This window comes from Protomyctophum parallelum (assembly GCF_964188405.1).
Source record: "Protomyctophum parallelum genome assembly, chromosome: 14".
NCBI classification, from domain to species: Eukaryota; Metazoa; Chordata; class Actinopteri; order Myctophiformes; family Myctophidae; genus Protomyctophum; species Protomyctophum parallelum.
Genome location: NC_139709.1, coordinates 19658390 through 19730026, shown reverse-complemented (window position 1 = coordinate 19730026; position 71637 = coordinate 19658390). Strand labels below are relative to the sequence as shown.

Here is a 71637-nt window from a genome sequence, read left to right as displayed (position 1 = left end):
CCAAGTTGGACCGGAAGTGCCCTTGTTTGGCTAATGCGGAACCCTTTATATGGCCTTCTGATGTCGGGTAGACGGGAGACATGGTTGCACACCTGTCATTTGACCGAAGTTAAGTTTGTGTCGCTGTGTTCATGGCATGGACACTAGTGATCTTCTCATTCCCTTATGCTTGTAGAGCAGCCAGTAAGGTATGTTGAATACTGTTTGCATGTTATTTGACTGTATTTTCTTTATTTCATTCATGCTTTTATGCTGTATTGTTTATGCCATGATATTCTAAGCATTTGTGTATTTTGTTGTTGTTTACCAGTTCGACGTTGGTTTGTGTGCTTCACAATAAACCCATCAGTATGCAGAACAACTGACTCGTTTTTGGACAAGAGCAGAGGGAGTGATAGTCGAACTTACTGGCTGCTCTACAAGCATAAGGGAATGAGAAGATCACTAGTGTCCATGCCATGAACACAGCGACACAAACTTAACTTCGGTCAAATGACAGTTGTGCAACCATGTCTACCTGACATCAGAAGGCCATATAAATGGTTCTGCATTAGCCAAACAATGGCACTTCCGGTCCAACTTGGACATGTATTGAATAAGCAAACATGAGCAGCAAATAACTTAAATGCAAAACAAATTAGGAATAATTGCAGCAGTTACAATTTGTGTATATTTTGTTGTTGTTTACCAGTTCGACGTTGGTTTGTGTGCTTCACAATAAACCCATCAGTATGCAGAACAACTGACTCGTTTTTGGACAAGAGCAGAGGGAGTGATAGGTCCTTTAAGCAAAACAGTTTTTTTTGCTCACCTTATTCCAAGAAACAATTTATTTTGGTAACGAAAATATTAAGTACTTCTATGGAGTAGGCTTATATTATCTTCTAGATTGAGAAGTATTCAAGAATATCTTAGAGACAGATTATGATTATTTTGTATTTGAGTCACTCCACAACATTGAAGCAAAGGGGCAAAGATAGAAAAGTGGCAAACTACTTCTTTCAGTCAAACCCCAATTTGGGAACCCTCCGCCACTCAAATCTGTTCTTGAGAGATTAGTCAAACGCATGCATGCCGAAAACGTGATTTGACACCACTATGCCAGCTATTTGTCATTAAAGCTTTACATTTGCTTTGTTATGCAGAAATGAGAAATATAAAAAAGAAAAGCTCACTCAAATAAGAGTATGAATCATAGTTCTTCATAGCTCGTTGGTTCACAATGTGCATTGTGAAACACCCTTTGTTCAATGCCTAATACAGTAAATAGAGGATGTCTTTAATGAAACCAACAGCCTGATGTGTCTTGTATTGGTTAAATAGATTATATCGGTACATTAATAATTAAAGTAAGTTAAATGAGTGAAATTAAATTAAATTAGCTGCCATCTGTTGATGGAGTTGACCACAAAGGATGTGATCACACAATCTCTACTCTTTTTGTGTTTTCAGGAAGACTCCTTTTGTACACACCTACAGGCTTGTATACTCGTCGGATGGCTGTTGTGTTCAGGTTAGTTAGTGTACATAGGCAATGAATGTACACACACACACACACACACACACACACACACACACACACACACACACACACACACACACACACACACACACACACACACACACACACACTGATTGCAATGTCTGGAGTGTAAATCTGTCTCAGGATATGTGCTGCTGTGTGCCGGGAGGTGTTACAGTTGTGTGTGTGTGTGTGTGTGTGTGTGTGTGTGTGTGTGTGTGTATAGTTGGTTTCAGGAGAGAGACTAGAGTGTTTTAGGTCTTTGGAGAAACTGATAGAGAGCTACAGAGGTGTAGCATTTGATGTCAATATAGTCCCGCTCTGTCACCCCCTCGACAAAACACAGCTAAGAGACAACAACCAAGGACATGGTATATCTCTCTCTCTCTCACACACACACACACACACACACACACACACACACACACACACACCATGTGCAACCCAGATTCGGCACAAACAAGGGACTAATTTGTTTTCTCGCTCCACCAATAATGTGGAACGCCCTACCAACAATCAATAAGACATGCAAATCCCTTGACTCCTTCAAAACCGCTCTCAATGGGCACCTACGGATGGCCGCAATTCGAAACTGACCCCCGTAAAACCTAAATCCCCAACCCACCTTTTTTTCCTCTCACTGTATGTATGTTTGTTTCTTTCCTTTTTTTACCTCCTCTATGATGATTTCCTGTTTTTTTGCTATAGAGTATATTTGTACGTCTCTAATTGTTATGATGAATTGAACATGGTGGGCCCTATTGTAAACAAGTGTAATGCTTTAGGTGTCGTCCACAGTTCTGTTAATAAATTAATCAATCAACACTAAAATATGTATTATAAATGTATTCCTATTTATTTGTGTGTGTACAGTGAAAGGGATATTGAGGTGTTAAATTCAAGTTGATTTGACATTCTAACTCAGTTTTGTTTGTCTTCAACAGAGCATCTCTACATGGAGGTGTGAACGCAACATGTCATGGCTCTGTATGTCATGGCTCTGGATACTTCAGGATAGGGCTGTAATGGTATTCCGGCATGATGATTCAACTCCACTCAGGGTTTTTACAAAAGAAAATTATAATAATAGGACTACTGAATACTGATTCTGGTTCGGAATCTGGTGGAACATATTGTCTTAAGCAGTGGCTCTCAAACTTGGACTCCTAAATTGTTTTGTATTTGCTCGCGGACTCTTATCTTAAAAAAATTGTATCACAGTATGGTTTTACAGAGGGAATATGTCATATGAAATATATTGTATATATAAATTATGTTCAGTTGGCTTGTGTCTTACTTTACTTACTTTACTTTCAAGCTCGAGCTTGAATACATTATTATAGAAGCATAATTGTTTGGTATTTCTGTCTTTTGTCCACTAGGTGTCACAGTGTATTTGATCTCTCATCTGTGTGCTGCAGCCTGCTGATAGCCTGATAAACCTATGGTTGACTGTTATCATACCAGGTCAACTCAGGGAATGCAAGAGAACTGCAGGCCACTTAACTTAAGTGGGCCCTATGCAAATATGCATCTTTGTCTTTATCACATCCTTGAATCCTAGCATCCTTATTCTAGAGGAAAACATTTGGTGAAAATAGATTAGATAGATATTTTTGGCAAAGAGATTTGGTGTAGACTGTAGAAGGACAAAAGGAGGTTGATGTTGCTTGTTTCCATGTCTCTGTGTTTTCACTGTGAGGTGTACCACGTTGTTATCATTTTAAGTAAAGTCGTCGTTTAAGTTCCACCTTGGTTTCCTGAGTCTACTTCGAAGTTGAGTTCTTCATTTAGGTCCAAAACCCTTCGAGGGTCCTGACAGATGCGCTCTGATCGTTCAAATTTATCAAGAACACCATTCTGACCTATTTTAAAAAGAGTTCATAAATGGTAAAGTACGTTCTTTGTAAATATTTAATGTGTTAAATGAATGAATACATTCATGTGAAATGAATAAATGGGAACATCATCCAAACAGCCTGACTTTCTATTTTATTTATTTTTAGTGGATACCCTCAAGAACATTCCTCAACTTTACATTGTCGTCACAGGTTTACAATGGATGTGTGAAATTACCTTTAGTGCAATTTTTAACCAATTGCCTTCAGCCTTGCGTAAATAGGGATAGGCTACAAAATATATAAACAATATGTAAACACTCCCATATAATGCAAACTAGAATGACTGACTAGGCTATAGGCCTATAGCCTAATTCATTATTGAAAATAACTACAATCTTTTATTCTGTTGGGGAAATTATTAATGCAGCATTTTCCATAGGACCATGGAGCTGTCGGAGAGGTGAGGTCGGGGATGGAAACGAAAGGCAAACTTGTCCTCTGCCATAGAAATAGAATAGATAGAAGGAAAAAAACATTCTATAGAACTACGTAGAACATTATTCAGCTTTTCGTAGCCTACAAGATCCTCCTGGGCTGGTTTGAATATAATGACAATGGGATGTCCATGTGCCGATGTGATTGGTGGTGGAGGGTCTGACTGACGCAGTGACGCCTTATATGGTCTGACGACACTCAAAAGCGGAACCCTGCCCTTCCCAGTTCCCTCCAAGTCCCAAAGTGAAACTAAACTACTACTGTTAGGCACTAGGCTACTCGCAGCAGTGACACGTCTTTTACGAGGGATATCGTGTAACAGTAAGTATTTTAATTAATATCATAATTTATCACCAGTTTCTAAATCTAAGGCAACGTCTGTTTTGATTGATTCGATGAATTGGCTAACTTTAACAGTTTGCATATTGTAGGCCTACAGACAGAGGTATTAAAGGTTTACATTGATTGTTAAAAGGATCGGTTTCAATCGTGGTTCAGGCGGACAACTCATGGGTTTCTTACTTTCTTTTCAGAATATCAAGGATGTAGCCTAAATGCGAGCATATTTTCGTCATGTTTCTAATCCAGGCTAAATTAACACGCACTCCGAAAATCGCGTGCATGCTGCAGTTCCTTTAGGCTGGTGAAGCAAGGTCAGGTTACAGTTCCTTCAACTTCCTTATTACTATTAGCCCCTGGATCAGAGATGGCTCTGGCCTGGATCTAGCCCTCCAAGCAGAACCCAAATGCTACTGAAGTTTCTGACATTTGTTCGACCCAGTGCATTGGGTCCTGTTCCGCGTCGTCCATGCCACCTGATTAAAACATTTACTGGCTCATGTTTACATGTTAAAACGCCTCTCCGCGCTCTTTGACGATATTCTTCAGTATGAGGCTTTCTGAATATGTAAAGTATAAGTACACATACATACCTTTGCGAATATCTCCTGTGGCGCGGAAGCCGTTAAGTATTTTTAATATATGTTTGCCCGATTTGGAAGCTTGGATTCTTGTTTATTGACACCTCATTGTACCGCCTATCTGGCTAGCTAGTGGCGCTATAGCTATGACACAGCAGATCAGAGGCAGGGACGTAGCCTCACAAGCCAACCGCACACCGGGAGGCGGTACAATAAACGGTAAACAAACAAGAAGAAATAAAGCGACCAAATCGGTCAAACAAAGATTAAAAATACTTAACGGCTTCCGCGCCACAGGAGATATTCGCACCGGGATGTATAGCTACTTAAAGTTACCGAATTCAGAATAACTCAAGGAAAATAATGGCGGCACATGCCGCGGGGCCTATTTTAGAGAGAATCTCCACATCCGCATTTAGGAATTTCCATACGAAAATACAGTAGCGAGCAGGGACCCAACGTAAAACTCAACAAAATATCAAAAAAGTTTTACGTAGGGTCCCGAAAGGGGCTAGCCTGGATCCAGCCCATGGCTTGGACCCCACCCACTCTCAGAGTGATAATCAGGCAAGCAGTTCCTGCTTTTTGCCTGTTGCAATTTAAACTTTATAAACATTATACTACATAACATAGGCTGTCCGGCCCGGAGTTTATAAAGGTTCATTTTGCAACCGGGCGGGGACAGTAGGCCTTTAATTTACAGGGGGATTAATGGTGGTTTGCTCCTTAAAGTAGTTTTTGATTTGCATGCAAGTCGAAACAGCAGTCCAGAAGGACTCTGATAGGGGTGTGTAGCCCTGGAATATCACAATTTTACCATTTTACAAGCGTCTTGGCCTTTGGTGTTAACAGCTTTTAAAAGGCATAAAAGCCAGGCTGTGTGTGTGACCAGTCACCACCAAGACAGGACAATGCCTACACGTGTGTCTAGCGGCTTGCGTCTAGCTGCTAGACACAACATACACCACCACTCTGGCCATGTCCCCCGGCCCCAACACAGGGTCCTGCTGAACAGGTTAAACAGGTTTCTAACTTTCTACACCACAGCCTGCCCAAGTCACAACTAACCTCGCATCACCAGGCTTTCCACCGCCTCGGAGGAAAGCCTGGTCTCTGTTTCAAAAGTCCGTATGATCCGGGCTGGGGCCGGATGATGTGGTTACGTCATGTTGTAGTATTGTTTTGTAGTCGGAACAGGCGGCGGCAACTTCCTTTTCCCTCTCAATAAAAGCTCTCGTAAGCGAGAGCTTTTATTGAGAGGGAAAAGGAAGTTGTCGCCGCCTGTTCTTCCTGTTTGTAAGCATATCATCCGGCTCCAGCCCGGATCATATACCGAAATGAAATGGTGCCCAGGCTAAGTCACAACAAAGAGCACAACACTCTGGCCTGATGTTCCCCAGAATGGTGCCCAAAAGGATTTATTTCTTATTCACATTAAAAAGCAAATGTCTTGCACACCATGTACAACCCAGATTCGGCACAAACAAGGGACTAAATTATTTTTGCTCCTATGCCACCAAAATGTGGAACGCCCTACCAACAGTCATTAAGACATGCGAATCCCTGGGGGCGGCGGTGGCTCAGGGGTAGAGTGCCTGGATGGTAACCGTAAGGTTGCCAGTTCGAACCCGGGCTCCCCCAGAGTTAGTGTAGAAGTGTCCTTGAGCAAGACACTGAACCCCTAATTGCTCCCGATGTGCTAGTTGGTGCCTTGCATGGTTTCCGCTGCCATCGGTGTATGAATGTGTGTGTGAATGGGTGAATGTAATGCACAATCTCTGTAAAGCGCCTTGGATAAAGGCGCTATATAAATGCACCATTTATCCCTTGACTCCTTCAAAACGGCTCTCAAAGGGCACCTACGGACAGCTGCAATTCGAAACTGGCCCCTGTAAAATCTTGAAATGTACTGTAATTCTAAAACTGTTAATCAATTTCAATCAATCAAAAACCTACAAAGGTCACATTTTGGTGTTGGGTTCACCAAAGGTTACAAAAGATGGTGAGTAAGATACACTGTAATATCAGTACACTCTTTAGTAGTCTGTTTGTGTATGTTTTACAGTCATTGTTATTTTTTAATATGTTTATACAATGTTCATATATAATGAGTAGATTAGTAATGCTTTTTATTATTAATAAACAGAACATGCTGTTATTGGTGAGGTGGAAAATTTCCCTGCAATGGAAGAACTTTCAAGCCAGTCTGTTCTCGGCTATAGAATTTATTTTGAATAGATAGACACAGACCTTCCCAGAAAGGTAGAGTGTGTTTCTTAACACTCATGCTGCCATTGGTCGAGATCTACGTCAGTTAAAGCTCATTATTTATTAACAGGAATGAACAATCACAGCATGATACACACTAGTAACACACTTTAACCAGTAGTGTTACTAGTATAGTAGGGGAATTTGGTCTGTTGGTAACCTCTGTCTGTACTCTGTAGTATGTCTGGCTTGTGTGCTTTTCCATGGTTGTTGCTATAACTTAACTGATGAATAACCCTGTTCCTCCTCTCTTTAGGTTCAACATGACAGCTAGAAAGGCAATCCTGCGTAATAAAATAAAACTACAGGACATTCTGTATGCATCCCCCAACCTCATCCATACCAAAATCGTGCAGCATAACCTGATAACCTATCGTGAGTACAGAAATCTCACCATCCACAAGGACAATGTGGAGGGAGGCATCATCAAACTTCTGGACAGGATTATGGATAAAGGAGAAGAGACTTGCAAATACTTCCTGAAACTACTCCAAACTGATGCTGATATCAAGGAAACTTTTCCTGACCTGGAGAAGATACAGTGGGACAGCAATTATTTTGGAACCACCGCCTTAAATTATCCCACGCAAGCAACTACAAGTCATGGTAGGGTTTCATTACTGTAACATACCACTAAACAAACACTTCCTTCTAGTTCTAAAACCCCAAGTGAGTTTCCTGGCCAGATTCCCAATGTTTTGCTCCTAATAGATTTTTCAATTTATGTGGTTAACATAAGCTTAAGCTTGTGAGTTTTTTTCTTTTTTTTTTTAAGATATTTTTTTGCGGCTTACGCCTTTTATTGATTTTTTAAGGGACAGATAGTAGGCTGACAGGAAACGGGAGAGAGATGGGGGGATGACATGCGGTAAAGGCCGTGTCGGGTTCGGGAGTCGAACCCGCGGCACACCGCGACTGGATCACCAGTCCGGTGCCCAGACCGTTACGCTACGGCCTGGGCCAGCTTGTGAGTTTTATAACATAACTGGCACCTGTTAATATCTCAACCCGTGAATTTCTAAGTTATTACATGCATTTCTAAATTAATATGGTTTGTAAATAGTTCGAAAGGAGTATGGATTTGTTCAACAAGTTAATCTACCTCTTTGAACAAAATTCTATTATTCAAAAATGTAAAACAAAGTTTACTAGTAAACCTTTTATAAAAATTGGTACCAAGCTGTTTTATGTTTTGAAATGTAATTTTGGTTATTGCCTTTTTCACCTACAGTAGCACACCACAAAAGACAGGAGGTAAATGTAAGTAAAAGTATTGAATTGAAACCGTCACAAATTAAATGTCACTATAAAAGTAATATTACATTCAGCAGTAATAGCTTCTATTTTTACATAAATGCTCATAGTAATACATGCACTGTGGTCTGATTATTCCTGGAACAGGCATTTTAGTGTACCCTTGTGTATTTGTATTTGTGTATTTGTGTTAAAATGTTTTTGTTTGTCAAAATCTGTCTCTGTTTTAGGATGAACATTACAAGTTGACAAGCAAACCTTCAGGCCTCTGTGTGATCATGAACAATGAGAACTTTGAGGAACCTGGATTTAAACCTAGACCTGGAACAAACAAGGATGCTGGTATGAATGTTGTCATATACCACTTATACCCAATAAATTATACCGTCAGACTACCTTACATCTTAAATGTAAACATTAGAAATTAACTATGCTGCCTGCTATGGCAGTGTTGCTTGGGTGATTTAACTTTAAAGGTGTAGGGAAATGGAAATGGTGGGAATTTTATTTTGAAGTTTCAGATTGAAACGCTGGCTCTGAAGTTTCTGAACCAATCGGAGCTATGGGAGAGGAAGTCTCACGTGTTATTTCTAACCTATACACAACCTATATACATATTTAAACGAGTAATACACTGTCTGGATGTCATCTTGAATGAGATTAAAAACGGAGTAGTTCTTTAATCAAAACCAGCTGTGGACTTTTGATATAAAAACACACGCAAATGAGAATTTGCCCATTGTTAGGTATGCCCATATGATGACCACGGATATGGTCTAAAAGTGTGAAAAAGTATTTTTCATTTCACTACACTACTTTAATGAGTCAGGTTTTGTTGGTGTTTTTCTCCCCTGCAGTTGATTTGGCACGTACATTCAGCTGGCTGGGCTTCAGGGTGTTGATGTTTAAAGACCGAACCAAGAGCCAAATGGAGGAGACACTGAAACGCTTCTCTTATTTGAAGGACCTCACTGAGCTGCTAAAGGAATCCAAAGTAAAGGAGTGGTCCAGAGAGGGCATCGAGTTCATTAATCCCAAAGTTGAGATTCTTCCACAGCACGGAGATGCCTTTGTTTGCTGCATTATGAGTCATGGAGACAAGGGTGGTGTTTTCGGGACTGATGGAAAGTTCCTCCACATTGATGACATATCTAAGACTTTCAATGGAATGAACTGCTGTACCCTTGTGGACAAGCCCAAAGTGTTCTTCATCCAAGCCTGTCAGGACAAGAAGATGGTCCAGTGTGGGGTCGATGTGGAAGCAGACAGCTTGACAGAACTTGAAGATGATGCAGTGGTGATGCAATGCAATGATGCAATGCCTTCTGAGGCCTACATTCCTGTGGAAGCAGATTTCCTGATTGCCATGTCCACCGTAGAGAACTATCTATCCTTTAGAGACCCAATAAATGGGACCTGGTTCATGCAGTCTCTATGGAAACAACTAAAAAATGGCTGTCGCAGGTAACTATCATAATTAAAATGAAACTTATAACATTATTTTGTTTCTTGAACATGGAACAGAAAATAAATAAATATACAGTATTATTAAGGAATTCTCAGTAACATTTGACCACCCACCTCCATTGCTACACCATGTACTACATTATTGAGTGCGTTTGTTACAGAGGTGATGACCTCATGACCATCCTATATCGGGTCAACAGCGATGTGAGCCAGAGGGAGGGATCGCCTGGGACACCTGGGCTACGAAAGCAGATGTCTGAAGTCAAGAAGTTCACCCTGAGGAAAAAGCTGGTGTTCACACCTATCTCCGATTGATTCCAAAATTCTGAGTACATTCACACAGCACACAAAGCATTTTGGTTAATGTTGAATGTAAACTTAAAGTTAAATGATGTTGGTGACGGGCATTGTTATATCTCAGGACTAAACGTAGGACTTTAAATATTACTATTGAACAAGTGAATGAGATGTATACATGCTTCAATACTACACAGTATGTACACAGGCTTCTACAATGCTTTTTCGTTTTTTTTTTTTTCTTTTCTTTTTTTTTTTTACCAAACTTTGATTCATTCATTTTAAACATTTAGGATATAGCTTAAAATAAAAAAGAAATATACAATATATATGCACAATGCACATTATAATGTTGTATAGACACACATTATAATAAACATTATATAGCACCTTTCATGACATGAATGCAGAGCAAAGTGCTTTACAGAGCAATAAAGAAAGAAAAACATATACTAAGCGTTTATGGATGGACTATTGCAATTGACACTTTTAAGCCTAAAATATTACGGATATTTTCCTTTTGTTCACACGCAGTTCATGTGGAGGTTTCCACCTGGACACACATATATATTTTTTTACTATTATAAATGTGATTGAATTGAACTTTTATAGGTTTTTACATTATTGGGAATCCAATGCCATAATTCTGATAATTTGAGGAATTAAATCATATTGTGAAAATTGTCATTTTTTTTTATTGTTATTTTAAAGGCATGTAGGCTACTGTATCACGTTTGCCAACATGTACATTTTGTAGTCATGTTAGTTCCATGTAAATTGAGAAGACATTTGCACCATTATTACAACAAAAAATACAGAATGCTCCTGTAAATATCAAATGCAACCACTACATAAAAATATTATACATTTAAAGTGAATGAAAGTGTATTATTCTAAAATATCAAATTATCTCTAGATATATTTTCTGGCAGTTGTTACATTGAGCTGGACATAATGCCAAGAAAACTTAAAGAATTATGCCTGCTTCTAAAATCGGGGTACATGAGAGAAAATGGAAAATATATATCTTACTGTCTTTGAATTGACAGTTCAATTGACAATGCTGTTAATGTGCAAGATGACAAGATCTTATTATAGATATTAGGTTTATTAATGTACAATTATTTGTAATCGTGTGGGTAAGTTGTCAATGTCATTTGATTTGCAACATTTATTTCTACACAGGAATTTACAGAATGTGTCCGAAAATTTCAAATGGACGTGTGTGAATTGCTATTATTGAAGTGGAGAGATAATTGACCGAATAAAGTTTCCGAGCCATTTTGTTTATTTATCTGTCTGTCTGTGTGAAAAGGGCCTGACCCTGAAATCTCATCACAGTGTGTGTGTTTGATAACGCTGGATTTGCTTGACAATGCCTTTTAATAGTTCAATAAACCAAACAAAGAAATATAAATAGGCCTTTGCGTGTTGGCAGAGATGGGCAGTATTTGAAATACATGTATTTGAAATACGTATTTGAAATACTTTTTTGTATTTTGTAATTTGTATTTCGATGGGGATGGAAGATGTATTTTGTATTTTGTATTTAGATAAATTTTTTGACCCAGTATTTGTATTTTGTATCAAAATACATTTTCAATGTATTTTGCCCATCTCTGCGTGTTGGTGCCCGTTTCTAATCCGAGTCCGACTATTGGTTGCATCAACTGGAGTGAGTGACGCTTCTCCTACATACTTCCACATTCATACTTCCAGGATTCTCCTGGGTGCAAATTGCAAACCATATAGGCTATATGGGTGCAAAGTCAAACAATGTCATACCAGTGTAAATACAGCTGTGACTCTAGCTGCCGAGCCTGAGTTCGTGTAGTGACGCGAAGGTAGAGTGCGTGTGTCATGTGTATTTGGGCGGGGCATCTCTGTCAGACCAATGATAATTCTGTTCAAACCCAAACCAAACTGAAACTAAAACGTCTAGCTAGTTTTTCCTCCGGGGTGGTGGAAAGCCTGGTGAAGCGAGGTTATCTAACTAGTGTAAGATACAATACATTACAACTAGTACTAGTAGCTACGGTGGCAAGGAGCGTTGAACGACACATTGTTTACTTAGAAAACTACAACACATTTTGAACGTGTGGTTCGTATACAAGCTTGCTCAAGCACTGTTATCGGACAGAAACTGGCGTTTCAACTAAAGGGTGAGTTTTAAAATGTTGACTGAACTCTGGGTAAAGTTTGTTAAAGGAAACATAAAAGTTAGTTTGTTTTGAATGAACGTGCATCACTCGACAACTGGTGCGCCCGGGGAATTTCCTAGGGGGAAAACTGAGAATTCGTAACTCCTATGTAATGTGGTCCCAGACGATAATTGTCCCCCTTTAATAAAACCCCATTATTTCACTGATAGGACAAGAGGCTGTTGAGGAACAAACTTGTTACATCAGTCTGAGTGTGTGAGTGATGAATTTGCTGACACTTTCTAACATCGATGAGGAGTTGGACTCCTCTGAGGTCGCTGCCTTGTGCTTCCTATGTCGTGACGTTCTGAAGAAGAAACGCAGGGAGAAGGTGTGTTTAATATCTGTTTTTCACTAGTTTTTCCACACTACATAGGTATACATTTCAATAAATGTATGTAAAATCACAGACATTCTATGGTTAATATTACTGTAGCTCACATAAGAACCAACCATTTCTGAAATATAAGGAAGATGCTATGGCTCAGTCATACAGCAATCTAAAGATGCCTCAAATATAGTTCAATATAATTTCATAAACAGCAGAGGAAGTAGGCTATTTGATATACCATAATTCCAAGCATCTTCCCTGTTAACCAGGAGTCCAGGACCTTTGTAAATGTTTCTCTCAAATGAGAAAACTCAAAAGCAAAGGCCTAAATGAAATGCGTCTTTGGATTGTTGTGTTTTGGACAAAGTTATGTAAAGTTTAGCAGTGAAGTTAGTATGTTAGCAACTTTCTTCCCCCCCTCTCTTTTCTTCCAGGTGAAAGATGCAAAGGAGTTGTTCCAGAGACTAGAAGAGAAAGGCCTCTTAGAGAACCACCACTTCCTGCAAAAACTACTTGAGACTATTGGTCGAATTGACCTGCTGAACTTCTTGGAGACAGACAGTAGCCGAACAAACGCCAGTTCTGACCCACAAACGGATGCAAGTCCCATTCTGTCACACTACAGGTACTACAGCCTGTCGGTAGAAACCTTGTATGTTCATATAGCCGGGGAGCCACAAACCCAAAAGCTCAACGGTTAAGGATTAACCTGTGATGTTATGCCGTACTTTTTATTTGTGTTTTCTCTATTCACTTGGTCATTAAAGTCCACAGAATGAGAGGCCTGCTCTCACAAAATTGATGAGGTCAGCACATTTGGGCACAATTTGGCAAGTGGCTATGGCTGAATTTAGGCCAAGGAGTGTTTCGTGCAAAACGAATGCTTGGAATGGATACAGAATCATGAAAACCCCCTAGTTTGACATGTCACAATTGTCACATGCTACTTAAAAGCATGATGACATTTGGGAAATGTTGCCTTTTATATTGGTTGTCTATGGTGTGGTATATAAAAATGGCCATAACTTATTTTCGCAATGTTTCCGGCAGAGCAGGCCTCTCATTCTGTGGACCGTAATGACCAAATGAATAGAAAAAACACAAATAAAAAGTACGGCATGACGTCACAGGTCCTGCCCAATTTTGGGCCTGTTGCTAATAAATATATAATATATTTTTTCTGTGTTCGTAGCCAAAAAAAAAAAAAAAAAGAGTTCCTCTGTGATGACATGCCCAAAATAGGCATGGATGTCATATAACTAATGAAAAGCATTAACTAAGTTGTGACTGACTAACCAATAACCATTGGTTATGTTTTACATTTCCTGAAAAGTTAAGTTTTTGGACATACAAGGTTTTCACCCGACAGCAATGATATGAAGTATGAAATTATATTCCAAAACTAAGAAAGAGAAATTAATATATAAATGTTTTCTAACTGAATTTCTATTGTTTTTTGTTTTGTTTTTTTCCTTTTCCAACATCTGTTCTTTTCAGGGTGATGTTGTATCAGATACATGAGGACATGACCCAAGAGAATTTGGATAAGATGAAATATCTACTGAGCAAGGAGCTTAGCCGGGGACAGCTGGAGTCTTGTACTGTGAGTCTTTATGAATAGTAGATGCCACTGAATGCATTAGAGCCTGAGCGATGCCAGATGTTTGGGTCTGATGCCATTCCAGATTATTTCTGAAAACTTAGAAAGTGGCGGAGATCCGGGCACACAAAATAGTTAAAAAGGAGAAGAATCTTTATTTAACCTATATGTTTCGACCTATACCGGTCTTCGTCAGCCCTGATGAAGACCGGTATAGGTCGAAACATGTTTTAGGGATGTTTTAGGGATGCACCGAAAGGGAAATTCTTGGCCGAAACCGAATACCGACTATAGGAAACAGTCGGGCCGAATATCTGAATATGATTAATATTAATATTAATTATTTTTTCCTAACATTGCTGTCTTGGCCGTACCTTAAAGCTACCTGATTTATGGCAAAATAAATAGTTATGGCAAAACTTAATAATAATCACTATTATGGGACTATGGGTCCATAAAACATTTATTCAGCTCTTTTGAATGCATTAATTGCTTACACTATTCTGTGATATATCTTCTGCCGAAAATGCATTTAAAAAGAAAAAACATCTGTTTATTATGATTTTGGTATACAAGGATTTCAAGAATGTTTAACCAGTAAGTTACATTGGAAAAAAATAGCAGAAACATACAAACAAACAAAACAAGAGACTTACAATAAAAAAAAAGACGAAACATAACCACCAAAGAAAAAGACAAAAACAATAAAATAATAACTGACATGGCTGATGATGACTATACCGCACTCCGAGGACACAAACAACATCACAATCAATTATAAAGAACATTTCTGATTTGGAAAACATAACATATATGTATAGTATACATGTGTACCCACATAGACACCCATACAAACATACATACAGTATACACATACATATCAAAGATTCTATACATTAATTAGATGACATTACGGGGCAGAACAATATTGAATTCAATCACTTGTCACATCTCAATAATGGGTGACAAGATTTTTTGAAATAAGGGTTCCCTTTTTGACAGGGTAAATCAAAATTTCTCCAAATGCAGCACTCCTCCCAGCTCCTTTAGCCACATGTCAACTGTCGGAGGTTTTTCCGACTTACGTGTACAGGCCTGTAGGATTAACTTCCTAGCTAGCAGTGTAGCGAGCGAAATGGCCCGTGCCATTGTTTTGAACCTGATCTGGTTCCACCACTCCGAAGAGTGCGACTAGAGGTTTCAGAGAATTTTGAAATATGGTACTTTTCTTGATCTTAATAGGGCTATTAAATAATGCAGAAGACCCAGAACAGGATGAATGCTCGATACTAAGCCATGAAGGCATATTCTCCAGATTACATCCAGGATATGAAAATGCATTTTTAGCCATTTTCTGCGGCCGAATATTCGGTGCATCACTAGCTAGCCTATTTTGTGTGCCCGGATCTCCGCCTTTTTTCAATAGATGTCTTATGCTGATTGATCCAGGACTCAGGAGCACCTTTTTACTATTTCTATATTTTTGTATCTACCTGCACGTCTCCGTCGAGCACCTGGTTGTTTTCTTGCCTCTACTTAGAAATAGTTTGAATTGATTCAAGTTTATATTTGAGAACATTTTATGATTGCATTTATAAAATAAATAAAATAAAATATGTCGTGGACCATGTTGTTCCACATGAAATCAATCCGTCTCTCTTTCAGACCGCGCTGGACGTGATGGCTGAAATGGAGGAGAAAGGTTTGCTATCTAAGGAGAACATGGACATGCTCAAAACAATACTAGAGCAGTGTGATAGCCAACTGCTTAATATAATTCACAGAGAAGGTAAAACAAACATACAAATTCTCACTCAAACTCAAACACATGTCATCATTGTTGAATTGCAGAAAAATGCATGATCTTTATTTGCAGGCACCACCACTATACCACAGCGACCCTCAGTTCAGCCAATCAGCAGCCAGTATCCCCATTATAGCATGGACAATCAGGTAATGAATGTCAATGTCTTCTGCAAAACCTAGTGTGTATATTCAACTGATATTATCTAAAAACTTATTAAGAGGTTTTCCCTGTAATAAACCCTCTTCCCTGTTATTTATTTGTTTTATTATTATTCTTATTATTTTTAACCCTCTTCCCTGTCATTGACCAATGGGATTGTGTTTTTCTTCAGAGAGCTGGCAGTGTTCAACCATCATTACAAGGTCTATCTATATCAGAATCTCAGCCCAGCAGTAAGTTTCTCCCTCTATCTATCTTACTCAGTGACTCTCTGATTTATTTAGTTGTGTGTGAGCTTGTTGATCTGCTGTTTTTGGTACAGCTTTATTCGTGCACACATACAGTACTTTAAGCACTTTCTTCAGACACAGTTTGAGATAAGTGCTTTTATTGACAGTTCTGAGTAAAAGACACATGGAACATGCACAGTAATTGGTCTCTCGATCCAACTCCTAGGAGCCATCTCTTAGAAAACCACAGAAAGCTTTTGTCTTCCTCTGACCACATGGTGTCACTTTTTAATGTACAATAATGTTATAGAAAACTAGTATGCAATGCATACTTTGAAATACTGTCATGGCAAACTTCATGTCACGAAACACAGAATATTTAAACGGCATATTTATCACATCTGTTACTCTTGGCTCTTGCACGCTTTACACGAGGGAACTCAAAAGCAACATGACTGACTTCCACTATTAGTTGTGGAACACTTGATGCCTACAGGTACTCTGCCAGAAATAAATTTATCACATGTGCATTGAACAACATGCCAATTGAACTGTTGTATGTATTCTTGTCTGTAGGTCAGTGTTCAATATCCCTCCAAGGAGGACAAAGTCTATGTCCTGACTCGGAGCCTGCCTCACTTCGTGCTCAGGTAAATATTATTATTATTTGATAAACCAGTTTGTTTATCAAATAATAAAATACAGTACTAATATGTTCAGTAAATGTTAGGAGCAATTACCAACTTCTTTCCATTTTGATCTTTTCATGTTTAGAGCAGTGCACAAGCCGAACACTTTCACAAGTACAGTAACAGGGTTAGAGCCTTCCTTTCCAGCATTTAGGTGCAACTGAAACCTTATAAACAGCCCTGATAGTATCAGAAATAGGACAGTTTTAAAATAAATATAGGCATACACTACAGCGATTCAGTGTATTCTGCATGTAAAAAAAGTCCGGCATAGCAATCAAGGGCATGGCACCTCTTACCTTCAGTACATGATCCACCAATACATGTCTTAATTGGAACATAAAACACTGGACAGCGGTCCCTCCCTTCCCTACACACACTGGTCAATATAACTAGTTTCTCCCTTCTAGCTTCCAAGCTGTGGACTAACTTTGTCTAGAGAAATATTTTTTGTAACTTTTTGCTGTACTTACATGTATCACTAATTGTTCTATTGCATAATGGAAAATAAGGATTACAATTTTACTCTAACCCTCAAGTTATTTACTACTATTATATACTACTAGAACTAAACTATATCATGGTAGATATATAGAGTTGCTTACACCCAAAGCTCTGCCCCTGCCCACAATACTTTGCTCTGAGCTCCCTTTTTAAGTTATCTACTGTAATATATGACATTTGAAATATTACATTTTTCTTAAATTAATTTAATTTGTGGGTATGCATGGATCCTGCAGTCTGACTACTACACAATGACTCATAACCCACGTGGGCAATGTGTGATCATCAACAACGAGATATTCTCTGGGAGCGACCTGACAGACCGGCCTGGAACGATGGAAGATGAGAGTATGTATACCTATTTTGGTGCTCTGATGTAATTGGTGTGTTGGCCGGGGTAAGGGATAATGGGCACTGAAGGTCAATATGATTTGTGCTTTGATGATGTATACATTTAATAACATGTCTATCAATTTGTCTATCATATTGTATTACACAGAGGCTCTGAGTAGGGTGTTCTCCAGGCTGGGCTTTAAGGTGAAGGTACACAGCAACATGTCAAAAAAGGACATAGATGATGTGCTGTATGAGCTAGGAAGACAAGACTTCATGATGGAGGATGCTTTGGTATGTGGTGTTCAACATCTCCAAAGAAGTGTCAGCCTTTCACTGTGCATGTTCTGAGCAGTAATGAGCCATTCTGCCTCTGACCTTAGGTGGTGTGTGTGCTGTCTCATGGGGAGATAGGATCTGTGTTCGGTTCCGATGGCGAGAAGGTGCGTCTCCGTGATTTGACACGCCCCTTCACAAGTGGGCGTTCCCCCACTTTGGCGGGGAAACCCAAATTGTTCTTCATTCAGGCGTGCCAGGGGAGCGAATTCCAGAAGGGAGCGACGCCGCGTCCCCCAACACAAAGGGATAGAGTGGGGGACAGACGGAGCAGCATAGAGGAAGACGCAGGACCGGTCTTGGCCGAGTCAGTTCCATTTGACGCGGACTTCCTGATGGGCATGGCGACCGTAGAAGAATGCAAATCCTTCCGGAACATTAAAACGGGTTCCATCTACATCCAGGAGCTGTGCAAACAACTTGAAAAAGCAGCAGCCAGGTAAGACGGAATTATCTCAATCCAGTGATGTTAATTCAAGGTGTACATAGTGTTTCAAAAGTGCACATAGGTTTAGCAAAAATTGCATACTTCACAATACATGACATCTGAAAGAATCTTGCTGAATAATTCACAAACACAAACGGAATTGTCTTAAAGGGACATTTTGTTTTATTTTTCGTAATTCATGTTCTGATGTGAGGACATGTGAAATCCAGACAGTTCCCACTGCGAGATTTTTGACTTCCAGTAGGTAGATTACATGTGTGTTGTTAACCAATTGTGTGTCACAAGTTTCACATAGTAATCAACAGGTTGTCTTATTTAGAAGTTCAGGCAGTTAAATATGTACTGAAGCTGTCTTAATGCTGGTGGTAAGAACTGAAGAAAGGCTGGATAATTATTACAATGTGAAAACCATGAGGTGAGTGTGACCTACACAATGTAGATATTGTCCCACTGTAATGTTCTATTCTACTTTTTCCTGACAGTGGGGAGGACATTCTTAGTGTCCTGACACACGTGAACCGGGAGGTCAGCAAAGGACAGTTTAAGAACTACAAACAAATGCCAGAACCCAAATACACCCTCACCAAGAAAATCATCCTCAACTTCATCTGAGACAACAGGCAAATCTTTGGATTTACATTTTCCATGTGAATAAATGTGTCGATAGACATGACTTAATAACCTTAAACCGTAAATTCTTCATATTTGTTTTGTTTTTTAAATGGGTCCAACTATCTTGTACAAACACAATCCAAATTTAGATGTGATCGCTAAACATAACTTGGGAGATTACTCCACCCCTGCTTACAGTATTAGCCTACTGCAGGCCATACAGGCTACAGACAATATTATACTTTGAGCACCCACACAATGAGTGTTGGAAACGACTTTATTCAACCCAAAACATTTATGAATGCTACTCAGCTTCTAGGAAGTCTTATTCTAGCTCTCATTTCCATCTAAATATTACTCATTAGTAAATACAAGAAGGAAAACACAATTGTATGTCCAGTGCTTTTAGGTAATTAAAATCCTAAAACAGAAAAGCCTTTGACAACTTCCAAAATGCACAGTCGGACATATTCTCAGATCAAGGGAGTTTTGAGGTTTTGTCACAGGGTACGGCGGGAAGCAAAGGGGAGGAAGTACTCTCTTGCAAAGAGGAAGGTGTCGTCTGGCTTCTTCAGCAACAGGAGCTGCAGGAAGTCAGCCATGAGGGCACGGATTTCAGGATGCTCTCTCAGGTATGAAGCGTGGTCTGCCTTCAGTTCTTCCTGTAACGCAGAAGTACACAGAAGTGAACCTCGGAATATATTAAATTCGTGCTAACTTCTGCTCTCGTCAAACATTACTGCCTAACTAAACCTTTTACACACCTTTCTGTCCAGAAACTTGGACCGCATCTCCATGTCCTCCTCCCACACCAATGGCCTCTTTTCAAAAAACGGTTTCTCTTCCATCAAGTCTAGCACATATAAATGCAGGCAGTCACAAAACATTGCATGTCCCGGAATGTGAATGACAGATTTAATTTACACATTGTCAGTAGGCCAGCTGTTATACAGACTACTTATCATGGAAAAAGAAGAATAAACCTGCACACTCCACGCTCCAATGTAATTTTTGGCGATGTTTTGAGCCAAGGCTCTTCATCTGGTCAAACTCGAGATGTGAGTCTCTCACCCACTTAAATAGACGTTCAAACAGTGTTCAAAAATGGACATATCCACAATAATGGGTTGATTATTCTTTTTTCTGATGTCACTTTCTAACCGCAAATGAACTAAGTGATGTGCGTATGTTATTAGTTTAAGTCCCTATCATGGCAAATTAAATTGCCACAAATATACTGAAAAGCCCTCAGCCCTGATGTAGACCGTTACAGGTCGAAACATGTTTAATGAAGTATCTTCTCCCTTTTTAACTTTGAGTGCCTGGATCTCTTCTCTTTTTTGAGGGGCGCTAGCCCCTCCTATGTCCAGCTTTGAGTGTTTTAGTAAACTAATGTTTCTTTCCACTTAAAATCTACAAAGTTCTCAGAACGGGAAGATCAGCAAAAATCCTCTCCATTGAAAAACAATAGTCTACCTGTTCTAAGCTGTGAGGGTGGTAACACAAGCTTCATGGTGACTGGAGATCCTATTTGGACTCTACTGGCCAGATGCCTGATCAGAAAAACATTAGATTGAGGAGGAATAGCATTAGTGCATTACAATGGAATGAACAACAAAACATCACAATATCTCATTTTACGTAAAATTAATTCATTACTATTACTGAATGTCTAGTCTCCAGGTTTTCTTCAGGATATGTATGACACTGATTTAATACGACACTATGGCACATTATGATTCCACTGGTACTAGTGGGTCTCAAACATTGGACCACCATAACTCAGAGACATTTGTACACTCCATCTCCATGTATATTATTGTCCGCTCATTTTGTATGTCCATGGCAATACTTTAATTTTGACAAAAAAAATCTACCAAAAGCCAACATGGCCCCTGCCCAATATATGTCATCATACGACAAATAACGAAAACACGCTCACAATGCATTACTAGTACTACTGTAAGCGTTGTGAGGTTGTAGATCAGCTACTTTTGCTATTTTAAATAATATATAAAATATGAAGGCCAGAGTCTCCAAATAGAAATACCTATTGACTTTGTTCTAAGACAAACCCTGCAGTGATCATACCCATCAGGAAGGAAGAAGCAGTGCCATGTGATGGCCATGTCCTCCACAGAGTCAATCTTCCTCTCCAACCCGAACACCTCCACAGTTTCACACCCAGTTTCCAGCTGCTTTAGACCCAACTCACTCTTAACGACAGACAGACAGACAGACAGACAGACAGACACATAATGAAATTAAACTGGCATTGGATTGATGAGACAAAACCAGTGGACATCAATGCTGGCCTCTGGGATCCCCTAGTGCCGCACGTTTTCTACCCTAATGTACTGTATAGGTGCACTGTCGACATGTACAATTACTACTAGCCTAAATTAGAGTAACATTTCTAGCATGCTGGTTGAATTAACTGCAACAGTAGTAGAGATAGCTGGTGGTGGTGGTTATAAAATATCCAAAATGAACTCATAGGGCACTCATTCACATTTCACACATAAGGCAAATACATATACTAACATAATTTGTGTGGGTGAGGCGTGATTCCTGGTCGAGGGAGAGGAAGGTCATGTTGTCTGGAACCGTCTTCCTCAAAGCAAGAAGCCGCATCAGCAGTAGATTGGCGCCTTCTGTTACCAGTCCTCTTAGAATGGACAATGGATAAGAAACACTCTCCTTTGTCATATCCTATACACCGGAAAGCACCCACCAGGTTACCAGACGCAAGTCTGTGACTTTGTGGCTAGTTTTGTTTTCAGTTAGTGTTTATGAGCTGTGTGCACAGATTTTGTAAGCACAATAGCATTACAACTGCAAGATGCAGTACGCCACGGTAACACAATTATAGATATGTAGTTCAGATCATAACAAGAGTTCCATGATGGATTGAGGAACAAGGGGACTGGAAGTAAGAGTAACTGTTACTGGCCAGGTGATTTGTACAAAAGAAAAACAATTTAAAGTTTAGCAGAAATAACATGCATTTTTTAAACGGTTAACATTTAATATATTGTCTATGTCCCTCAAAGAGGAGGAATTATACAAAGTAGTGTGATACTGATGACATCACGCATATGACCAAATCAGTTGAGCTGTTCCTGAGAGCAATTGACCTAAAAGCCCCAACAGTATATGATGTGAAAGCCTGATTTTTGCTTTAGGTAGTCTGGAGACTGAAGACAGAGCAAGGTCTCCAGACAGAACTGAACTGGGAAACTGATGATTATTTGATCCATGCACTTGGGTGCCCTGAATTTCACCATTTAAGCCGTATTTTATATTTTATTAGGCTACTTTGGCTATTGAACATGTGTTCATATAATAATGCCTAGAATAGGAATGCCAGGTTGAAAGTGGTTAACAAACCCTAAGCCAATTTCTGAATCTAAAATGTTCGAGGCAGTTACTTTGAACTTCTCATGCCATTTTTCCTCTCACCTCTCCTACAGAGGTGACTTTGTCGATCCTCATTTGTCCATTGTGTTGTGACATGTGACATCTCCTGTCCAACCTGTGGTCCTCAAGCTGCAACATCGTATTGATTGAGGCGTGTTGAGGAAAAATCTTTAGAGTTGTACACAGTAAAATCTATATCTGTATTTAGAATTTAAATAGGTTGCAGAATTACAGTACATTTCAAGCACAACTCAATACAAAAACTGTTAACTGAGTGGACGACACCATAAAGCATTACACTTGTTTACAAGAGGGTCCACCGTTTTCAATTCATCATAACATTTAGAGACATACAAATACACTTCTATATATGCTGTGTGTGTGTGTGTGTGTGTGTGTGTGTGTGTGTGTGTAGCTAGTATATCCAAATAAATTGAATGACTCACCTTGACGTACTCATGGTGATCTTGTTCCAAAGTCTCCAGGTCAGTTGATAGGTAGGCTTGCGCATTTGGAAAAAGGAAGAAATATATTTGTAGTGATGCACTAAACAGTGCTACTCTTAAAAAAAAAACGTTTTAAACATGCAAATAGAAGGCATCACCCTCTGCCAGGGCTGCCGACTCTGGCTGTGTCTACACTTAAGATTCCATGCGCGGACAGAAGAAGCTGTCCATCAACCAGCTGTCGAAAGACCCGGAAATTACGCAAAAGACAGCTTCTTCTTCCGAAGCATGGAATCTTAGGTGTGCCCAGCCCAGACCCACAGGGGGAACATTAGATCCGCTGATATTGGTCCTGGGTCAAAATAAATAATCTGCTGGAATTACAGTGTCAGTGAGTCACATAAAAGCTTATTCATTTTTATCTTCCTAGTTTTCCTTGGCATAGTGGACATAGATTAGCCTAACATTATTTGGACGTTTTTCTTGTGAAGTCAAGAAAAGCTTTCTAAAGTAGAAAACATGAATTCCTGTATGCCTACTTTGCTCAATAATATGCTCAAGATGATTATTTATGCTCAATAACATGGAGAGCGGCCATTCAGCAGCTATATGCCTACCTGTTTTGTATATTTATTTCAAACATTGACTGTGGTGGAGAAGGAAAGAAAACAATGGTGTGTAATGTATTAAAACACACACACACACGCGCGCGCCCCAACGCCGATCACCTGTAATTGATGTTCCACAGGGGGTGCTGTCAATGGCTCCGTGGCTCTGGGCACGCAACAGTAAACATGGTTCCTGGAACCTATTAGCGAACTCCACTGTCACAATGAACTCTCCCAGCTCTCTGCCACCCTCAGACACCGTCACCAGAGAATCTGAAAACATACACTTGTGCAGCTCAGTGACCCCTGCGGTGAAGAGAAAGGGAGGGACACGGGAGGATGAGTTGTATAGCTTACCTCTGCGGTATGCAAATGCAGATCCATTTTTAAACATTTGCAGGACTACGTGTGGAGCAATTTACCAATACTGCCCAGAAAGTTGATGGCTTCATCAGAAGCGTTCAACACCTCGACTTCGGATCGCTCTTCCACGGTAGCACAAGCAAGCTCTTCTTCAAGTGGAACTTCCATCTGTCCCGGAAGATATGCAGACGAAGTAGGCTCTTATTCGGTCGATTAGTTGATGCAAACTGATGAATAAGTACCTACTTTTGCTTTATCGTTTTAAGAAAGGCATTAAGGCGTCTTAGGATCGTCTGTTCTTCGCATTTGGACCCGAAAATAAAACGAAATTGTTGCCTTGGAATTGGAAACGACGTCTACTTGTGCGCGTCCATATGCGCAGTAGACTAGTGGGTTGCTAGGGAACGAGGGAACAGCAGCAGGTCCAATATTCCATCATTTCCATGTAAAAATCTACTGAAAAACACGAATGGCAGGCCTACATTACAATCAAACGGCATACACACTGTTTCGTTTTTCTTGTTTTTTTTTCTTTCCCAGAAATGTCAAAGATTAGCCTGAGCCAGAGCTACCCCAAAACTCAAAACGCATAGTTTTAAACTAGTGATGATGAATAATGTAGGCATATCCTGTATTAACCTAAATCCGCCACATGAGGGCGGTATTTATTCACATTAAGTTCACAACTTCACAATACAGCGTGAAACAAAATGTGATTGATTGATTGATTGATTGATTGATTGATTGGTTGGTTGGTTGGTTGGTTGAAAATTGTATTAACAGTTTGTAGAATGGGTACAGTTCAACGAAAGTACAGGTCAATACAAAATCTGCTAAGAGGATAAAACGAGAAAAGGCACTAAGACCTGTTTTTTTTACATGATGTTGTAAACTACATCAGGGACCTCCATTTTCAATTCACCAGAACATTTAAAGACATGTAGAATTGTAGATAAAACACTTTCATGCAAAAAAGGAAATCATCAAATACACCCCCTCCCCTCTTGTTTAATGTTTGTTTTTAGTTCAATGTTTGTTTTAAAAACGCCATTGACAAAGAGAATGTAATGTTTGTTTTACATCATGTTGTAAGATGATAAGAGCGCCCCTCACTTCACACAGGGGTGATTTATTTCTATAGGCTACTGTACACGTTTTCCCTTTTTTACTATTAAACCGTGTATATGATGATTTTTTTTGCATGTAAGTATATGCTACATGCCTGCCTGTCACTTGTGGAGCAATAGAAAACTCCTGTTGTAAAGGGATTCTGTATTGTGTATTGTATATTTTAATGTATTGTACCTTTTTTAAGTTTTTGATTCATGGGTTTTTTATTATTGTTTGGACCCAATGTTTTATACATTTGTGTCAATAAAGTAACTAACTAACTAACTATCTGTAGGCTATCTGTATGTATTTGTTTTAAATGTTTTGATGATTTGAAAGTGGAGGACCCTTATGTAAACAAGTCTTAGAGCTTTTTCTGATTTTATCCTCTTAGCAGATTTTGTATTGACCTGTACTTTCCTCAACTCTACCCATTCTACAAACTGTTAATACAATTTTCAATCAATCAATCAGACGCTAATGTGACAATGTGTGTTGAAAACGTACTATAAAGCCAGTAGTCAAAACCCTTTTTCTTTCAACTGGAGATTCCACTTCTGTTTAGTCACTGCATGGACCTTGGCCTGGGGGCAGAGTTCTTTCACTTGACACACTCAAGGAAGGAACACTAGGCTTACAGAGCCAACGACTCAAATATTGATACATCCCATTTGACCCCATTGGCCAAATGAATTGGCTTTGTTGAAAATGTTCTCTGCTAATATCCTTGTCTTTCCCATAAGATAATATTTTTGTTATATTAGATTTGTAGGCTAGTACAGATTCAGAACTGTCTGTCTGTATACTGTAGGTGGGAAGAGTGGAGAGAGTTAAACCGGATCTAAATACATCCACTCAGTGGATTATATTCTACCATTTGTAACCTTATGCACCTTATGTCTAACCTCATACTCACATACATACTGTACCAGCTTGAAATTTGCCTATCCTCAATGTGTTTCTATGTTTTCTTTCTTTTCTACTTGCTGATGTTCAACATTGTGTAGGTGATCCAGTTCCTGTTGCTGTGTTTCCGTCCTATGACACACTCAAGCTAGCAGTATTAGATTCATGTCTGCAAACAGTATAATACAGTATAGGGACACTGTACTGGCACACCCAAATTCATCATACACTATACAGTTAATATGTGCGTGTGTGTTTGTGTGTGTTACGTTGCTTTTTTTTTTTTTTTTTTGCGGCTTACGCCTTTTATTGATTTTTGAAGGGACAGACAGTAGGCTGACAGGAAACAGGAGAGAGATGGGGGGATGACATGCAGTAAAGGCCGTGTCGGGCTCGGGAGTCGAACCCGCGGCACACTGCGACTGGATTACCAGTCCGGTGCCCAGACCGTTACGCCACGGCCTGGGCCACGTTGCTTGTTAGTTGGTGAAAAACAACCATGCTATTTTTGTGCTCAGACCCACCCAGGCACCCAGCCAGCCAGCCAGCCACACACATAAGGGAGTGGTTGCACCACTCAAAAATAATGGCATGTACATTTATTGTGATTGTAGGTCACATTTACTATTCGTTCGTTGCGTCACCCATGACTCCATATGATGTCACGCCAGGTGACATCACGTTTCCATATATGGTCACTCACACCTGACATCACGTGACATCATGAGACCCTTAGATCTCCATATATGGTTGTTGGCGTCTTACTGTGGAGCTGACTATCATCACCAATCTCCATATATGAAGATCACTGACGACACTGACCTCATCAAACCCTGGATAGCCATACATGGTTTGACATACTAGATTTGAATATATGGGGCAACTCTACATCTGACTTTACTGACACCAGAGTCCAGATTAAGAGTTTAACTCGATCCTGCTTCTCAACTGTGCCGTATTTAGAAGCTCTGTTGTTTCTGCCCAAGGTCGCTTCTCGCCATCAGGGCGTCTTACTGGTTTAACAGAGATGCATAGGCGGAGCTTGAAGTTGACGCTGGGGGGTGCGACTGCTTGGCCAACGACACCCGCGCGCACGCACAGCGTGCGCGCGCGATTTTTTTAACCTTTATTTTATTATTTTAGCGTTTTTACAATGCCCTAACCCCTAAAAATGAGTTATTTAGGTAGTACAGCAGCTCACACACATGCACTACAGCCATACAGCGAGTCATCATATCATGATAAGAGAGATGATTACAAACTACAGTCAGAAGCCAGAAGGTATTAAAGTTTTTAAAAAAAAAGAAAAAAAAATCATTTTTTTGTTTTTTTGTTTTTTTCAGGGGGTGCAGTGCACCCCCTGAACCCCCCCAAGCTCCGCCCATGCAGAGATGATTTGTTCTAAGTACCGTATTGCGCCGAATATAAGACAACTCTGATTATAAGACGACCCCCATTTTCAAGACTAATTTGTGGAAAAAACATTGAATGTCAAATAGTCTAGTCCCCGATTATAATACCACCCTGTTTTTCTACGATATTTCCATATGGTGAAAGGGACTTTAACTATGTACTGTGTCGGGGGAGTCAAACCCTGTGTTCGACACAGCTACAACAGTTGTTTGCTGGCTTTTGTTGACAGTTTTAACAAAGTTGTTACAATTGTGGTGTGAAAGTAGAGTGCTGATTTGGCCAGTTATCGGTGTGTTTCCCAGTGGGTTGATGGTCTGGTTCTGTACCAGTCCTAGTAAATTCCCACAAATCATTTCTTTGGCCCTGTTAGTTTTTTTATCCTTCAGGATGGGTAAATAAATAGCCTACTTGTCAGGCGGAGTCTAATGGTGATGGAATATAGGCCCTACTTTTATTAGACTATTGTATATATATATATATATATATATATATATATATATATATATATATATATATATATCGGTGTGTATATCGCTATATTGGGATTCAAACCTGTGACACGCTGTCTGCAGCTAGGTGCCTGGACCGCTATGCCAGCGGCCGGGCCAAAATGTTATGCTGTTATTGTTGTTAATCAAGGTGCAATTAAGGTGCATACAATGAGATGTACACAATGTACTAAAAGTAAATACTACGGTATAATTCGTGTCATACTGGTAGTTTGGAAATAAGACAAATCTGCCACAGGAAAATAAATCCTAGTCTGGCCATGTCATGCTAACATGTAATACTGCGGAAACCTGACTTTTAAAGCTGGTTGACGTCTCACAGACACAGTTCACTACATATGGGTGGGGTTTCAGCCGGGATAGGGTGAACCAGGGATATGAGGCCTGGCCACTCCCAGTGGACTGAGCATGAATCCACATTCAATTCAATTCAATCCAATTAGCTGGGGATTTATTGGCATGGGAAACAAATGTAAATGTACATTGCCAAAGCAAGTGTGTGGGGAAGAAAGAAAGAAGGGGGGGGGGAAAAGGAAAATAAATAAATAATAATAATAATAATAATAATAATATATATATATATATATATATATATATATATATATATATATATATATATATATATATATATATATATACACACACACACACACACACACACACACACACACACACACACACACACACACACACACACACACACACACACACACACACACACGCACGCACGCACACACACACACACACACACACACACACACACACACACAGCTCCTCCCCCCGAAATTCCAGGAAATGAGGCTTCCATGTTGGACATCTGGATAGGACCTGCTGCGCTAACTTTCTTTTTTTTAAGGGGGATTCATGTTTTAGATGTATCTGTTTCTACACTGTGCTTGTGTCTCTTATTGGAACGCTTGATTGGATTTGTAAAGCATACGTGTTCCATAAATCCATCGCGAACGCTGAGCTGTGGTTAACATTTCTTCTCTTTCTTAGGAAACTTTTCTTGGTGAGTCGAACATTTTTTAGACTTCGTCACAAATTCTGTATGAGGCTACAAATGTAATTAAAGCAGGTTTAGAAGTGTTACATCCATAGGTTACATCAGTGATAATTATAATAACGTGAAATGTTTAGCCATGTAATGTAACATCATGTTATTGTTAATTTGTTATCCCAGGCTGGTTCCTTAAAATGAATAGGCTTTTTGTAATGTAGGCATATAATTTATACTTGATCGTACGATGGTGTCGCGCACCAAAAATAGCCGATCTACAAGCGCCCAGCAGGATCTTGACCTCGGCCATTTTTAGCTAAGTATGGGGCAGGGGCTCCAATGGTTACTAGTGGAACTTTGACTTGGTTAAGTGGAACTTTGTCACATTGGGCTGAGTTTGGGATTGTACACCTAGAACAATTAAGAGTCCAAGCCAAGAAGTAAAAGTAAAGTCAATTATTTTCTCAAGTAAGCACTATATCCAGGGTGTCCAAGACACACCTATCTTTTACTTGTAAGCCACTGTCCAGTGTGTCCACTCTAGATTAGACATGAAGACTATATTGACCCTGGCCTACCCAGTCAGCGTTTCAGGCTGATGTAATGTATAATGGCTTCTTTTTAGGATCCATCCTCAGTTGGATTGCTGTAGGCTACCGTACTACAGTTGTTGGTTAATCACCTTATTTGTCTACTCACTGTGGTATGGGGTGTGGTAGCCCCTCTCGGAACCCTCCCGTAAAGCTTTTCTGAAATTTGGATGTCTCAAAAATGTCAGAAACTTCAGTAGCATTGGGTTCTGACTTGTAGGGCTAGGGGTGTGGTGACAACTGTAGGCCACTGTATGTGTTCTGTTATTTATCTGAGGTCTCTACTACATGTTGACATTTCCCCAAAGCAACACTACATAGATCAATCAATCAATCAATCAACCAATAAAACAAAGTTATGGTTTCTTTTAGAAGGCCATTGATTCATGATTACTGTATGTCATACTATGCGTGTCATAGCTCATTTGCTTTAGGCTAATATAGAAGTAAACAAACACACAGAACACCATGATGGAAACGGTCATCAACAATGATTCAGAATCATGATGTTGTTGATGACGTTGTTTACACTTCTGTGAATGGTGATGGTGATGATGCTGTTAACCAAGTCATTGTGCGACTGTTCCATTGGAAGCAGGGTAGCGCTGTGGCTGAAGTATGTTTTCCTTTTCCTATTTTGTGTTTTCTACTGTTGCTTAGCGCTTGTGACATGATGTCATTACGTAATGGAAGGTGGAGGCATTTTGAATTCCTTTTCTGGTTATTTCCCCAAATAAAAGTCACTGCAAATTATATGGAACTCATTTTTGATATTTGGCATTTCATGGTGATTCAGCACAAAAAATATCAGTTAGGTTCTATTAGTTTAATGGGTATTGTTTTTGTTTGTGGGCTTTGCACCAAAGTAAACCTTATGGTTACCAACACATTCTTTACTTTGGCTCTAGGTGACCGTGTGCTCGTGTGTATTTTAGAGCATACAGTCTTAATGGTTATTAGAAATTTCCCCAGGGGTTTGTACTATTGTAATGTTTGGCGGTATGAGAGGCATATTACGCAGTGGGTCTACGGTGGTTTGTGTGAACCACAGCTCTGAGAAAAACCACATGTTCACGTCAACTTGATATGACCAAAGAGGCATAACTCACTTAATGCTAAATGTCTCCTTGGTCCAGGACAAGTATTATTATTACCCGCTCCAAATCCTTACAGTAACCACCATAAGGGGTAGGCTAACTCACACCACACAATGTATTCACACAATCACACTAACAAAGTCCTTTGTTGTCTCCACCAGCCGAAGGCATGGGGAGAGTATGTTTTGCACTCCGTCCGTCCGTCCGTGTGTCCGTGTGTCCGTGTGTCCGTCCGTCCGTCCGTCCGTCCGTGAACAGCTAATCTCAGCCACCGTTAACCCGGTCGATGCCAAATTTTGCACACACACTCCCTGGATGCCAACCATGAACCTCTGCCCCAAACTTTCCAGAACGGCCTGTTATAGCGCCACCAGGAGGCCGCTTTGTGCAAAACAAGTTTTTGCACAGTACACCTACAGATTTTGTCCAAACATCACGCAAATTGGTACACAGTCTCTCTAGAGCCATTCAACGAAACGGGTCTTTCAGATTTATCAGACTCCATCCTGATTGGTTAAGATTGGCTTCCAAAGTTCACAGGAGTGCTCAGTTTCAAACAAAATGCTGCAAATCATGAACACATCGCGTGATTTCCGTGAAATTGTGCACCCACATTCCCACTAGGCCCAGGACGAAATGCCACATGAACAATTTCAACTCAGCCTCAAGGTGGCGCTATAACTGGCCCAAAAGTGTTTTTACCTCTAACTGCACGGATCTGTGGATAACCTGGTGGAGACCTGTGCCCGGAAGGGCACTTTTTCTAGTTTAGGTTCTGTTTCTTGAGTTTGACTGTACATAATTATGCATGTTTGTGGGTAGCGGAGGCACAGCTATTTTAATCACATTAGCCCTGGTGTTACTATTTTGGGAATAGTAGGTTAAAGGACCACTTCAACACTTTTCAACTCTTCATATAATAGGTCCTCACTAATAATCATAATAAAATGGCATGATTTTGGCGGCTGTGGGCAGTTTAGAAACCGTCCTCCAGTGACATCATCATTAGGCAGATTTTTTTTAAGCAAGATGTTTTTACAAACAATTTCGCATTGCAACTTTTCAGGACTAGAAAGCCTGCAGTTTCTATTAGCTTACGTATTCCCCATTGATGATGTCACTGGAGGACAGTTTCTGAACTGCCCACAGCACTCCTATGAGACACAGGCCCAAATGCCTCCCTCAAGCCCTGAGCCCTGACGTCAGATGTTAGTGCTTGAGGTGAAAGGCTGCAAGGGCTCCAAATTGTTGTGAAAGAAATGGGACAGCACTTTGAAGATGAGTCCGCCATTCATGACACATTGCATCACTTTATAAAAACTGTCCTTATTCACAGCCAGTGCCTACATGCTTGGCCTATTTATACATCTATACGTTTATCACGTCTATTTTAGTATTTAAGCTGATCGTTTTATTATTAGTTTCATAAATACACTTTCCTGTGTGATAGTAATGGTAATTGTAATATTCATATATAATAATATTCATTATAAATTGCATTTCCATATTCTTTTACTTTGCTGCTTTCATTCGTTTTAGCGATTTTACCTATTTTTGACGGGGTGGGGGCATTTGAACATGGTGCTAAATATGTATTTTTTTTACAAAATGTTATAGCGATTTTATTTATTTATTATTTACTATAGTTCTACTAGACCCCATAAAATTACATCTGGAATGTCAAAGGGGAGGTGTTAAACTGACATATTGAGCCTACAACACACAGTATGGCATCCCCCTAGTACCCCCCTTCACATTCAGTAGATTATGTGAACTTGTGTGGCCAGATGTAATTTCCTGGGGTCTAGTAAGATTATACTAAATAATAATAAAGAAATCGGCGTACAATTTTGTAAAAAAAAAAAAAAGTACCGGTAAAAAAAATAATTTAAATTGTTTTTAATTAATGAAAAAAATTCATTTTTTGGGGAATGTTCTTTGAACTTCTTTTGATAATAACTCATTATTAAAAACAAAAAGGACCCGTAAAAATACTGTATCTCTCAAGATGAAGATAGATCTGTTGTCTCCCACCATCTTTTTAATGCTTCCGCCGTGCACTGAAAAATTTCAAAAATAAAGTGAACCTGATTTACCAGGCTACCTCCTCCAGACCTCCACCCCACATTAGTTTCCCCAGCGCAGTACTGGAAACCAAATTTGTTGAAGCTAGCTACAGTAGCAGCTAGCTAGCTGCTAGGAAATTCTAATATATATGAAAGATGTTCAAATACATTTGCATTAACACCGTGTCATGATCAGTTGAATAACCCTCCAGACATTGAGAACCGTGTCCTGTTTTCAACCTTTACAGGGCGAATTTACAGACTTTCAGTAGCATTCAAAGATTTTGAATGTGTTTTTATGACAGGGCTTCTCTGTTTTGTCTAATTCCTTCTGTTTTGTTTATCCTCCAACGCTGTCCTAGATCGACATGTCCAAGTCAGACTTTCCCCCAGGATACGACGAATGTCACGCCCCGCTGTATGGCCCTCCGGGAATGAACTACCCCCCTCCCCCTCAGTATGGCTTCCCTGCCTATGGTGGTGCACCCCCAGGACAGCCTTCTGCCCCTTACCCACCTGGCCAGAATGTACCTCCTTACCCAGGACAACCAGGGGGCTACTCCGCTGCTCCATACCAGGGTTTTCCTCTGCCTGCTGGGGCTCCAGGAGCTGCCTACCCCAGCCATGCTCCCATGCCCCCTCCAATCATCCCACCTACCATACCATCAGATGTCATCGGTAAGCCAGAGTCATGGTTGTTTAGCCCTGACGCAGATTTTTATTTATACTCTGTGTGTGTCCTTTTAAATAAACAGTTTTAGTGGTGCTGTCCTGTGTTGCTTTGAAACTTCCGGCATCTGACAAATGTGATAACACGACTTCTACCATTACAGTCAAATAGAAGTCGTTGCTTGCTTATTATCACATACTGTAGTAACTATCTTCACATATGTAGTTTTTCAATTCAATTCAATTCAATTTTATTATAGTGTCAAATCACAACAGTTTGTGCTCTGGTTCCACCCAGAGCAAGCAATATTGCGAATTTGCGACAATGGTAACGAAAAACTCCCCTTTAGGAGGGGAGAAACGTCAGGCAGAACCCGACTCTAGGGTGGGCGGCCATCTGCCTCGACCGTGTCGGGGGGGGGGGGGGGGGGGGGGGGGGGGTAGAGGGAGAGAGAGAGAGAGATAGACAGAGAGAAATAGACAGGTGGGGGTCGAGGTTGAGCTCTGTCAGGCCGGGTCCGGGTCACACTTCTGGTGGGCTCCATGAAGAGGCCTGATCCACGGTCACACTCGGCAGTCAGTTGGGGGTTAATATTAGAGGTCCACAGAACTACGACGGGGAGGACGAAAAGAGACTCCGGGGAGAGATTCCCCGGATGTTGGATTAGTGGCAGGCCTTACTGGAGCCTATATAGTGTATATTACAAGTACTACTGGGAGACAGACCCACACAACAATGTACAACCATGGTATCCAGCTAGACTTGGAGACAGGTCTAGCTATAGGCTTTGTCGTAGACCTAGTCTTGAATGTGCAGAGCGTGTCAGCCCCACGGACTGAAGCCGGGAGAAGGTTCCACAGCTGAGGTGCCTGGGACCTAAACGCCCTGCCTCCTATTGTAACTTTTGTAATGTAGTATATTCACATTTGTAATGTTTATAGCGTTTTCAAAGTCTGAGACAGTGGGCCCCCCTTCAGAAATGGTTCAGACCACCCTATGACAATCTCTATTTACTCGTGTGTAATGAGTGAATAAATCTGTTAAATATGTATTTAAAAGGGCTACATGCCCAAGTGGGCAGTAGGAGAGTGTTAATGAATAATAAGTGCTACTTGTTTCATTGTTAGATTATATTTCATTCAAACATGTTTCATAATCATTGTTTGTAACTACAGTAAGTATCTTAAACAAAGATAACCAAACTTCACAGTCACTGCTGCATGAATCTGCGGCCACAACTACAGTAACTTCTTGTTGCAGTGTTGGGAAAGTTCTTTTTTTTTAGGAACTAGTTCAGTTCACTTTTTATTTATTTAAATGAACTAGTTCCGTTCATAGTTCATCATTCAAAGTTTGTTCCAAAAAATGAACTATTATAGTTATTTTTCGTTCTTTTTTAAAAATTGTATTTTAAAAATTTTATTTAAAATTGTATTATTATTATTATTATTAAAACTGTTTTTTTCACGGAACTCCACAGACCCTGACACTGACATTCTTATTGAAGGTAGTAGTATTCAGGTAGTATCAGAATTTAAATATCTTGGAATTACCATAGACTCAAACTTGACATTTAAAAAGCATGTTAAGAATGTAGCCAATAAAATCAAATTCAATGTATCCAATTTCAGACACATAAGACCATATCTAACAACAGATGCAGCCAAACTCTTCATGCATGCTATGATTCTTTTCACACATAACCTACTGTTTCACAACCTGGTCACAGACAAATCAGACAACTTTAAAACCCATAGAATCACTTTACAAACAGACATTAAAAACACTGGATCAAAAGCCCAACCGTTACCACCATTGCCATATAGTTCAAAAGTACAACTTATTTAATTTTGACGGCTTTAAACACTTTGCAGATGCCTGCCTCATTTCTAAGATCTTAAATGGACTTGCACCTCCACCACTGAAACAGTTCATAGATCGAACGGACAGTGGTGACAGAACAACAAGGGCAACTACCAGAGGGGACTGTAAAGTGCCAATCAGACGTAGTGTGTTTGGTAAAACAGTCTTCTCTGTTAGAGCCTCCCATCACTGGAACAGTCTCCCTACAGAATTAAGAGAGACCTCCAACTATCTGACCTTCAAATTCAACCTGAAAAGGTGGCTAAAAACAACTCAAATCTGTAATCATGAGTAACTAACTATCAGCACTATTTAGTATTTATCACCGGTGTCATTTCTCACTTCACTTGCCGTTGTTCTGTCCCCTGTACCATGTCGATCTGTAGTGTTGGGTGCTTGCACATATGCACACATGGCATCAACGCATGGTGTTGTGTGCAGGCACACTACACTTTGTCTTTCTTTTATCTGTATTGTATTGTGTTTTTGTATGGACGTAGTGTTGGGTGCTTGCACATATGCACACATGGCATCAACGCATGGTGTTGTGTGCAGGCACACTACACTACACTTTGTCTTTCTTTTATCTGTATTGTATTGTGTTTTTGTATGGACGTAGTGTTGGGTGCTTGCACATATGCACACATGGCATCAACGCATGGTGTTGTGTGCAGGCACACTACACTTTGTCCTTCTTTTTATCATTCATTTTTTAAGAGCCTGCCCAGGGACTACAGATTAAATTTAGCTTCTGCTAACTCTGGCCCATTTACATTGATGTGAAAACTGACATGTTGATTAATGAGCTTTGTCCCTGTCAAATAAATAAATAAATAAAAATTGCCACAGCCCATAGCCATATAAAACCGCAGACTTTATTCCAAATAAAATCCTTTGGGATTAATAAAGTGACAACGTTTACAATATCTCCATTAACATTATCCAAATTAATTCCTTATAATTTTTATATATTTTTTACATTTTGCAAAAATTGCTCTTTTGCAATGTGAAATGCCACCGAATTCCTAATTATTTTCCTTCTCTATATGGGCACACTTGTGAAAGCAAAAGTTTCTGAATGTTCTCAGAGCTTGCATCTCCGCATGCTGAAAATAGCTGATCTACAAGCTCACAACGTGTCCGGACGCAACGCGTTGTGAGCTTGTATATCAGCTATTTTCAGCACGGAACACATGATTGTACGACGAAGAATAAATTGGGCATCACTGCGCTTCATTCACTGTGGAAGAGAGATGTCTTTTGTTGGCCGTTCGTGGCGATATTATGGACACGTACCTCCTCGACGCGATAATAACCAACTAAGCTATTGGAAGCTATTTTTCGTGGCACATTATGTTTAATCAAACAACAACAAGTTTCCTCAGAGTTTGTGTTAGGAATTGGGACATTGTCTGCTGTCTGTCAGCGTGCATGATCATCATGCAGTAGCTAGATGCGCGCTCCAGTGACGGTTGAGAAAGATTAGTTAATTTGTGTCAGATAGGGACTTATTGGTGGGTTTTCCGCTAGATATTAAGGCATGTTTAGGGTGTGTTTTAGTGCCGGGGATTTCGCCTGGAAGGCTCTATTGAAACACTCACTCTTGAACGAAGTTGAACGTGAAAAAGTGACGTTCACACACGCCAGAAAAGAACGCGTTCACAATGACGTTCATCAAACAGAAATACAGTACGTTCAGTTCACGTTCACCCTAAATATGAACGAGTTCGTGAACGATCGTTCTTTGAACGCGTTCGGGTACAACACTGCTGTTGATGATTCTGATTAAATCTCTTTCCCCATCACGTCTCCCTTGGCCTCCACTACACTTGCTTTTAGACAATTTCATTGTTTGAACTTTAGAAAATAATGAGTAATTAACATCAACAAATAATATTTTATTTCCTCCCTTGATTATTATAATTTTGAAATGAAACTTTTTCATATGTGTAGGATTGTATGAGTGTCATCTAGAAGGAACACAAATTAAGATATATACTGTACCATTATTTCCAGTGACCAATATAGATACCGTATATAGATTTTGAATCTATATACATATATAATGGGTCCCTCAATAATTAAAGTATTAATGTGGTGAAATGTTTATCTTTTTTTTATATCACAGGTGATGGGTTTGCTGCAAGCGGCGGTGATTGGGATAGTCTGAGTGTACGGCATTCCTTCATCAGGAAGGTAAATCTATACAGTGTGTGTACCCACACACACACACACACACACTCAACAGACATGCATATTTGGTAGTACTATGTAAGCGAAGTATTTGAACAGATGCACACAATGTTGGATTATGATTTAAACTAGCTGCATATCATCCTCACATGTCTCTTCTTTGTCTTTCTCAGGTATATCTGATTCTGGCATCCCAGCTCCTTGTCACTACAGCAATCGTGGCTGTATTCACATTTGTGTGAGTATGCTCTGTGTGTGTGTGTTAAGGCTCTCCCTGAACCTTTGGGTGTTCGAACAATCGTGTGTGTGTGTGTGTGTGTGTGTGTGTGTGTGTGTGTGCGTGTGCGCGCGCGGCCAAATTATTCTGCAATAGATATCAATTATCTGAATACCGGTAATCAAATCATGTCTAGGACCTTTGAGTTATTACAACTTGGCGGTGGGTTTCAAAGCTCTAATAGTTAGTGTATCAGTTACAGGCATAGATGTCAAGCATGGGCACTTGCCGGTTTCTCTGTAATGTCCTCTGTGGCAGTGTTTCCTGGCAATTGCTGCCTTTTCCTCCATGTAGTTATGTCCTTGCTCCTTGGAAAATGTTAAGAGGTTTTGCACACAGCACTAACCTAAAAGACATACTGTGACAATGAAAAGGGGGTTATGCACTGGGCTGGCTACGTTCATGGCAGCGAGTAGATCTCAAACAGTTGTGTGGTCACGTTTCCCCACTAAGCTATGTCCTTGTCTGCTTATCTCGAGAGCCTGTTTCCCATCTCCTCACATCATCCTCCCAAGACGGTACAATGAAACCAAAGAAAAGTCAATAGTTAGCAAGACGCCCAACTTCACTTGACATTCTGTATCTAGGTCTGTGGTTTTCAGAGTGCTCTCTGGTAGTGATGTTATAGATTGCACTTCAATTGATTGAGTTGATTTTACGAATGGACAGTAAAAAAAAGGTCGTTGAGCCTCCTTGCCTGCCATCTGTTTCGTCCATCGCTGCCTTCCGCACGAGGTAATGGTCAGATAACAACAGTTTAATTGCAGTCTCGTCTAGCAACTTCTTGTGGTTGGACATTGTAGACTTCAACCTCAGATTAGCTCAACTTTTTAATAGGCAAAGGGCAAAAAGTGAAATAGGGATAATAGCACACAATTTTCCAATCAAATTGAAAGCCTTGGATAACATTATTATACCGTAGTTGTCATCGGCCAGCGCAGCACCAATGCTTGCACCTTCCCTCTTTTACGAGGTCCAGTCTTTCAGCACACCAGTTGTCTGGTCGTGTGTTAAGACTTCAACCTAAGCATGGACCGGCAAACTAAACCGACCAACATCACCCAATATGAGATATAATTCTGTTGTCATAGGCTGCGTTCGAATTGCTAGGGTTGTTCCCTACTCCCTACTCCCCATACTCCCCAACTACTCCCCATACTCCCCATCCAGACTCAGTGGACTCTAAAGTGATGATTTCGGACAATACTCCCTGTATGGGGAGCACCGACTCTGACGTCAATATCGGTAGAGGGCGCTATAGGTCCGCGGGTTCATGTACTTTTTATTTGCATTATAATCCCCATAGGGTTTTTTCAGATCGCCTCATAAAGAACTGTTTGAAAAATAAACAAATCATCCCAGGCGTTTCACTCATTTGGATATGAAGAATCAACTGATTCGCTGCTGCTGCTGAATTTTCGCTAGGAACAGACTGTATCAAATAAGTGACTGCAGGCTGTCACCTCCCTGCAAGGACAGTTTGTTAAATTATTTTTTAATTCATGGATGAATAAAGAAAAAATAGGTTAATGAAAATATGTTTGCAGGCATTTAGGCCTATATGTCTATGATAAAAAGGTTATTCTTTTAAAATAACATAGGCCTATGATTATTATCAGAATGTATTTGCTCAGAATTTTATTGAAAGGATAGCCCCTTGAGTTGCAGGATCTCATTTTAGAGGGGGGCCCGTACACAGGGAAAAACATTACATACAGTACGGTGCAGTTACACAAATAGACAGTGCACAATAGACAATACAGACATGTACAGATACAGTTAGCTTGCTCATCATCAAAATAGACGATTTATAAGCAACGCCGTGTTGTGAGCTTGTAGATCGGGTACTTTTGGTGAAGAATTACCAAAAGTAGCCGATCTACAAGCTCTGCTCACAATACGGACGTTTGGTGTTAACAGAAACAGCAGTCCAATAAATTACTATCTGGCCTACATAATGAAGTTTTAATGTATTTATCGCAATTCAATGAAATAATGTTAGATAACATATATTTTTTCATGGCAGGAATTAATTAATATTAATAAAACATATGTTCGTACATAATTAATGTGTCTCACGTTTGTGATAAAGAATTTTTGTGATAGAAAATATATTCTACAGCAAGCAACTGATTCCTCTCCTAACGTCATGCGCTGGGCCTGGGTGATACAATGAATCAGATTAGTACTATTGCAAATGAATTGTTTTATTATAAATAAAATAAAACAATTGCAAATAAATGCACAGATCATTTGTCTCGAGATCTGTAGCTTCGAAATCCGCTAGGGAAGAAAAGAGGGGAAAACGAACATTTAAAAAGTACATTTGCGTTGATTTCTTTCGCTGGTTGTGTCGCACGTGTGCAAACGCGTGCATGTGTGCTCAAGAGCGAGCTTGCGCAATGCATTATGGGCCAGATTTGCTTCGCTGTGACCATCGGATGGTCCCTACAATTCCCGGTGCATTGTGGGATACTTCAGTCCACTACATTAGGGTGCAAAAATGCTCACTACATATTCGGACACTATAACAAAATGGCGGAACCCCAAAGTAGTGCACTATATGGGGCATAGGGAATGAATTCGATGCAAATGAAACGGGTTCCTCTTGATTTTCAGCCACACCCAACCACAAACTTCCTGTCTGCCTTAGACAGCTGCATCTAAAAAAACAACAGCTTGTCTGAATTATACCGGTTTTGAATGCAACAGTGGTTCAATTTAATTGAGTTAGTTTAAAATATAAGATTTAGGAAAATTCAATGGATTGCACAAGTAATATGAATACACGTGTCACAATCTCCTTTACACAGACACATTCTAAACATATCTGTTCGCTTCTTCTCTCCTCCACACAGACACTTAGGCCCTTTCCCAATTCCTTTTTTAACCCTACCCCTCAGCCCTTGCCCCTTCCCCTTGTCCCTACATAATGAGTGTCAAGGGGTAGGGAGATAAATCATCCCCCTAGGAATTGGAACGTCCCTAAATATTGAACGTCCCTTGTAGATATTGATATACAACCTGTTCTCAGAAAATAGCTGATCTGCAAGCTCACTACAGGCCAGTGGTCCCCAAACTTTTATGGCATTTCTGTCTCTAGGACCCCCAATTTATATTGTAAAATCAATGTTAATTAACTCTGAGAGTGTACAAACTATCATTTAGCCCATAACCCACTTTGGAAACTACTTTCCATTTGATTTAAGCTGTAGAGATGGAACGTAAATATAACATTGCTGTGGTTATGATGAAATAAATATATTGTAATTTTGTCTCATGTTGGTAGCCCACCATGCAGAATGTAATTCAGCTAGATATAGCTCATTCTGACACCTGCTCAACAGTTGTACCTGATTAATTGATTATTGTATTAACAGTTTGTATAGCATGGGTACAGATATATATACAGGGTTAGAAAAAGGAAAAACAATTTACAGTATAGAAAGAAGGGGCTGTGGTCACTGTTCATTGTTTTTAATATCATTAAGAACAGAGTAATTTTCTATCAATGAAAATGCCATTGTGATTCATCTCCATCCAATGTACAGTCTGCACAGCAGCTTGCAATCTGTTCCGTAGCTGGTTTGCCTGGGGAAAAAACACCATTGCTAATTAGTTATGCAAGTTTTGCAACTTGTGGGGATTAGTTTAACATTGGTCATGATAAAACCATAGCTATCAGCCTATCACTGCAGCGAGTAGCCAACGTTATGCAGTGACAGCGTTATGTAGGTACAGTAGGCTATTTCACGGCTTTTAAGAGCTCCAAAAGCAGAATGTTGACATATCGTGGTCTGGGGGGTCGGACTGATGCCTGCTAATAAGCTAGCTTGCATCCGAGTTGTATCACCGGCGCACCGGCGATAAATAAAAAAGAATAAAGCGCCGATGCGGCGCCAAATGAATGGGTAACGTTGTATGAATGCAACGCCGTATCATATCGTTAGTTCACGTGAAGTAACGTTAACCTTTTGCGATATTTTTGGCGATGCAGATTGTTAATACATTCAAATAATATTGGTTATTATAATATTTTCCCATAATAAAGGACATAAAAGGCTTCTTACCTCGTCCGCCTTTCAGCCCTCAGTGATGTTGCTCCGTTTGAAGTCCCGTCGAGATATCCCTTCAAACGAAGGGGATTCTACCCCTCACCCTCGGCCCTTCCCCTCCATCCAAAGACAATTGAGATAACCCTCCCCCCTCACGTGAACGCGCATAAGCAAGGGCAAGGGCTAAGGGCCAGGACGAAGGGGGGAATTGGGATTGAGCCTTACATTCACACAGACACATGCAGACTCACTTCCTGTAGTTTACGCTACAGGTTGATTGTAACCAGTTTTCACATGCACACTCATGCACCCACATAAACTGTCATACACACAAACTCAGTATCAATGTGTTATTAAGATGTCAGTACAGATGGAGTAAAGATGGAGTGCTGTGACTCCCAGGTACTCTGATTACTGTATACTAGGAAGAGTGTACAGAAAGTGTTAAAAATATGTTTTTATGTGGCCACACCCACCAGTTCATTTAAGTATACCTGTGCTTAGCTTTGATTGTTAAATTCTCAGGTAAGGGAGTCTCCCACATCTTAGTCTCCAGGTCAAATTCTCGGGCTCCGCAAACTCCACATTTATGGGTTATAGGTGGTGACTGTCTTGGGTGTGGTGGGTACGTTTCCCAGGTGGCTGAGTCCTGTATGGCTGTATTTCTTCATAAAAACCTTTCAGTGCTGTACTACAGCATTTGAACTCCAGGGCTAGGCCTTGGTGTGCCACTCCAAATCGGCTTCAGTCTCCCTATGAACTTAGCATCAGTATGTAGGAGAGCATATACACATCCCCACACCGGTCCCTGAGGTCCAACTTTTGGTCCACGGTGGTCTCCTATTTCTTTGTTCTTGTCTGCCCAACTCATAACATTGAGCCTCTGCATGCATCTGATGAACCTACCATTACTGTTCCAACCTTGTTAGGCGGTCACAGTGATGAACAGGAGCCTATTTGGGCAGGCAGTCAGACTCTTCCCTAACAACTTGGTCAAGCTGAACATAATGACAATAACATAATGATAATCTGTAACGGTGCCTCTGTCTCTCTCTCTCTCTCTCTCTCTCTCTCTCATCTCATAGTGACCCCGTCAGAAGTTTTGTGCAGCAAAACCCAGCTATCTACTGGGCATCATTGTAAGTGCTTCTCTATACTATTAGCATAATATCACAATTACCGGTAGTAAATAATTTGATTTGACACTAATTTGTAAATAATTTGATTCATCACTAATTTGTACATTAATCTATTTAAAAGCTGAATGTGTTACTAATATAAGTAAATTAGTAAAATTACACACCTTTTTTGTTTGTAGTGCTGTGTATTTGGTTACCCACCTTGTGCTGGTCTGCTGTAAGGGACCCAGGTGAGTGGGATTATCTATTGATGAATTGGTTACAGATGCCACATTTGGAAGTGTTACATTATTACTCATGATTTGAAATGCAGTACTAACCATTCTATGTGTACTACAGGAGGAAGCATCCATGGAACATCATTCTGTTGATGATCTTTGTAAGTGAAAATAAATTAAACTCAAAAAACATTTTTTTTTAATTTATTTATAGCTGACCTGTTCTGACATTCCATATGTTGATCTGACCTCATCACACCCTGTACACTCAAGATACGCTATATGGCCAGTGCACTCGCCCCCAGGCGTCTTACTGGTTTTAAAGGTGGTGTGACGTTTCTATCAATGAAGAAACTTGGATTCTTAAGTTGCAATAACTTTATTCAGTCTGGTAGAGTTTGTAGCATACAGGTCATACATTCTTATTTAGGATCTAGTCATCATATCACAGATAGTCATCAACAGATAGTCATCATTGCCATCTAGTGGTTATAAATCATATTACATATATATACAGGGGGTGTAAGTGATATTATTTTGTTAAAGTGTGTGTTAAATGGCTCTCTATTTTGATAGTCAATCATTGTTCATTAACAGGGGTATCATTTTCTCCAGGTTTTTATTGAACAGAAAATACATTTTCAGGTTGGGATACCAATTTCATCCAATCAGGGAGGAGACCTCACATAAATGATAAACAAGTGAAATTGGAAGAGTTGAATGATGAATACATGAGCAGACAGAACTGGATCACTATTAAATTGAAGCCGATGAATTAGTTCTCTTTCATGAGTCATGACTGGATGAAATTTTTAATCCACCTGAAAATGTAATTTCTTTTTACTAAAAAGCTGGAGAAATGGGAATATATATATGTGACAGCGAGAGATTATATCTATATATATCTACTTTTAAAAAATCTACTTTTTGTTTTGAACAATAATATCACTTACACTACGTTTTAAAGTGAATACATACCGTTACTTTCTGACAATGTTGTTGTTCCTTTCCAAAATACCTCTGCGTTTTTGTTTTGAACTGAATTCTGGAAATTTCAGCTCTAACAGACCAAATACAGACACTATAATGTCAACAGAGATACCAGTGATGTTGCCAACAAGACTACTAAAATGTATATTACACATTATGACTTGCAATGGTAGATATGCCACTTTTCTAGACCCAGACTTTTATCTGTTCCTGACCTAGACTTAGACAGTTGTTTGAAATAAAGATTTCCTCCGGCCGGAACGTAAGTACTGCTCGTGAGCCATGCCTGTGTAATGTCACTTTGCGTAGCTATACTATATGGTACATTTCTATGGGTCATGAAATGATAATGAAGTGAACCAAAGGTGTTTTTTCTGAACTATGCTTTTCTTTTACACAGACCCTTGCCATGTCCTACATGACCGGGGCCATATCCAGGTGAGAAATACTTAGTCATACATGGATAAATCCCTAAATATCAAAACCACTTCTGCTATTGCTATTTGTGGGTGAATTTGTCTCTGTTTTCAGTCACTATGAGACAAAAGCAGTGTTCCTTGCCCTGGGTATTACTGCAGTTGTGTGCATCGCTGTCACCGTCTTCTGTTTCCAAACAAAGGTAGGGTGTGTGTGTGTGTGTGTGTGTGTGTGTGTGTGTGTGTGTGTGTGTGTGTGTGTGTGTGTGTGTGTGTGTGTGTGTGTGTGTGTGTGTGTGTGTGTGTGTGTGTGTGTGTGTGTGTGTGTGTGTGTGTGTGTGTGTGTGTGTGTGTGTGTGTGTGTGTGTGTGTGTGTGTGTGTGTGTGTCACCCGTGCGTGCGAGCCTATGCATTTGTGTTTATTCGCTGTCACCGTCTTCTGTTTCCAAACAAAAAATGTTTGTGTGCGTTTGCATGCCTATGCATTTGTGTTTATTCACACATTTTCTGTCTTTTCTCATCAGGTTGACTTCACCAAGTGCCAAGGCCTGTTCTGTGTTCTGGGGATCGTAATGCTTGTAGTGAGCATTATTTCAGTCATCGTTCTCTCCTTCAAATATGTGAGTTACTCTCTTTACGTTTAATCTCCACTCTCACTTACAGTTTAGTTTTTCTATATTTAAGTCATGTTTTATCATTTGCAGATTCCATGGCTTCATATGCTTTATGCTGCCATAGGAGCCATAATCTACACACTGGTAAGTTCATGTGAATTTTTCTGCTGTGTCTATCTGACAATTAGCCTTTAGTAAACAGACATTTATCACCAGACTGCCAAACGTAGACTACTAGAACTGACTTGCACTTTCATACTGTATAAGCCTAATTTACAGTATGCGTTGTCGGTGTCCCACACAATGGTGTTGTTGAAAATAGGTTTTTGACATGCAATGGAACAATAATTTAGGTTTAAGTCTTGATGGTATCGTAGAAATATTTCTTCCAATCAAGTTGCCATGTACAGGGTTACAGGAGGTTCCGGTAGGCTGGAAATCATGTAGCCTTATACTTGGTTGGGGCTATCATGATTAGTTTGTTGACTTGTCATAAAATATTTGCAATTAATGGTTTGTGTGTTTGGCATTGAACATTGGAACATTACATTGATTTAAAAAATATATTTTTGTTTGCCTTGCTTTTAAATAAAAATGTGCACGGGGTAGATATGTCAAATAACTAAAAATAACCAATCTACAATCTCACGTGTGAGCTTTAAAATTGGCTTTTTTATAAACAGATGAATTCATACAAATGAATGGAAACGATTATGCAAAAATAATTGTGATTAGCTCAAATAATTGCATAATACGATTATGTAATGATTGTGAAAAGCCTACTTGTACTTCCTGCACTTCTGGTTAGACACTCCCAGGCCTTTTCTCCTAGTGATATGAAGGTACAACTAGGAACGAGCTTATGTTAATTGTTAACGGTCATTCTTCTCTCCATTTTACCCATAGTTCCTGGCTTACCACACACAGCTGCTGATCGGCAACCGCAAGTACGCCATCAGTCCAGAGGAATACGTGTTCGCGGCAATCTCCATCTACGTCGACGTCATCCAGATCTTCCTCTTCCTGTTGCAGATCATTGGTGCCTCCAGCAGATAGGTCCCCGGGGAAACAAACCCCCACAACTTGTCTGAAAGGATGCAGACAGGGAGCCCTCCTGCAAAAACCATTCCACCTTATGCCTGAACACATTGCTTAGTTTTCTGCTTCATTTTTATAGTTACTGTAGTTAAAAGACGTGGGTGATTTTTGTTCTTATTTTTTTGTTTGTTTTGTTGAGAAAGCAGAGATGTTATGAGGATAACAAAGTGCGTAATGATTCATCCTAGTGTAAGAGTTTATTTGTTGCAGATTATTATTGTTGCAGATTATTCTAGAATTAAAACATGCCAGTTATATGAGAATAATTAATATAATCATATTCATCAAGTGCGTAAAGGGCTCGGGCTCAGTTTCGTATATCCCATATTTACGTGTATGCACATAATGCACTTTCTTTTTTTTAAATCAGACTTACACTTCTACAATATCAACTCGTGTTTTCTATTCATACATTCATATAATTTCACTATACAGTATCTATAAACACTGAAATAACCGGCTGCAACATGTATCTTAGCTGCTGGAATAAACAAAACCTTTTTGTATGTTCTCTGCACAAACTTGAATGTATATCAAAAGCTGAGGCCTATCTGTGTATGCTAGGGAAAGTGTGTTTAAACTTGGCAAACCTCTGCATATTTGTAAGTGGGAGACACGGTTATCTTGGAAGGTGACCCAGGCCTTTAGTGGCTGCACTACTCTTATTGTTGCCTTCGGGTGGAAACTGTATCTCCAATTTTGGTGCTCTTCAGAGAAAAATAACCGTGGATGCTTTTTTCACCCTCCATTTCCTAAGTACAGGTTATGTGTTCCTATGAATCCAATATACTTTTCATTGGTTAAACATTTATAAAATCCAGATAGACCCAACCAGTTTCAAACATAAGGAAAAGCATTAAATAAAGAGAAGAGATACAAGGTTTCTGCCTGACAGCAGTGCTTTGATCAAGAAAACGTCTGAATGAGTAGTTTGTTTAACACTTAATGTTAAAGTGTGATTAAGATACTGATAAACACGCTGATACATAATGTGCCACATTATTGTTAACTGCGTTAGCTGATTAGATAGCTTGTCTTTGATAAAACAGGCCTTTTCTATGCTTCACAGGGTAATGCCCATTTGGCTTTTTTAGCACTGACCCATTGGGGTCTCATCTCTGCAAATTAGTTTATATATGTATGGTTTATTTTAAGCCTACTTTAGTTATGTGGCAGATGTGTGGTTCAATATTCTTTGTTCTAACTTGTGTACAGGTACATAAGTTACTTTTACCTTTCCACAATAGGGGGATAGCCGCACGTAGCAATACTAATATCACTGTGTGGATATTAGTCTCGTCCCTCTCAGTGTTAGATTTATTCTGCAATGTCCTGACCCATAATTGCATACTGGGCCCTGGTTGGTCATAGCCTGGTTCCAGATGAATCTGGTTGGCTCGTCACCACTTTGCCCTGAAGTCCTCTCATAATTGAGAGGGGCCAGACTTAATCTGCCTGGGGCAATATGCATTGCAATGGCAGATGAAGGCTGGCTACAAGAGGTTAATAGGGGGAGGACGTGGGTATTTTCACAATCAGTATTTGAACATTGCCAACATTGCCATACTTTTAGTCAAACCCATGGTCCTGAAGGCATTCCAAAACTATACAACCATAGGATACATTTTGTATGAGTCTCATAGCTAGTTCATGAAGGAGATTGGCTTGTAGATAAAATATAATACAGTACATATAACTGCTATTTCCATATGTCTGAAGTATCAAATAAAAATCTTTATTTGTGAGTGACGAAGTATTCGATTGTTTGTGTAATGGTTTACATTAGTGATTTTCTACTAATAGATGAAAAACCTTGAGAGAGGAATTAAGCTGCTGGCAGTATAGAAAACTAGCCATTAAATTGGCCGGCATACATCAATTAACATTTTTTTAAATAAACCCTAACTTCACCTCTTCAAATTATATACAGAACAAACATTTCAATATATTCAATTGTTTCAAAGATATCAACTGACTTGGAACAGAGGTCACTTTGAACCCTCTTGGACTTGGGCAATAGCATAGTCCTGCCATTATGTACAATATCATGTTTCGCAATACTCAATCAAAAACCATTCCAAATTCAAAAAACGATGGGCTATAACCCATCGTTTTTTTCATTTTTTTCAAATCCTCAAAAATGATGAAAAATGGCGTGCTATAGTATGCCGTACGATATGGGCTATAGCCCATGGTCCAAAATGATGAAAAACGAGGATTACATCTTTTTTCAAAAATTCAAAAAACGATGGGCTCAATAGATTTTTTCATTTTTTTCAAATCCTCAAAAATTATGAAAAATGGCGTGCTATAGTATGCCGTACGATATGGGCTATAGCCCGTGGTCCAAAATGATGAAAAACGAGGATAATATTTTTTTAATTAAAAAAACGATGGGCTATAACCCATGTTTTGTTTTTTTTTCATTTTTTTCAAATCCTCAAAAATGATGAAAAACGTCGTGCTACAGTATGCCGTACGATATGGGCTAAAACACGTCTAAAAATAGACGTGTTTTAGACGTCTATTTTTAGACGTTTTTTAGACGTCTATTTTTCTAAAATGATGAAAAACGAGGATTCAAAAGAAATTCAAAAAATCAACCCATGTTTTTTCTTTTTTTTCAAATCCTCAAAAATGATGAAAAACGGTGTGCTATAGTATGCCGTAGGGTATGGGCTATCCTCAAAAATGATGAAAAACGGCGTGCTATAGTATGCCGTACGGTATGGGCTATAGCCCATGTTCAAAAATGATGAAAAAGAGGTAATTCTTTTTTCCAAAATTTCAAAAAACGATGGGCTATAACCCATCGTTTTTTTCATTTTTTTCAAAACCTAAAAAATGATGAAAAACGTCGTGCTACAGTATGCCGTACGATATGGGCTAAAACACGTCTAAAAATAGACGTGTTTTAGACGTCTATTTTTAGACGTTTTTTAGACGTCTATTTTTCAAAAATGATGAAAAACGAGGATTCAAAAGAAATTCAAAAAATCAACCCATGTTTTTTCTTTTTTTTCTTTTTTTTCAAATCCTCAAAAATGATGAAAAACGGTGTGCTATAGTATGCCGTAGGGTATGGGCTATCCTCAAAAATGATGAAAAACGGCGTGCTATAGTATGCCGTACGGTATGGGCTATAGCCCATGTTCAAAAATGATGAAAAAGAGGTAATTCTTTTTTCCAAAATTTCAAAAAACGATGGGCTATAACCCATCGTTTTTTTAATTTTTTTCAAATCCTCAAAAATGATGAAAAACGTCGTGCTACAGTATGCCGTACGATATGGGCTAAAACACGTCTAAAAATAGACGTGTTTTAGACGTCTATTTTTAGACGTTTTTAGACGTCTATTTTTCAAAAATGATGAAAAACGAGGATTCAAAAGAAATTCAAAAAATCAACCCATGTTTTTTCTTTTTTTTCAAATCCTCAAAAATGATGAAAAACGGTGTGCTATAGTTTGCCGTAGGGTATGGGCTATCCTCAAAAATGATGAAAAACGGCGTGCTATAGTATGCCGTACGGTATGGGCTATAGCCCATGTTCAAAAATGATGAAAAAGAGGTAGGGGAGGATGGGGGAAGATGAACCACTTTTTACTTAAGTTGTCCTGGAAGCAAGGCAAAATGAGATGGCAGTCAAATCTAATGATCTACACATATTTCAGGATGTCCTCTATCAATTGAAATGATGAGTAAGCAGCTATGACAAAGGGCCATGAAAATATGACCTTTTCAAAAAAAAGAAAAAAGTGGCTCAATTTGCCCCAGGTAAGGGGTAAGTTGATCCAAAATTGAACCACATGATATTTTAATGTAAAGAGCTTAAACTTGAACAGATAATGTATTCACGTATTGGAAATAATTTAATAACAGTTTTCCCTTTTGCAAATAGTCTTATTTATCTGTTTATTTATTATTTAAACAATATAAAGACAATTAAATAAAGTTTGTTATTCAGAACCTTATAATATTTGCAATATTGTTAATACAATATAGCAAATTTGCAAACATTTGCAAACATCCAAATTAAAGGTCATTCAGTATAATTTGAGTAGCTAATACTTAATACAAAAATATGAATGGTGATTCACATTAAGAAAATTGGCTCAATTTACCCCAAGGAATTGGTTCAACTTGCCCCATGGCCACTTTTTGACAAAACATGGCTAGCTTAATGCTCCAGGCTAATGTTTAGCTAAATGATTCACATGGGTTTTATACATTGGTATATCACCAACATGAATGATATATAAGTTTAGACCTTGGTGCTTTTGCTTTAATATAAAAATGATTATTCCAGAAAAGTTTATTTTTTTACTTTGACCAGCAAAAAACACTTTTTTGTGTATAAATGTACTTTCCACTTTGTCCATGTGTCTCTCATCTTCACAGTCAGGTTGAAATGGTGGGTGTGTCCTGATTTTGAGGTCACATGACAACTCATGTGTGTAGTTTTAAAGATACAGGGGGTGGTTCAACTTACCCGACGGTTCATCTTCCCCCATCCTCCCCTAATTCTTTTTTCCAAAATTTCAAAAAACGATGGGCTATAACCCATCGTTTTTTTCATTTTTTTCAAAACCTCAAAAATATGCCGTACGATATGGGCTATAGCCCATGGTCCAAAATGATGAAAACGAGGTTAATCTTTTTTTTCAAAACTTCAAAAAATGATGGGCTATAACCCATGTTTTTTCATTTTCTTTTCATTTTTTTTCAAAACCTCAAAAATTATGAAAAACGGCGTGCTATAGTATGCCGTACGGTATGGGCTATAGCCCATGGTAAAAAATGATGAAAAACGAGGATTAAAAAAAAAATCAAAAATTCAAAAAACGATGGGCTATAACCCATGTTTTTTTTTTTCCATTTCTTTCAAATCCTCAAAAATGATGAAAAGCGGCGTGCTATAGTATGCCGTACGGTATGGGCTATAGCCCATGTTCAAAAATGATGAAAAACGAGGATAACATTTTTTTCAAAAATTCAAAAAACGATGGGCTATAACCAGGGGGGCAGTCAGCCAGATATTTCGTGAAGCCTCATTTGAAATCGGTAGTTCATATAATGGCCTGTTGTGGCGCTGGACTGGACCCAAAAAGCCCCATAGCTCCATAGAGGCCCATGTATTTTGGCCCAACTTCACCTAGACTGTATTACCTTAATAAACATGGTCATGAATACTTTCTTCTTCCAGTCACTAGTTTAAAGTCTCATTTCTAATGTCATAATATTCTTTTTGGAAAATTATGGTCCCATTAATTACAAAAATGACCATAAAGAAAAAAAACCATCGCGTATGTTCTGAGGGGCGTGGCTACCGTTACAGTCTATGATCGGGATTCCCCTCCCACTCGAGTCAAAATAAAAACCAACGGAGAAGAAGGGGGGAAGTCCCGCCTCGTTGTCTGGGCAGCCAATGGCCAGCTGGTCCAAAACGGAGCCAGCCAATGGCCAGCTGGTACCAAACGGATCTAGAAAGATGGCGACTTACAGTGCAGGAATAACAGGCTTCATTTTACGTCCATGTTAGACCCGGCGAACGCTTTGTCCATATTTTTTACAGTCTATGGCTATAACCCATGTTTGTTTGTTTTTTTAATCCTCAAAAATGATGAAAAACGGCGTGCTATAGTATGCCGTACGGTAGGGGCTATAGCCCATGTTCAAAAATGATGAAAAACGAGGATAACATTTTTTTCAAAAATTCAAAAAACGATGGGCTATAACCCATGTTTTTGAATTTTTTATTTTTTTTCAAATCCTTAAAAATGATGAAAAAGGGCATGCTATAGTATGCCGTACGGTAGGGGCTATAGCCCATGTTCAAGAATGATGAAAAACGAGGATAACATTTTTTTCAAAATTTAAAAAAACGATGGGCTAAAACCCATGTTTTTTTTATTTTTTATTTTTTTTTCAAATCCTCAAAAATGATGAAAAACGGTGTGCTATAGTATGCCGTACGGTAGGGCCTATAGCCCATGTTCAAAAATGATGAAAAACGAGGATAACACTTTTTTTCAAAAATAAAAAAACGATGGGCTATAACCCATGTTTTTTGAATTTTAGATTTTTTTTCAAATCCTCAAAAATGATGAAAAACGGCGTGCTATAGTATGCCGTACGGTAGGGGCTATATCCCATGTTCAAAAATGATGAAAAACGAGGATAACATCTTTTTTCAAAAATTCAAAAAACGATGGGCTATAACCCATGTTTTTGGAATTTAGATTTTTTTTTTAAATCCTCAAAAATGATGAAAAACGGCGTGCTATAGTATGCCGTACGGTAGGGGCTATAGCCCATGTTCAAAAATGATGAAAAACGAGGATAACATTTTTTTCAAAAATTCAAAAAACGATGGGCTATAACCCATGTTTTTTTAATTTAATTTAATTTTTCAAATCCTCAAAAATGATGAAAAACGGCGTGCTATAGTATGCCGTACGGTAGGGGCTATAGCCCATGTTCAAAAATGATGAAAAACGAGGATAACATTTTTTTCAAAAATAAAAAAAACGATGGGCTATAACCCATGTTTTTAAATGTTTTGATTTTTTTCAAATCCTCAAAAATGATGAAAAACGGCGTGCTATAGTATGCCGTACGGTAGGGGCTATAGCCCATGTTCAAAAATGATGAAAAACGAGGATAACATTTTTTTCAAAAATTCAAAAAACGATGGGCTATAACCCATGTTTTTGAATTTTTTATTTTTTTTCAAATCCTTAAAAATGATGAAAAAGGGCATGCTATAGTATGCCGTACGGTAGGGGCTATAGCCCATGTTCAAGAATGATGAAAAACGAGGATAACATTTTTTTCAAAATTTAAAAAAACGATGGGCTAAAACCCATGTTTTTTTAATTTTTGATTTTTTTTTCAAATCCTCAAAAATGATGAAAAACGGTGTGCTATAGTATGCCGTACGGTAGGGCCTATAGCCCATGTTCAAAAATGATGAAAAACGAGGATAACACTTTTTTTCAAAAATAAAAAAACGATGGGCTATAACCCATGTTTTTTGAATTTTAGATTTTTTTTCAAATCCTCAAAAATGATGAAAAACGGCGTGCTATAGTATGCCGTACGGTAGGGGCTATATCCCATGTTCAAAAATGATGAAAAACGAGGATAACATCTTTTTTCAAAAATTCAAAAAACGATGGGCTATAACCCATGTTTTTGGAATTTTCATTTTTTTTTTAATCCTCAAAAATGATGAAAAACGGCGTGCTATAGTATGCCGTACGGTAGGGGCTATAGCCCATGTTCAAAAATGATGAAAAACGAGGATAACATTTTTTTCAAAATTTCAAAAAACGATGGGCTATAACCCATGTTTTTAAATGTTTTAATTTTTTTCAAATCCTCAAAAATGATGAAAAACGGCGTGCTATAGTATGCCGTACGGTAGGGGCTATAGCCCATGTTCAAAAATGATGAAAAACGAGGATAACATTTTTTTCAAAAATTCAAAAAACGATGGGCTATAACCCATGTTTTTTTTTTTTTTTTTTTTTTTACAAATCCTCAAAAATGATGAAAAACGGCGTGCTATAGTATGCCGTACGGTAGGGGCTATAGCCCATGTTCAAAAATGATGAAAAACGAGGATAACATTTTTTTCAAAAATTTAAAAAACCATGGGCTATAACCCATGTTTTTAAATGTTTAAATTTTTTTCAAATCCTCAAAAATGATGAAAAACGGCGTGCTATAGTATGCCGTACGGTAGGGGCTATAGCCCATGTTCAAAAATGATGAAAAACGAGGATAACATTTTTTTCAAAAATTCAAAAAACGATGGGCTATAACCCATGTTTTTGAATATATTTTTTTTTTTCAAATCCTTAAAAATGATGAAAAACGGCATGCTATAGTATGCCGTACGGTAGGGGCTATAGCCCATGTTCAAGAATGATAAAAAACGAGGATAACATTTTTTTCAAAATTTCAAAAAACGATGGGTTACAACCCATGTTTTTTGAATTTTGAATTTTTTTTCAAATCCTCAAAAATGATGAAAAACGGCGTGCTATAGTATGCCGTACCGTAGGGGCTATAGCCCATGTTCAAAAATGATGAAAAACGAGCATAACACTTTTTTCAAAAATTCAAAAAACGATGGGCTATAACCCATGTTTTTTTTATTTTTTTTTCAAATCCTCAAAAATGATGAAAAACGGCGTGCTATAGTATGCCGTACGGTAGGGGCTATAGCCCATGTTCAAAAATGATGAAAAACGAGGATAACATTTTTTTCAAAAATTCAAAAAACGATGGGCTATAACCAGGGGGGCAGTCAGCCAGATATTTCGTGAAGCCTCATTTGAAATCGGTAGTTCATATAATGGCCTGTTGTGGCGCTGGACTGGACCCAAAAAGCCCCATAGCTCCATAGAGGCCCATGTATTTTGGCCCAACTTCACCTAGACTGTATTACCTTAATAAACATGGTCATGAATACTTTCTTCTTCCAGTCACTAGTTTAAAGTCTCATTTCTAATGTCATAATATTCTTTTTGGAAAATTATGGTCCCATTAATTACAAAAATGACCATAAAGAAAAAAAACCATCGCGTATGTTCTGAGGGGCGTGGCTACCGTTACAGTCTATGATCGGGATTCCCCTCCCACTCGAGTCAAAATAAAAACCAACGGAGAAGAAGGGGGGAAGTCCCGCCTCGTTGTCTGGGCAGCCAATGGCCAGCTGGTCCAAAACGGAGCCAGCCAATGGCCAGCTGGTACCAAATGGATCTAGAAAGATGGCGACTTACAGTGCAGGAATAACAGGCTTCATTTTACGTCCATGTTAGACCCGGCGAACGCTTTGTCCATATTTTTTACAGTCTATGGCTATAACCCATGTTTGTTTGTTTTTTTAATCCTCAAAAATGATGAAAAACGGCGTGCTATAGTATGCCGTACGGTAGGGGCTATAGCCCATGTTCAAAAATGATGAAAAACGAGGATAACATTTTTTTCAAAAATTCAAAAAACGATGGGCTATAACCCATGTTTTTGAATTTTTTATTTTTTTTCAAATCCTTAAAAATGATGAAAAACGGTGTGCTATAGTATGCCGTACGGTAGGGCCTATAGCCCATGTTCAAAAATGATGAAAAACGAGGATAACACTTTTTTTCAAAAATAAAAAAACGATGGGCTATAACCCATGTTTTTTGAATTTTAGATTTTTTTTAAAATCCTCAAAAATGATGAAAAACGGCGTGCTATAGTATGCCGTACGTTAGGGGCTATATCCCATGTTCAAAAATGATGAAAAACGAGGATAACATCTTTTTTCAAAAATTCAAAAAACGATGGGCTATAACCCATGTTTTTGGAATTTTGATTTTTTTTTTAAATCCTCAAAAATGATGAAAAACGGCGTGCTATAGTATGCCGTACGGTAGGGGCTATAGCCCATGTTCAAAAATGATGAAAAACGAGGATAACATTTTTTTTCAAAAATTCAAAAAACGATGGGCTATAACCCATGTTTTTTTAATTTTAATTTTTTTTTCAAATCCTCAAAAATGATGAAAAACGGCGTGCTATAGTATGCCGTACGGTAGGGGCTATAGCCCATGTTCAAAAATGATGAAAAACGAGGATAACATTTTTTTCAAAAATAAAAAAAACGATGGGCTATAACCCATGTTTTTAAATGTTTTGATTTTTTTCAAATCCTCAAAAATGATGAAAAACGGCGTGCTATAGTATGCCGTACGGTAGGGGCTATAGCCCATGTTCAAAAATGATGAAAAACGAGGATAACATTTTTTTCAAAAATTCAAAAAACGATGGGCTATAACCAGGGGGGCAGTCAGCCAGATATTTCGTGAAGCCTCATTTGAAATCGGTAGTTCATATAATGGCCTGTTGTGGCGCTGGACTGGACCCAAAAAGCCCCATAGCTCCATAGAGGCCCATGTATTTTGGCCCAACTTCACCTAGACTGTATTACCTTAATAAACATGGTCATGAATACTTTCTTCTTCCAGTCACTAGTTTAAAGTCTCATTTCTAATGTCATAATATTCTTTTTGGAAAATTATGGTCCCATTAATTACAAAAATGACCATAAAGAAAAAAAACCATCGCGTATGTTCTGAGGGGCGTGGCTACCGTTACAGTCTATGATCGGGATTCCCCTCCCACTCGAGTCAAAATAAAAACCAACGGAGAAGAAGGGGGGAAGTCCCGCCTCGTTGTCTGGGCAGCCAATGGCCAGCTGGTCCAAAACGGAGCCAGCCAATGGCCAGCTGGTACCAAATGGATCTAGAAAGATGGCGACTTACAGTGCAGGAATAACAGGCTTCATTTTACGTCCATGTTAGACCCGGCGAACGCTTTGTCCATATTTTTTACAGTCTATGGCTATAACCCATGTTTGTTTGTTTTTTTAATCCTCAAAAATGATGAAAAACGGCGTGCTATAGTATGCCGTACGGTAGGGGCTATAGCCCATGTTCAAAAATGATGAAAAACGAGGATAACATTTTTTTCAAAAATTCAAAAAACGATGGGCTATAACCCATGTTTTTGAATTTTTTATTTTTTTTCAAATCCTTAAAAATGATGAAAAACGGTGTGCTATAGTATGCCGTACGGTAGGGCCTATAGCCCATGTTCAAAAATGATGAAAAACGAGGATAACACTTTTTTTCAAAAATAAAAAAACGATGGGCTATAACCCATGTTTTTTGAATTTTAGATTTTTTTTTAAATCCTCAAAAATGATGAAAAACGGCGTGCTATAGTATGCCGTACGTTAGGGGCTATATCCCATGTTCAAAAATGATGAAAAACGAGGATAACATCTTTTTTCAAAAATTCAAAAAACGATGGGCTATAACCCATGTTTTTGGAATTTTGATTTTTTTTTTAAATCCTCAAAAATGATGAAAAACGGCGTGCTATAGTATGCCGTACGGTAGGGGCTATAGCCCATGTTCAAAAATGATGAAAAACGAGGATAACATTTTTTTTCAAAAATTCAAAAAACGATGGGCTATAACCCATGTTTTTTTAATTTTAATTTTTTTTTCAAATCCTCAAAAATGATGAAAAACGGCGTGCTATAGTATGCCGTACGGTAGGGGCTATAGCCCATGTTCAAAAATGATGAAAAACGAGGATAACATTTTTTTCAAAAATAAAAAAAACGATGGGCTATAACCCATGTTTTTAAATGTTTTGATTTTTTTCAAATCCTCAAAAATGATGAAAAACGGCGTGCTATAGTATGCCGTACGGTAGGGGCTATAGCCCATGTTCAAAAATGATGAAAAACGAGGATAACATTTTTTTCAAAAATTCAAAAAACGATGGGCTATAACCAGGGGGGCAGTCAGCCAGATATTTCGTGAAGCCTCATTTGAAATCGGTAGTTCATATAATGGCCTGTTGTGGCGCTGGACTGGACCCAAAAAGCCCCATAGCTCCATAGAGGCCCATGTATTTTGGCCCAACTTCACCTAGACTGTATTACCTTAATAAACATGGTCATGAATACTTTCTTCTTCCAGTCACTAGTTTAAAGTCTCATTTCTAATGTCATAATATTCTTTTTGGAAAATTATGGTCCCATTAATTACAAAAATGACCATAAAGAAAAAAAACCATCGCGTATGTTCTGAGGGGCGTGGCTACCGTTACAGTCTATGATCGGGATTCCCCTCCCACTCGAGTCAAAATAAAAACCAACGGAGAAGAAGGGGGGAAGTCCCGCCTCGTTGTCTGGGCAGCCAATGGCCAGCTGGTCCAAAACGGAGCCAGCCAATGGCCAGCTGGTACCAAATGGATCTAGAAAGATGGCGACTTACAGTGCAGGAATAACAGGCTTCATTTTACGTCCATGTTAGACCCGGCGAACGCTTTGTCCATATTTTTTACAGTCTATGGCTATAACCCATGTTTGTTTGTTTTTTTAATCCTCAAAAATGATGAAAAACGGCGTGCTATAGTATGCCGTACGGTAGGGGCTATAGCCCATGTTCAAAAATGATGAAAAACGAGGATAACATTTTTTTCAAAAATTCAAAAAACGATGGGCTATAACCCATGTTTTTGAATTTTTTATTTTTTTTCAAATCCTTAAAAATGATGAAAAACGGTGTGCTATAGTATGCCGTACGGTAGGGCCTATAGCCCATGTTCAAAAATGATGAAAAACGAGGATAACACTTTTTTTCAAAAATAAAAAAACGATGGGCTATAACCCATGTTTTTTGAATTTTAGATTTTTTTTTAAATCCTCAAAAATGATGAAAAACGGCGTGCTATAGTATGCCGTACGTTAGGGGCTATATCCCATGTTCAAAAATGATGAAAAACGAGGATAACATCTTTTTTCAAAAATTCAAAAAACGATGGGCTATAACCCATGTTTTTGGAATTTTGATTTTTTTTTTAAATCCTCAAAAATGATGAAAAACGGCGTGCTATAGTATGCCGTACGGTAGGGGCTATAGCCCATGTTCAAAAATGATGAAAAACGAGGATAACATTTTTTTTCAAAAATTCAAAAAACGATGGGCTATAACCCATGTTTTTTTAATTTTAATTTTTTTTTCAAATCCTCAAAAATGATGAAAAACGGCGTGCTATAGTATGCCGTACGGTAGGGGCTATAGCCCATGTTCAAAAATGATGAAAAACGAGGATAACATTTTTTTCAAAAATAAAAAAAACGATGGGCTATAACCCATGTTTTTAAATGTTTTGATTTTTTTCAAATCCTCAAAAATGATGAAAAACGGCGTGCTATAGTATGCCGTACGGTAGGGGCTATAGCCCATGTTCAAAAATGATGAAAAACGAGGATAACATTTTTTTCAAAAATTCAAAAAACGATGGGCTATAACCAGGGGGGCAGTCAGCCAGATATTTCGTGAAGCCTCATTTGAAATCGGTAGTTCATATAATGGCCTGTTGTGGCGCTGGACTGGACCCAAAAAGCCCCATAGCTCCATAGAGGCCCATGTATTTTGGCCCAACTTCACCTAGACTGTATTACCTTAATAAACATGGTCATGAATACTTTCTTCTTCCAGTCACTAGTTTAAAGTCTCATTTCTAATGTCATAATATTCTTTTTGGAAAATTATGGTCCCATTAATTACAAAAATGACCATAAAGAAAAAAAACCATCGCGTATGTTCTGAGGGGCGTGGCTACCGTTACAGTCTATGATCGGGATTCCCCTCCCACTCGAGTCAAAATAAAAACCAACGGAGAAGAAGGGGGGAAGTCCCGCCTCGTTGTCTGGGCAGCCAATGGCCAGCTGGTCCAAAACGGAGCCAGCCAATGGCCAGCTGGTACCAAACGGATCTAGAAAGATGGCGACTTACAGTGCAGGAATAACAGGCTTCATTTTACGTCCATGTTAGACCCGGCGAACGCTTTGTCCATATTTTTTACAGTCTATGGCTATAACCCATGTTTGTTTGTTTTTTTAATCCTCAAAAATGATGAAAAACGGCGTGCTATAGTATGCCGTACGGTAGGGGCTATAGCCCATGTTCAAAAATGATGAAAAACGAGGATAACATTTTTTTCAAAAATTCAAAAAACGATGGGCTATAACCCATGTTTTTGAATTTTTTATTTTTTTTTCAAATCCTTAAAAATGATGAAAAAGGGCATGCTATAGTATGCCGTACGGTAGGGGCTATAGCCCATGTTCAAGAATGATGAAAAACGAGGATAACATTTTTTTCAAAATTTAAAAAAACGATGGGCTAAAACCCATGTTTTTTTAATTTTTGATTTTTTTTTCAAATCCTCAAAAATGATGAAAAACGGTGTGCTATAGTATGCCGTACGGTAGGGCCTATAGCCCATGTTCAAAAATGATGAAAAACGAGGATAACATTTTTTTCAAAAATAAAAAAACGATGGGCTATAACCCATGTTTTTTGAATTTTAGATTTTTTTTAAAATCCTCAAAAATGATGAAAAACGGCGTGCTATAGTATGCCGTACGGTAGGGGCTATATCCCATGTTCAAAAATGATGAAAAACGAGGATAACATCTTTTTTCAAAAATTCAAAAAACGATGGGCTATAACCCATGTTTTTGGAATTTTGATTTTTTTTTTTAAATCCTCAAAAATGATGAAAAACGGCGTGCTATAGTATGCCGTACGGTAGGGGCTATAGCCCATGTTCAAAAATGATGAAAAACGAGGATAACATTTTTTTTCAAAAATTCAAAAAACGATGGGCTATAACCCATGTTTTTTTTTTTTTTTTTTTTTTTTCAAATCCTCAAAAATGATGAAAAACGGCGTGCTATAGTATGCCGTACGGTAGGGGCTATAGCCCATGTTCAAAAATGATGAAAAACGAGGATAACATTTTTTTCAAAAATAAAAAAAACGATGGGCTATAACCCATGTTTTTAAATGTTTTGATTTTTTTCAAATCCTCAAAAATGATGAAAAACGGCGTGCTATAGTATGCCGTATGGTAGGGGCTATAGCCCATGTTCAAAAATGATGAAAAACGAGGATAACATATTTTTCAAAAATTCAAAAAACGATGGGCTATAACCCATGTTTTTGAATTTTTTATTTTTTTTCAAATCCTTAAAAATGATGAAAAAGGGCATGCTATAGTATGCCGTACGGTAGGGGCTATAGCCCATGTTCAAGAATGATGAAAAACGAGGATAACATTTTTTTCAAAATTTAAAAAAACGATGGGCTAAAACCCATGTTTTTTTAATTTTAATTTTTTTTTCAAATCCTCAAAAATGATGAAAAACGGCGTGCTATAGTATGCCGTACGGTAGGGGCTATAGCCCATGTTCAAAAATGATGAAAAACGAGGATAACATTTTTTTCAAAAATAAAAAAAACGATGGGCTATAACCCATGTTTTTAAATGTTTTGATTTTTTTCAAATCCTCAAAAATGATGAAAAACGGCGTGCTATAGTATGCCGTACGGTAGGGGCTATAGCCCATGTTCAAAAATGATGAAAAACGAGGATAACATTTTTTTCAAAAATTCAAAAAACGATGGGCTATAACCAGGGGGGCAGTCAGCCAGATATTTCGTGAAGCCTCATTTGAAATCGGTAGTTCATATAATGGCCTGTTGTGGCGCTGGACTGGACCCAAAAAGCCCCATAGCTCCATAGAGGCCCATGTATTTTGGCCCAACTTCACCTAGACTGTATTACCTTAATAAACATGGTCATGAATACTTTCTTCTTCCAGTCACTAGTTTAAAGTCTCATTTCTAATGTCATAATATTCTTTTTGGAAAATTATGGTCCCATTAATTACAAAAATGACCATAAAGAAAAAAAACCATCGCGTATGTTCTGAGGGGCGTGGCTACCGTTACAGTCTATGATCGGGATTCCCCTCCCACTCGAGTCAAAATAAAAACCAACGGAGAAGAAGGGGGGAAGTCCCGCCTCGTTGTCTGGGCAGCCAATGGCCAGCTGGTCCAAAACGGAGCCAGCCAATGGCCAGCTGGTACCAAACGGATCTAGAAAGATGGCGACTTACAGTGCAGGAATAACAGGCTTCATTTTACGTCCATGTTAGACCCGGCGAACGCTTTGTCCATATTTTTTACAGTCTATGGCTATAACCCATGTTTGTTTGTTTTTTTAATCCTCAAAAATGATGAAAAACGGCGTGCTATAGTATGCCGTACGGTAGGGGCTATAGCCCATGTTCAAAAATGATGAAAAACGAGGATAACATTTTTTTCAAAAATTCAAAAAACGATGGGCTATAACCCATGTTTTTGAATTTTTTATTTTTTTTTCAAATCCTTAAAAATGATGAAAAAGGGCATGCTATAGTATGCCGTACGGTAGGGGCTATAGCCCATGTTCAAGAATGATGAAAAACGAGGATAACATTTTTTTCAAAATTTAAAAAAACGATGGGCTAAAACCCATGTTTTTTTAATTTTTGATTTTTTTTTCAAATCCTCAAAAATGATGAAAAACGGTGTGCTATAGTATGCCGTACGGTAGGGCCTATAGCCCATGTTCAAAAATGATGAAAAACGAGGATAACATTTTTTTCAAAAATAAAAAAACGATGGGCTATAACCCATGTTTTTTGAATTTTAGATTTTTTTTAAAATCCTCAAAAATGATGAAAAACGGCGTGCTATAGTATGCCGTACGGTAGGGGCTATATCCCATGTTCAAAAATGATGAAAAACGAGGATAACATCTTTTTTCAAAAATTCAAAAAACGATGGGCTATAACCCATGTTTTTGGAATTTTGATTTTTTTTTTTAAATCCTCAAAAATGATGAAAAACGGCGTGCTATAGTATGCCGTACGGTAGGGGCTATAGCCCATGTTCAAAAATGATGAAAAACGAGGATAACATTTTTTTTCAAAAATTCAAAAAACGATGGGCTATAACCCATGTTTTTTTTTTTTTTTTTTTTTTTTCAAATCCTCAAAAATGATGAAAAACGGCGTGCTATAGTATGCCGTACGGTAGGGGCTATAGCCCATGTTCAAAAATGATGAAAAACGAGGATAACATTTTTTTCAAAAATAAAAAAAACGATGGGCTATAACCCATGTTTTTAAATGTTTTGATTTTTTTCAAATCCTCAAAAATGATGAAAAACGGCGTGCTATAGTATGCCGTACGGTAGGGGCTATAGCCCATGTTCAAAAATGATGAAAAACGAGGATAACATATTTTTCAAAAATTCAAAAAACGATGGGCTATAACCCATGTTTTTGAATTTTTTATTTTTTTTCAAATCCTTAAAAATGATGAAAAAGGGCATGCTATAGTATGCCGTACGGTAGGGGCCCATGTTCAAGAATGATGAAAAACGAGGATAACATTTTTTTCAAAATTTAAAAAAACGATGGGCTAAAACCCATGTTTTTTTAATTTTTGATTTTTTTTTCAAATCCTCAAAAATGATGAAAAACGGTGTGCTATAGTATGCCGTACGGTAGGGCCTATAGCCCATGTTCAAAAATGATGAAAAACGAGGATAACACTTTTTTTCAAAAATAAAAAAACGATGGGCTATAACCCATGTTTTTTGAATTTTAGATTTTTTTTTAAATCCTCAAAAATGATGAAAAACGGCGTGCTATAGTATGCCGTACGGTAGGGGCTATATCCCATGTTCAAAAATGATGAAAAACGAGGATAACATCTTTTTTCAAAAATTCAAAAAACGATGGGCTATAACCCATGTTTTTGGAATTTTGATTTTTTTTTTTAATCCTCAAAAATGATGAAAAACGGCGTGCTATAGTATGCCGTACGGTAGGGGCTATAGCCCATGTTCAAAAATGATGAAAAACGAGGATAACATTTTTTTCAAAAATTCAAAAAACGATGGGCTATAACCCATGTTTTTTTAATTTTAATTTTTTTTTCAAATCCTCAAAAATGATGAAAAACGGCGTGCTATAGTATGCCGTACGGTAGGGGCTATAGCCCATGTTCAAAAATGATGAAAAACGAGGATAACATTTTTTTCAAAAATAAAAAAAACGATGGGCTATAACCCATGTTTTTAAATGTTTTAATTTTTTTCAAATCCTCAAAAATGATGAAAAACGGCGTGCTATAGTATGCCGTACGGTAGGGGCTATAGCCCATGTTCAAAAATGATGAAAAACGAGGATAACATTTTTTTCAAAAATTCAAAAAACGATGGGCTATAACCCATGTTTTTGAATTTTTTATTTTTTTTCAAATCCTTAAAAATGATGAAAAACGGCATGCTTTAGTATGCCGTACGGTAGGGGCTATAGCCCATGTTCAAGAATGATAAAAAACGAGGATAACATTTTTTTTTTTAATTCAAAAAACGATGGGCTATAACCCATGTTTTTTGAATTTTTTTCAAATCCTCAAAAATGATGAAAAACGGCTTGCTATAGTATGCCGTACGGTAGGGGCTATAGCCCATGTTCAAAAATGATGAAAAACGAGGATAACATTTTTTTCAAAAATTCAAAAAACGATGGGCTATAACCCATGTTTTTTAAAAATTTTTTTTTTTTCAAATCCTTAAAAATGATGAAAAAGGGCATGCTATAGTATGCCGTACGGTAGGGGCTATAGCCCATGTTCAAGAATGATGAAAAACGAGGATAACATTTTTTTCAGAATTTCAAAAAACGATGGGCTATAACCCATGTTTTTTTAATTTTTGATTTTTTTTCAAATCCTCAAAAATGATGAAAAACGGTGTGCTATAGTATGCCGTACGGTAGGGCCTATAGCCCATGTTCAAAAATGATGAAAAACGAGGATAACATTTTTTTCAAAAATAAAAAAAACGATGGGCTATAACCCATGTTTTTTGAATTTTAGATTTTTTTTCAAATCCTCAAAAATGATGAAAAACGGCGTGCTATAGTATGCCGTACGGTAGGGCTATAGCCCATGTTCAAGAATGATGAAAAACGAGGATAACATTTTTTTCAAAAATAAAAAAAACGATGGGCTATAACCCATGTTTTTTGAATTTTAGATTTTTTTTCAAATCCTCAAAAATGATGAAAAACGGCGTGCTATAGTATGCCGTACGGTAGGGGCTATAGCCCATGTTCAAAAATGTTGAAAAACGAGGATAACATTTTTTTCAAAATTTCAAAAAACGATGGGCTATAACCCATGTTTTTTGAATTTTGATTCTTTTTTTAAATCCTCAAAAATGATGAAAAACGGCGTGCTATAGTATGCCGTACGGTAGGGGCTATAGCCCATGTTCAAAAATGATGAAAAACGAGGATAACATTTTTTTCAAAAATAAAAAAAACGATGGGCTATAACCCATGTTTTTTGAATTTTAGATTTTTTTTCAAATCCTCAAAAATGATGAAAAACGGCGTGCTATAGTATGCCGTACGGTAGGGGCTATAGCCCATGTTCAAAAATGTTGAAAAACGAGGATAACATTTTTTTCAAAATTTCTAAAAACGATGGGCTATAACCCATGTTTTTTTAATTTTGATTTTTTTTTTAAATCCTCAAAAATGATGAAAAACGGCGTGCTATAGTATGCCGTACAGTAGGGGCTATAGCCCATGTTCAAAAATGATGAAAAACGAGGATAACATTTTTTTCAAAAATTCAAAAAACGATGGGCTATAACCCATGTTTTTGAATTTTTTATTTTTTTTCAAATCCTTAAAAATGATGAAAAAGGGCATGCTATAGTATGCCGTACGGTAGGGGCTATAGCCCATGTTCAAGAATGATGAAAAACGAGGATAACATTTTTTTCAAAATTTCAAAAAACGATGGGCTATAACCCATGTTTTTTTAATTTTTGATTTTTTTTCAAATCCTCAAAAATGATGAAAAACGGTGTGCTATAGTATGCCGTACGGTAGGGCCTATAGCCCATGTTCAAAAATGATGAAAAACGAGGATAACATTTTTTTCAAAAATTCAAAAAACAATGGGCTATAACCCATGTTTTTTTAATTTAGATTTTTTTTTGAAATCCTCAAAAATGATGAAAAACGGCGTGCTATAGTATGCCGTACGGTAGGGGCTATAGCCCATGTTCAAAAATGATGAAAAACGAGGATTTTTTTTTCTTTCAAAAATTCAAAAAACGATGGGCTATAACCCATGTTTTTTTAATTTTAATTTTTTTTTCAAATCCTCAAAAATGATGAAAAACGGCGTGCTATAGTATGCCGTACGGTAGGGGCTATAGCCCATGTTCAAGAATGATAAAAAACGAGGATAACATTTTTTTTTTAAATTAAAAAAACGATGGGCTATAACCCATGTTTTTTGAATTTTTTTCAAATCCTCAAAAATGATGAAAAACGGCGTGCTATAGTATGCCGTACGGTAGGGGCTATAGCCCATGTTCAAAAATGATGAAAAACGAGGATAACATTTTTTTCAAAAATTCAAAAAACGATGGGCTATAACCCATGTTTTTTTTTTTTTTTTTTTTTTTTTCAAATCCTTAAAAATGATGAAAAAGGGCATGCTATAGTATGCCGTACGGTAGGGGCTATAGCCCATGTTCAAGAATGATGAAAAACGAGGATAACATTTTTTTCAGAATTTCAAAAAACGATGGGCTATAACCCATGTTTTTTGAATTTTGATTCTTTTTTTAAATCCTCAAAAATGATGAAAAACGGCGTGCTATAGTATGCCGTACGGTAGGGGCTATAGCCCATGTTCAAAAATGATGAAAAACGAGGATAACATTTTTTTCAAAAATAAAAAAAACGATGGGCTATAACCCATGTTTTTTGAATTTTAGATTTTTTTTCAAATCCTCAAAAATGATGAAAAACGGCGTGCTATAGTATGCCGTACGGTAGGGGCTATAGCCCATGTTCAAAAATGTTGAAAAACGAGGATAACATTTTTTTCAAAATTTCAAAAAACGATGGGCTATAACCCATGTTTTTTGAATTTTGATTCTTTTTTTAAATCCTCAAAAATGATGAAAAACGGCGTGCTATAGTATGCCGTACGGTAGGGGCTATAGCCCATGTTCAAAAATGATGAAAAACGAGGATAACATTTTTTTCAAAAATAAAAAAAACGATGGGCTATAACCCATGTTTTTTGAATTTTAGATTTTTTTTCAAATCCTCAAAAATGATGAAAAACGGCGTGCTATAGTATGCCGTACGGTAGGGGCTATAGCCCATGTTCAAAAATGTTGAAAAACGAGGATAACATTTTTTTCAAAATTTCTAAAAACGATGGGCTATAACCCATGTTTTTTTTATTTTGATTTTTTTTTTAAATCCTCAAAAATGATGAAAAACGGCGTGCTATAGTATGCCGTACAGTAGGGGCTATAGCCCATGTTCAAAAATGATGAAAAACGAGGATAACATTTTTTTCAAAAATTCAAAAAACGATGGGCTATAACCCATGTTTTTGAATTTTTTATTTTTTTTCAAATCCTTAAAAATGATGAAAAAGGGCATGCTATAGTATGCCGTACGGTAGGGGCTATAGCCCATGTTCAAGAATGATGAAAAACGAGGATAACATTTTTTTCAAAATTTCAAAAAACGATGGGCTATAACCCATGTTTTTTTAATTTTTGATTTTTTTTCAAATCCTCAAAAATGATGAAAAACGGTGTGCTATAGTATGCCGTACGGTAGGGCCTATAGCCCATGTTCAAAAATGATGAAAAACGAGGATAACACTTTTTTTCAAAAATAAAAAAAACGATGGGCTATAACCCATGTTTTTTGAATTTTAGATTTTTTCTCAAATCCTCAAAAATGATGAAAAACGGCGTGCTATAGTATGCCGTACGGTAGGGCTATATCCCATGTTCAAAAATGATGAAAAACGAGGATAACATTTTTTTCAAAAATTCAAAAAACAATGGGCTATAACCCATGTTTTTTTAATTTAGATTTTTTTTTGAAATCCTCAAAAATGATGAAAAACGGCGTGCTATAGTATGCCGTACGGTAGGGGCTATAGCCCATGTTCAAAAATGATGAAAAACGAGGATTTTTTTTTCTTTCAAAAATTCAAAAAACGATGGGCTATAACCCATGTTTTTTTTATTTTAATTTTTTTTTCAAATCCTCAAAAATGATGAAAAACGGCGTGCTATAGTATGCCGTACGGTAGGGGCTATAGCCCATGTTCAAAAATGATGAAAAACGAGGATAACATTTTTTTCAAAAATAAAAAAAACGATGGGCTATAACCCATGTTTTTTGAATTTTAGATTTTTTTTCAAATCCTCAAAAATGATGAAAAACGGCGTGCTATAGTATGCCGTACGGTAGGGGCTATAGCCCATGTTCAAAAATGTTGAAAAACGAGGATAACATTTTTTTCAAAATTTCAAAAAACGATGGGCTATAACCCATGTTTTTTGAATTTTGATTTATTTTTTTAATCCTCAAAAATGATGAAAAAAGGCGTGCTATAGTATGCCGTACGGTAGGGGCTATAGCCCATGTTCAAAAATGATGAAAAACGAGGATAACATTTTTTTCAAAAATAAAAAAAAACGATGGGCTATAACCCATGTTTTTTGAATTTTAGATTTTTTTTCAAATCCTCAAAAATGATGAAAAACGGCGTGCTATAGTATGCCGTACGGTAGGGGCTATAGCCCATGTTCAAGAATGATGAAAAACGAGGATAACATTTTTTTGCAAAATTTCTAAAAACGATGGGCTATAACCCATGTTTTTTTAATTTTTTTTTTTTTTTTAAATCCTCAAAAATGATGAAAAACGGTGTGCTATAGTATGCCGTACGGTAGGGCCTATAGCCCATGTTCAAAAATGATGAAAAACGAGGATAACACTTTTTTTCAAAAATAAAAAAAACGATGGGCTATAACCCATGTTTTTTGAATTTTAGATTTTTTTTCAAATCCTCAAAAATGATGAAAAACGGCGTGCTATAGTATGCCGTACGGTAGGGGCTATATCCCATGTTCAAAAATGATGAAAAACGAGGATAACATTTTTTTCAAAAATTCAAAAAACAATGGGCTATAACCCATGTTTTTTGAATTTAGATTTTTTTTTTAAATCCTCAAAAATGATGAAAAACGGCGTGCTATAGTATGCCGTACGGTAGGGGCTATAGCCCATGTTCAAAAATGATGAAAAACGAGGATAATTTTTTTTTTCAAAAATTCAAAAAACGATGGGCTATAACCCATGTTTTTTTAATTTTTAATTTTTTTTCAAATCCTCAAAAATGATGAAAAACGGCGTGCTATAGTATGCCGTACGGTAGGGGCTATAGCCCATGTTCAAAAATGATGAAAAACGAGGATAACATTTTTTTCAAAAATTAAAAAAACGATGGGCTATAACCCATGTTTTTAAATGTTTTAATTTTTTTCAAATCCTCAAAAATGATGAAAAACGGCGTGCTATAGTATGCCTTATGGTAGGGGCTATAGCCCATGTTCAAAAATGATGAAAAACGAGGATAACATTTTTTTCAAAAATTCAAAAAACCATGGGCTATAACCCATGTTTTTGAATTTTTTATTTGTTTTCAAATCCTTAAAAATGATGAAAAACGGCATGCTATAGTATGCCGTACGGTAGGGGCTATAGCCCATGTTCAAGAATGATGAAAAACGAGGATAACATTTTTTTCAAAATTTCAAAAAACGATGGGCTATAACCCATGTTTTTTGAATTTTAGATTTTTTTTCAAATCCTCAAAAATGATGAAAAACGGCGTGCTATAGTATGCCGTACGGTAGGGGCTATAGCCCATGTTCAAGAATGATGAAAAACGAGGATAACATTTTTTTCAAAATTTCAAAAAACGATGGGCTATAACCCATGTTTTTTTAATTTTTGATTTTTTTTCAAATCCTCAAAAATGATGAAAAACGGTGTGCTATAGTATGCCGTACGGTAGGGCCTACAGCCCATGTTCAAAAATGATGAAAAACGAGGATAACACCTTTTTTCAAAAATAAAAAAAACGATGGGCTATAACCCATGTTTTTTGAATTTTAGATTTTTTTTCAAATCCTCAAAAATGATGAAAAACGGCGTGCTATAGTATGCCGTACGGTAGGGCTATATCCCATGTTCAAAAATTATGAAAAACGAGGATAACATTTTTTTCAAAAATTCAAAAAACAATGGGCTATAACCCATGTTTTTTTAATTTAGATTTTTTTTTGAAATCCTCAAAAATGATGAAAAACGGCGTGCTATAGTATGCCGTACGGTAGGGGCTATAGCCCATGTTCAAAAATGATGAAAAACGAGGATTTTTTTTTCTTTCAAAAATTCAAAAAACGATGGGCTATAACCCATGTTTTTTTTATTTTAATTTTTTTTTCAAATCCTCAAAAATGATGAAAAACGGCGTGCTATAGTATGCCGTACGGTAGGGGCTATAGCCCATGTTCAAAAATGATGAAAAACGAGGATAACATTTTTTTCAAAAATAAAAAAAACGATGGGCTATAACCCATGTTTTTTGAATTTTAGATTTTTTTTCAAATCCTCAAAAATGATGAAAAACGGCGTGCTATAGTATGCCGTACGGTAGGGGCTATAGCCCATGTTCAAAAATGTTGAAAAACGAGGATAACATTTTTTTCAAAATTTCAAAAAACGATGGGCTATAACCCATGTTTTTTGAATTTTGATTTATTTTTTTAATCCTCAAAAATGATGAAAAAAGGCGTGCTATAGTATGCCGTACGGTAGGGGCTATAGCCCATGTTCAAAAATGATGAAAAACGAGGATAACATTTTTTTCAAAAATAAAAAAAACGATGGGCTATAACCCATGTTTTTTGAATTTTAGATTTTTTTTCAAATCCTCAAAAATGATGAAAAACGGCGTGCTATAGTATGCCGTACGGTAGGGGCTATAGCCCATGTTCAAAAATGTTGAAAAACGAGGATAACATTTTTTTCAAAATTTCTAAAAACGATGGGCTATAACCCATGTTTTTTTTTTTTTGATTTTTTTTTTTTATCCTCAAAAATGATGAAAAACGGCGTGCTATAGTATGCCGTACAGTAGGGGCTATAGCCCATGTTCAAAAATGATGAAAAACGAGGATAACATTTTTTTCAAAAATTCAAAAAACGATGGGCTATAACCCATGTTTTTGAATTTTTTTTTTTTTTCAAATCCTTAAAAATGATGAAAAAGGGCATGCTATAGTATGCCGTACGGTAGGGGCTATAGCCCATGTTCAAGAATGATGAAAAACGAGGATAACATTTTTTTGCAAAATTTCAAAAAACGATGGGCTATAACCCATGTTTTTTTAATTTTTGTTTTTTTTTTAAATCCTCAAAAATGATGAAAAACGGTGTGCTATAGTATGCCGTACGGTAGGGCCTATAGCCCATGTTCAAAAATGATGAAAAACGAGGATAACACTTTTTTTCAAAAATAAAAAAAACGATGGGCTATAACCCATGTTTTTTGAATTTTAGATTTTTTTTCAAATCCTCAAAAATGATGAAAAACGGCGTGCTATAGTATGCCGTACGGTAGGGGCTATATCCCATGTTCAAAAATGATGAAAAACGAGGATAACATTTTTTTCAAAAATTCAAAAAACAATGGGCTATAACCCATGTTTTTTGAATTTAGATTTTTTTTTTAAATCCTCAAAAATGATGAAAAACGGCGTGCTATAGTATGCCGTACGGTAGGGGCTATAGCCCATGTTCAAAAATGATGAAAAACGAGGATAATTTTTTTTTTCAAAAATTCAAAAAACGATGGGCTATAACCC

The 71637-nt window shown here is 37.9% G+C and overlaps 5 protein-coding genes across 7 annotated transcripts in view; 4 read left to right on the top strand and 1 right to left on the bottom strand.

Annotated features, from left to right (window-relative positions):
* Positions 1-2610, top strand: part of LOC310870034 (SH2 domain-containing protein 1A-like) — a 3945-nt gene extending 1335 nt beyond the window's left edge. Inside the window, exons 2-4 of the mRNA XM_083781051.1 lie at positions 1453-1513; positions 1749-1893; positions 2467-2610. Coding sequence (XP_083637177.1) covers positions 1453-1513; positions 1749-1893; positions 2467-2489 — 229 coding nt within the window. The 3' untranslated portion in view covers positions 2490-2610. The remainder of the gene's footprint in view (positions 1-1452; positions 1514-1748; positions 1894-2466) is intronic.
* Positions 2611-4078: 1468 nt separating this feature from the next.
* LOC310870753 (caspase-3-like) lies at positions 4079-10751 on the top strand. Of its 2 annotated transcripts, none has more exons than XM_083782038.1 (6): positions 4079-4179; positions 7303-7652; positions 8281-8306; positions 8531-8642; positions 9158-9764; positions 9929-10751. In XM_083782038.1, exons 2-6 carry the CDS (start codon positions 7310-7312, stop codon positions 10080-10082), a joined length of 1242 nt encoding a protein of 413 aa, XP_083638164.1. In that variant the 5' UTR covers positions 4079-4179; positions 7303-7309; the 3' UTR covers positions 10083-10751. The 2 variants fall into 2 exon arrangements, with proteins under 2 accessions (XP_083638164.1, XP_083638163.1); XM_083782037.1 differs by having other exon boundaries at positions 8278-8306.
* A 1336-nt stretch (positions 10752-12087) lies between these two features.
* casp8 (caspase 8, apoptosis-related cysteine peptidase) lies at positions 12088-19376 on the top strand. The gene is made up of 12 exons (XM_083782034.1): positions 12088-12226; positions 12436-12596; positions 13031-13221; positions 14094-14199; positions 15862-15985; positions 16073-16149; positions 16335-16395; positions 16969-17042; positions 17822-17933; positions 18085-18212; positions 18302-18693; positions 19185-19376. Exons 2-12 carry the CDS (start codon positions 12489-12491, stop codon positions 19312-19314), a joined length of 1503 nt encoding a protein of 500 aa, XP_083638160.1. The 5' UTR covers positions 12088-12226; positions 12436-12488; the 3' UTR covers positions 19315-19376.
* A 124-nt stretch (positions 19377-19500) lies between these two features.
* Positions 19501-24324, bottom strand: catip (ciliogenesis associated TTC17 interacting protein). Its single transcript, XM_083782651.1, has 9 exons — positions 24211-24324; positions 23909-24094; positions 23181-23236; positions 22777-22863; positions 21859-22026; positions 21406-21530; positions 20791-20867; positions 20079-20167; positions 19501-19976 (listed from the first exon to the last, which is right to left on the bottom strand). Exons 1-9 carry the CDS (start codon positions 24317-24319, stop codon positions 19815-19817), a joined length of 1059 nt encoding a protein of 352 aa, XP_083638777.1. The 5' UTR covers positions 24320-24324; the 3' UTR covers positions 19501-19814.
* A 4550-nt stretch (positions 24325-28874) lies between these two features.
* Positions 28875-48124, top strand: LOC310870848 (protein lifeguard 3-like). Of its 2 annotated transcripts, XM_083782187.1 has the most exons (13): positions 28875-29101; positions 33205-33520; positions 34993-35019; positions 37504-37571; positions 37742-37806; positions 42986-43039; positions 43219-43269; positions 43379-43418; positions 44648-44685; positions 44779-44866; positions 45188-45283; positions 45368-45421; positions 46184-48124. In XM_083782187.1, exons 2-13 carry the CDS (start codon positions 33211-33213, stop codon positions 46331-46333), a joined length of 1041 nt encoding a protein of 346 aa, XP_083638313.1. In that variant the 5' UTR covers positions 28875-29101; positions 33205-33210; the 3' UTR covers positions 46334-48124. The 2 variants fall into 2 exon arrangements, with proteins under 2 accessions (XP_083638313.1, XP_083638314.1); XM_083782188.1 differs by lacking the exon at positions 34993-35019.
* Positions 48125-71637: the final 23513 nt, after the last annotated feature.

Excerpts from the sequence above, each read along its gene's own strand:
- LOC310870753 (XM_083782037.1), top strand. The coding sequence starts at position 7,310 with ATGACAGCTAGAAAGGCAATCCTGCGTAATAAAATAAAACTACAGGAC. Across the intron at positions 8,643-9,157 it reads TGGAACAAACAAGGATGCTG|TTGATTTGGCACGTACATTC; the intron begins GTATGAATGTTG and ends TCTCCCCTGCAG. Across the intron at positions 9,765-9,928 it reads CTAAAAAATGGCTGTCGCAG|AGGTGATGACCTCATGACCA; the intron begins GTAACTATCATA and ends CGTTTGTTACAG.
- casp8 (XM_083782034.1), top strand. The coding sequence starts at position 12,489 with ATGAATTTGCTGACACTTTCTAACATCGATGAGGAGTTGGACTCCTCT. Across the intron at positions 17,043-17,821 it reads CTGCCTCACTTCGTGCTCAG|TCTGACTACTACACAATGAC; the intron begins GTAAATATTATT and ends TGGATCCTGCAG. Across the intron at positions 17,934-18,084 it reads TGGAACGATGGAAGATGAGA|AGGCTCTGAGTAGGGTGTTC; the intron begins GTATGTATACCT and ends TGTATTACACAG.
- catip (XM_083782651.1), bottom strand. The coding sequence starts at position 24,319 with ATGGAAGTTCCACTTGAAGAAGAGCTTGCTTGTGCTACCGTGGAAGAG. Across the intron at positions 21,531-21,858 it reads GCCTCACCCACACAAATTAT|AGTGAGTTGGGTCTAAAGCA; the intron begins GTTAGTATATGT and ends TCTGTCGTTAAG. Across the intron at positions 20,168-20,790 it reads ACCCTCACAGCTTAGAACAG|ACTTGATGGAAGAGAAACCG; the intron begins GTAGACTATTGT and ends TATATGTGCTAG.
- LOC310870848 (XM_083782187.1), top strand. The coding sequence starts at position 33,211 with ATGTCCAAGTCAGACTTTCCCCCAGGATACGACGAATGTCACGCCCCG. Across the intron at positions 44,686-44,778 it reads ATGACCGGGGCCATATCCAG|TCACTATGAGACAAAAGCAG; the intron begins GTGAGAAATACT and ends CTCTGTTTTCAG. Across the intron at positions 44,867-45,187 it reads TCTTCTGTTTCCAAACAAAG|GTTGACTTCACCAAGTGCCA; the intron begins GTAGGGTGTGTG and ends TTTTCTCATCAG.